The sequence below is a fragment of the Triticum aestivum genome, chromosome 3B, assembly GCF_018294505.1.
Source record: "Triticum aestivum cultivar Chinese Spring chromosome 3B, IWGSC CS RefSeq v2.1, whole genome shotgun sequence".
NCBI classification, from domain to species: Eukaryota; Viridiplantae; Streptophyta; class Magnoliopsida; order Poales; family Poaceae; genus Triticum; species Triticum aestivum.
This window is the reverse complement of record NC_057801.1, coordinates 781,173,468-781,245,556: the sequence shown is the minus strand read 5'-3', so window position 1 is coordinate 781,245,556 and position 72,089 is coordinate 781,173,468. Positions and strand designations below refer to the sequence as shown.

The 72,089-nt window shown below is 44.4% G+C and overlaps 1 protein-coding gene, 2 long non-coding RNA genes, 1 other non-coding gene and 1 pseudogene across 5 annotated transcripts in view; 2 read left to right on the top strand and 3 right to left on the bottom strand.

Moving 5' to 3' along the window:
* The window catches only part of LOC123072382 (uncharacterized), a 2,803-nt gene extending 2,419 nt beyond the window's left edge, over positions 1–384 (bottom strand). For both annotated transcript variants that reach the window (XR_006435074.1, XR_006435075.1), the window contains exon 1: positions 52–384. This is a non-coding gene — a long non-coding RNA (uncharacterized lncRNA). The remainder of the gene's footprint in view (positions 1–51) is intronic.
* Positions 385–14,504: 14,120 nt separating this feature from the next.
* On the top strand, positions 14,505–21,698 carry LOC123072383 (uncharacterized). The gene is made up of 2 exons (XR_006435077.1): positions 14,505–14,879; positions 21,167–21,698. It is a non-coding gene; the product is annotated as an uncharacterized lncRNA (long non-coding RNA).
* A 3,663-nt stretch (positions 21,699–25,361) lies between these two features.
* LOC123073175 (small nucleolar RNA snoR99) lies at positions 25,362–25,462 on the top strand. Its single transcript, XR_006435628.1, has one exon. It is a non-coding gene; the product is annotated as a small nucleolar RNA snoR99 (small nucleolar RNA).
* A 6,213-nt stretch (positions 25,463–31,675) lies between these two features.
* Positions 31,676–34,887, bottom strand: LOC123067894 (disease resistance protein RGA5-like; annotated as a pseudogene).
* An 8,530-nt stretch (positions 34,888–43,417) lies between these two features.
* On the bottom strand, positions 43,418–47,521 carry LOC123066545 (disease resistance protein PIK6-NP). The gene is made up of 4 exons (XM_044489603.1): positions 46,647–47,521; positions 44,379–46,369; positions 44,174–44,225; positions 43,418–43,880 (listed from the first exon to the last, which is right to left on the bottom strand). Exons 1-4 carry the CDS (start codon positions 47,468–47,470, stop codon positions 43,877–43,879), a joined length of 2,871 nt encoding a protein of 956 aa, XP_044345538.1. The 5' UTR covers positions 47,471–47,521; the 3' UTR covers positions 43,418–43,876.
* Between the last annotated feature and the right edge of the window lie 24,568 nt (positions 47,522–72,089).

Here is a 72,089-nt window from a genome sequence, read left to right as displayed (position 1 = left end):
GGAGATGCCAGAAACAGGAAACAACAGAGTTTTGAGATTTAGGTCACGTACCTCCATAACGCCGGTGAACTGCTCGAGTTGGGGTGGATTCTCGACGGTGGCATCGATGGCGGCGTGGTCTGAGCAGGGCCATGGTGGAGGAGCAGGACAAGCGTTGGTGTCGCATGGTGATATCCAGAACGGAGATGGGACGACGCCGTGTCCCAATAGCGGAGGAGCCATGGATGGTGGTGGCCGGCGGGTACAGATCCACATCATAGAGTGCAGGTTGAGGCGCTCGTGTGACCTTGGAAGGTGGGGAGCCATGGAGGGATGGTGGTCGGAGGCCTCAAAAGCAGAGGGATTGGGCGGCGCAGAAGGAAAGGATAAGGAGATCTGGGGGGATTTGGGCGTGCGCGATGACAGGCGCGAAAAGAGGGCTCCATGGCGGGGCGTAGTTTCCAGATGCGCGCGGCTGAATTCTTCGCGGCCTAGTGTTTCGCGGGTGGGCCGAAAATTATATTCCTGTCGGTACTTACTCAGCCCACAGGAATATTAGACATATCCCTGGCGTCCAGGAGTCGACCGACAACCCAATTGTTTTTCCTGTGGGCTAGTCGCGGGCCCGACAGGAAAATTAGTCGACTCACAGAAATATTACGGTTTCTGGTAGTGCATATCCGTATATATTATAGTTGATCAAGTATAATTAATATGGATATTATGACATATACTTGATCACTTAGCTAGCTATCCAATGCATCCAGTCGAAATTAATCCGCGGTACTTTCACCTAATGATTTAACAACTCATTATAATGTAAAACAATCACTAAATTAAAATGAAAACATAAAATTTAAAAAAAAAAATAAAAAAACACCCAAACATTTAGTACAGGTTGGTGTTACCAACCGGTACTAATGCCCTACACGCAAACGGGCCTGGCTCGTGCCACGTGATGGCACTTTAGCGCCGGTTCGTGACGAACCGGTACTAAAGGGGAGGACCTTAGTCCCCACTCTTTAATGCCGGTTGGCGAACCGGCACTAAAGGCCGTCACGAACCGGCACTAAAGGCCGGTTCTGCACTAGTGTACGCAGGCTAAATGAATGATGTAACAATAGTTCGGTGCTGGTAATTAATTGATGGAGCAAGTAGTACCTGCGTAAAAGATCTGATTAATCAAGCCCTCCTCCACCTGATGAAAAAGGAAAAAAGAAAAGCAAAGATGAATACTGAACCTTGTCGAGAAAACAAAGGAAACGGAACGAACATACGTGGCCCGGCCGTGGAAGAGATGAGAGCGAACCTTTTCTGCATGTTTCACCGTCTGCCTGAAACAAAGAGCAATGAACATCATATATCAAGGACGGGACTTAGCGCAGCCCTCGCTTCCTTCACCTCTGCGTGGCTAGCCTCCTCAATAAGTTCAACGTTGACCTCCTCAATAAGTTCAACGTGGGAAGGTAGGTGCCGCATACCCAAATCAATGTTTTCACGGGAGATCCACTTGGCTGGGAAGGAGAACTCAAGGTGTTTAAGCCTTGCCGCAGCTCCTTGTGGAAACATAGATGGCACGGCACCAATACCACGGAAGAGGCACTCAGTCGCACATGGGAATAATGCGCCCGAGGAAAGGACAGGCATTTCCAATTCCACCACATCCTCTCCTCGGCACGGAGAAAAATCCATCACCCAGAGAACACAAAGAGAAGGCAACATTCCAAGAAGCTAATAGCACACCCCCCTTTTTTCAGTCAAATTTGAACCAACGTGACACATAAAAGGCGACAAATAAAACAAACCGCAACTGCTACAGATAAAAGGTGAAATTTCAAATGATTGTATAAACTGAATGGACATTTTTTCATTCCACGAGTCTGCAGTAAAACGACTCGGAAAACTGCTAGGAAGAAAGAGACGCAATGGATAATCAAAGCCGGCAAACAAGGCAACAATGCATCGTAATTACGCACTCTACCTTATAAAATCAATAAATGGAAAAAGGAAATTCACATATTCTGCTTTACACAACAAATAAATGGAAAAGGAAGTTCATGAATAGGCAAAAATTATATTACCGGAGGCATTGCTGAAACTTCATGTTTCTTGAATCCACAGAAGTGATAATAGAATTCAGGCATAAGTGGGTACAATCACAATGAGAACTTCGTATCGAAGAAAATTCAAAAGGCCAAGGCGAATTAACCAGACAACAGTACATCATATTGCATACTCTTCCTTAGAACACAAATAAATGGAAAAGGAAGTTCATAATGAGAAAAACGCAAGAACTACTGCAAAAATTTGCAGAATTTAGAGGTAAGTGGGTACAATGACCTTGCAGAGGGAAGACAAGTCAAAACACCAAGACAAATGCAGTTCTCCGAATTTCAGCAGTCTCAATGACGAGAAACATACACCATATTATTCTAAATCCAACACAAGTACTCGACATAAGCAGCCGAGATCAAGCATCATGTCGTGGACATCATGAGAAACAATCATGCCAATGTTCAATTTAAAAGAACATGGATGGTAGCAGCCGAATAGCAAGATATTCTTCATTTCCTCCACAACAACTGTGATTCTCATCCCATGCCCATGGACCTATGCATGTGAAGATTTTTCAACAATTAGTTGTCAGGAAAGTCAACATGTGTATACTATTTACATTCATAAAAAGAAGATGACAATGAATAATGAGCTAGTTAACAAGGCAAAAAATGAGCAGACCCTTGGGAAAAACCATCTTATACAAAGCAACGTAAATCTAGAGTGAATCACGAACGATTTGCACATAAGATGGTAACAGCTAAATGGTAATATCCTCCTCCCTTCTTCTGCACTAGCATCTGTTTCAAGTCGACAAACAGTTGTGATTTCCATCCCACCCCGACCTTTGTATATGAACTTTTTCCACCGTTTAGTTGGAAACAAATCAAGATGCATCTGGTATATGTTTCTTAATAAAGGGAGGTCAGTACTGAAGAGTATGCTAATTATCTGACAACAAATGGACACACTAGAGCAGACCATAGGAATAGCTTATATAGAACCAAATAGCATTGTAAATGTATCGTGGATAACCAACTATTTGCAGTTAAGAACTGAGATGGACACACATCAAGCCGGCCAGCACAGAAGTAGCAGGCACGCCTGATTTACTTGAAGAAACTATACAGTGAACGATGATGGATCTAGAACGGGAAAAATATCTGTGGTGGACGACCAACACTTGAGATGCGAACCCTAACCCCCATGACTGTGGTCGAAGAAACTAATTAAGTGTACAACAGCAGAACAGATTTATACTCCCTCCGTTTCAAAATAGATGATCCAACTTTATATTAAAATAGTACAAAGTTGGGTCATCTATTTTGAAACGGAGGGAGTACCTCTGTTTTTGATACCCCTGTCATGCGAGATCTGACTCCATCCTCTGCACGCGCCTCTCCGGGCCGCTGCAGATACTCGCCGGCGAGCAGGTTACCGCTGGTCAGCAGGATGTACGGGCCTTGGGAGGAGCCGCCGCCGCGAGATACACTCCACGGCTCGACCTCTGTCTCACTGACTCTGCCCATCTCCAAACGTGATAGAAATAATCATCTGAGCCGCTGCCCGGTGGTCCTCCGTACGCTATGGTCCCACGTCTCATCCAGGTATAGTTATGTACACAAAAACATGCAAACTTCTTTTCTTGGAGTGGTTTTCTGCAAACTTCTGCAGACACATGTTTCCTCTCGACCCTTTTGGTTGATTCCGCTTGCAATGCTTTGTGTTCTCCTTATTTGTGATTAGAGTTAATTACATAGAACCACAACTTCAGGGTAACTTATAACACTTCACCACAACTTTTGGGTTTTTTAACAAAAAATCACAAGTTCAGGTCAAGTTACACTAGTAGAAAAAGGGGCAAATCTGAGACACATTAGTGCCGGTTTGATTTTGAGCCGGCACTAATGTGTCCATTAGTGCCGGTTTCAACGGCTAGCCGGCCGCTCTAATTAGTACCGGTTCGTGGCGAACCTTTAGCACCGGTTCGTGGCATGAACCGGTACTAAAGAGAGTGGTGGCAGGATGTTGTCAGTCTGGGGCCCTACCAGCACCTTTAGTACCGGTTCGTGGCACGAACCGGTACTAAAGGTCGTCGTACATAAACCCTTCGTCCAGCTGAGCCACTCTGTTCTTCCCCTTTCCCCTCACTTTCCTCTGTTCTTCCCCTCTCTTCCTCGAGCTCCTCACAAATTTTGCCCAAAATTTGTCAAGATTTGAAGGCCCCCATCCATTCAAATGATCACAAATGTTAGCAACTTTGTCCTTTCAACTCTCATTGGTAGATTAGCTCTTGCAATGCTTTGTGTAGTGATTAATTTGGGAGGAATTATATTTGCTAGTATTTGATTAATATGCAATTAGAGGTCAAAAATAACACTTAGTTTGCATATGTATGTGTGGTTTACTTAGTGCCTTCTAAATCTCCGTCGTAACCACAGTCGATCGCCCGCACCGTCCCGTTGCCGGCACCACCTTGTGGTGAGGCTCTTGTTCAGGAATGTTTTACATTACCAAATTGATGTTTGTGTGATTTGGATATATAGTTACTCGTATAATTGTCTTACCCGTACGTTGTTTGTTATACATAGTGCCATGGTTTTGATATCCGTCCCCGTCGGCCCTCGTCCTTGTTATATTCGGATGTGGTATATTCTCTTTTAAATCTAGTTATTGCATTTCGTGTTTATGACAAATTATGCCCATCAAGTTTACATAGATATTTTTATCAGGAGGTATGTGAACCGGAAATTCCAACCTACCCTATTGTCGAGAGGTTAAATTTAGTTGAAAGAGAAAACGAGTATTTGAAAGAAAAATTGAAAAGAATTGAGGGGGGGAAGATGGAATTGGAGTTGCATGTTGTCGATGTCGTCGATGATCACAAGATCAAGATGGAGAAAATGAGGTTGAAGATTAGAAAGATTAGAAAATATGCCATTGATAGTGTGGCTTGGTATCATTATGATGTTGGATCAATTGTTACCTTAGTTGCGATCTTGATCGCATTTGTTGTTGCATTTAAATTCTTTAGCTAGAGAGTTATTTGTTGCATTTAATTAAGTGTTGTATATGAACTTTATGTATGAACTTTATGTATGAACTTGTATTAATTTGGTCTATTCGGTGTTGTGTATAATGAAGATATGAGCCGACAATGGATGTATGATGACCGATGCTCTCCCGGGTTCATTAATGGCGTGCATACTTTTCTCCTTGCCGCTGAAGCAAACAAGCGGGCGGATGGCTTTATGCCTTGTCCATGTGCTGGCTGTAAGAATGGTCGCAATTACTCTACATCAAGAACCATTCACGTCCACCTATTAGAGTCCGGTTTCATGCCCCACTATAATGTTTGGACCAAGCACGGAGAAAGAGGGGTTATGATGGAAGACAATGAAGAAGAAGAGGACGACGACATCTATCCTGGCCATGGGTTCCCTGAATACGATGATACAACAATGGAGGAAGAAGCTGAGCCGGCAATGCGGGAACAAGCTGAAGAAGAGACGTCAGATGAGCCCGCTGATGATCTAGGTCGGGCCATTGCCGATGCAAAGAGAAACTGCGCAAGTGATTTGGAGAGGAAGAAGTTGCAGCCCATGTTAGAGGATCACAAGAAATTGTTGTACCCGAATTGCAAAGCTGACAAAAAAAAGTTGGGCACCACACTGGAATTGTTGCAATGGAAGGCAGAGAATGGTGTATATGACAAGGGATTTGGAAAGTTGCTGGTAATGATAAAGAATATGCTTCCAAAGGACAACGAATTGCCCGAGAGTACGTATGAAGCAAAGAAGGTTGTTTGCCCTCTAGGGTTAGAGGTGCAGAAGATACATGCATGCCCTAATGACTGCATCCTCTACCGCGGTGCGTATGAGGATTTGAATGCTTGCCCGGTATGTGGTGCATTGTGTTATAAGATTAGTCACGATGACCCTGGTGATGTCGAGGGCGAGCGCCCCAGGAAGAAGATTCCTGCCAAGGTGATGTGGTATGCTCCTATAATACCACGGTTGAAACGTTTTGTTTTAAAACAAAGAGCATGCGAAGGTGATGCGGTGGCACAGAGAATACCGTAAGAAAGACAGAAAGTTGAGAATACCCTCTGACGGTTCGCAGTGGAGAAAATCAAGAGAAAGTACAGGGAGGAGTTTGCAGGTGACCCAAGAAACGTATGGTTTGGTCTAAGCGCAGATGGCATTAATCCTTTTGGGGAGCAGAGCAGCAACCATAGCACGTGGCCTGTGACTCTATGTTTGTATAACCTTCCTCCTTGGTTGTGCATGAAGCGGAAGTTCATTATGATGCCAGTGCTCATCCAAGGCCCTAAGCAACCCGGCAACGACATTGATGTGTACCTAAGGCCATTAGTTGAAGAACTATTATAGCTGTGGAATGGAACAGGTGTACGTGCGTGGGATGAGCACGGATAGGAAGAATTTGACCTAAAGGCGTTGCTGTTCGTGACCATCAATGATTGACCTGCTCTCAGTAACCTTTTAGGACAGACAAACAAGGGATACCGTAGATGCACGCACTGTTTGGATGATACTGACAGTATATATTTGGAGAGTTGTAGGAAGAATGTGTACATGGGACATCGTCGATTTCTTCCGAGCAGGCATCCCGTAAGAAAGAAAGTCAAGCATTTCAAAGGTGAGGCGGATCACCGGACGAAGCCTCGCCACCGTACTGGCGGACAATCTGTTCCGAAGGACGCTGACGGACGCGCGCCCATGTGGAAGAAGAAATCTATATTTTGGGACCTGCCCTATTGGAAAGACCTAGAGGTCCGCTCCGCAATCGACGTGATGCACGTGACGAAGAATCTTTGCGTGACCCTGCTTGGATTCTTGGGCGTGTATGGGAAGACAAAAGATACACCAGAGGCACGGGAGGACCAGCAACGTATGCACGGAAAAGACGGCATACATCAGAGTCAGGCCAGCTACGCTCTTACCAAAGAAGAGAAGGAATCTTCTTTGAATGACTGCTCAGCATGAAGGTACCGTCTGGCTTCTCGTCGAATATAAAGGGAATAATAAATATGGCAGAGAAAAAGTTCCAGAACCTAAAGTCTCATGACTGCCACGTGATTATGACGCAACTGCTTCTGGTTGCATTGAGGGGGCTTCTACCGGAAAACGTTCGATTAGCCATTGTGAAGCTATGTGCATTCCTCAATGCCATCTCTCAGAAGGTAATTGATCCAGAAATCATACCAAGGTTACAGAATGATTTGGTGCAATGTCTTGTCAGTTTTGAGTTGGTGTTCCCACCATCCTTCTTCAACATCATGACGCACGTCCTAGTTCACCTTTGCGAAGAGATTAACGTTTTGGGTCATGTATTTCTACACAATATGTTCCCCTTTGAGAGGTTCATGGGAGTCTTGAAGAAATATGTTCATAATCGTGCTAGGCCAGAAGGAAGCATCGCGAAGGGCCATGAAAATGAGGAGGTCATTGAGTTTTGTATTGACTTCATTCCTGACCTTAAGCCGATTGGTGTTCCTGAATCGCGGCATAAGGGCAGACTGGATGGAAAAGGCACGCTAGGAGGGGATCAAATAAAATGTATGGACGGACATTCTCTCACTGAAGCACACTATACAGTTCTACAGAATTCCGCCTTGATGGCTCCGTATATGGAGGAACACAAGAATTTTCTACACTCCAAACACCCGGAGAAGTCTGACGACTGGATTACACATGAACAAACGAGGACTTTCGCCGGTTGGTTGCAGAAACGTGCCATGCACGATGGCGATATTGAAGATGACCTATACTCGTTGTCCCAGTTACCATCTTCAAATATAATGACTTTCAAAGGGTACGAGATAAATGAGAATACATTTTACACGATCGCCTAAGATAAGAAGAGCACCAACCAAAACAATGGTGTCTGCTTTGATGCAACAACCAACACGGGAAAGGAAACATATTATGGTTACATAGAGGACATATGTGAACTTAACTATGCAGGTGGTTTGAAGGTCCCTTTGTTTCAGTGCAAATGAGTCAATATGACATGAGGCGGGGTAATGGAAGACCCGCAGTACGGAATGACAACAGTGGATCTCAACAATCTTGCGTATGCAGAAGAGCCATTCGTCCTAGCCAATGATATGGCGCAGGTTTTTTATGTGAAAGACATGTCTACCAGGCCGAGAAAAGAAAAGATAAGGAAGCGAATGGATCATACGACGAGCCAAATCGCCACATAGTTCTTTTAGGGAAAAGAAACATCGTGGGAGTGGATGAGAAGACAGACATGTCAGAAGATTATGAAAAGTTTGATGAAATTGATCCATTCGCAGTGAATATTGACCCGACCATCTAGTTAAATGATGAAGATTTTCCATGGCTACAGTGCAAAGGGACACACGCGAAGAAAAAGTTTCACACCCAAAGATCCGGGATGTGATCGGCTTCACTATCATCACTTTCTTCTGTGTTTCACACCCAGGAGGGAATCTCTGTAATAGTTAGGGTAATTATGTGTTTTGGCATTTGAAACGCGAAGAAATTTTATGTGCAAACAAATTCTTTCATGCATTTACTATCTCTTTCGAAGTATCAGGGTTTCGGACGAAAACTCATCTGTGACAAAGGCATTTCATTTTTTAAATAACCTAAGCATTACCAAATTGAATATAATGATAAAACACAATAATATTAAACATAAAAAAAAGAATCACTGAAAAATCTTTTTTCAAAGTTAAGTTATTCACAAACTAGTGATTCACACAAATTTCAAATAATTCAAAATTTAAACTATTCAAATTTGAAAACTACCGGCACTAACAGAAAGTTTGTAATTTTTTGTACCTAAAGCAAAAATATTCAGAAAGAAACTCTAAATACAGCAAAAAACAGCTAAAAATAAATAAAATAAAATAAGCAAGAAAAAATTAAGAAAATAAAAAAGCCCGCCTACTGGGCCAAAGCGGCCTGCATACGACTAGAAACACAACCATCTGTTGGGCCAGGATGCAGGCCCGCAAAGGACCACTAGACCCACAGGGCAGCAATGAACAGGTAGGCCCAGTAGGCCTGCTTAGGAGAGGAGCTCGAGAGAGCTACCGCACTGGGGCTTATAAACCAGTGCGGTAGCCCTTCGACTAGCGAGGTGGGACTAAACTTGCCGCACCGCACTACGCCAGCGCACACCTTTAGTACCGGGTCGTGGCACCAACCGGTACTAAAGGGGGGGGGGGTCTTTAGTACCGGTTGGTGCCACCACCCGGTACTAAAGGGGGGCGCTTCCCGCCGCTTGGCCTGGCCAAAACAGACCTTTAGTACCGGGTCGTGGAACCAACCGGTACTAAAGATCCATCCTATATATACAACAGTTGAAAAAATTCACTTTCCCTCTCTGTTTCTTCCCTCCGTCGCGCCGCCCTGTCCCGATCGACGCCGTCCCTGTCGACGTCGCCGCCCCCGCCCCTCGTCGCCGACCCCGACCGTCCCCGCCCCTCATCGCCACCCCCGTCGACGTCGCCGCCTCGGCCGTCCCCATCCCCGCGCCCCTGCCGCCCCGTCACCGCGCCCCGCCCCGTCGTCGCTGCCCCGTCCCGTCGCCCCATTGTCGCCGCCCCATCCCGTCGCCCCGTCGTCGCCTCGCCGGTGAGCTAGCCCGGCCACCATGTTCACACACACACATTACACACTACACACACACACATTACACACTACACACACACACATTACAGATTTTTTTTCTGTTTTTAGTTATAGAAATGTTAGAAATTATTTTGTTTTGTAGTTATAGAAATATTTTTAGAAATGTTAGTTATATAGAAATGTTATAAATTTTTCCTGTTTTTTAGTTATAGAAATATTAGAAATGTTATAATTGTTTCCTGTTTTTTAGTTATAGAAATATTTATAAAAATGTTAGCAATTTTTCGGTTTTTTAGTTATAGAAATATTAGAAATGTTAGTTATATAATCAGAAATGTTAGAAATTTTAGAATTAGTTTTAGTTAGATGAATTAGATTAATGTCAAATTGTTAGAATTTGCATATAGAATGTTAGATTAATGTTACTTTTTGCGGGCATATAGTATTTGTTCTCGACGATATGCCCGGCCCGCATCCTCGCCGTCGACCCGTTCGTGACGATGTCATGCTTCAGAGGACCCATGTCCGGGACTGGGCTCCGCCGGGCTAGCACTGGGAGGTGCTAACTGGAGGGGCGCGCTGCTTGGTGAGGAACCTGGCCTCGGGTCCCATCGTCGACCCTGATCTCCTTTGGTGGCGTTCGCATGGGCCACATTCGGTGCATAGGCAGCCGGCCCCGCCGGAGGTGGTGCGTCGCCGTGTCAGGGAGGAAGACGAGCACGTCCATCGCTACATGGCTGCTATGGACGACGTCAGGTTCTCCACTACTTGGCAGGTTCTTTGGGCAGATGACCGGATATATGATCCTGTGATGGTTCCTTCTCTTTGGGTGTCCACCGCCCGCGCCCCACGAACCATGAGTGGCGCCCTAGATTCTTCTGTAGTACTCGATCTTTATTAGGTACCTAGCCAGTGATGTATTCGATATATAATATTCGAGACGATGTATTCGAGATTATATATATTATTCGAGACGATGATGTATATTCGAGATTATATATTAATCGAGATGATACATATATATATTGCCAATTTATATGATTCAGTTTTTCCTTATTGATTGCATCCATGCATTGTAATTTGAATACTAAATTGTTCTATATTTCTTCTGTATTAGTTAAGTAAAAGCTATGGCGGACAATACCAGCAGAGACAGAGAAGAGGAATTGTTCGACATCATACGCAGCCCTGGCAGGCTAGATGATCTGAATGAAGCAGATGACGGCTCCCAATATCTGAACAATACCGAAGAGGGTGATAAAAAGATATTCGATCTCGACGACCGAGCCGATGAAGTCATGAACTATGATTCTGATTATGATGACACAAACAATGTTTATGATGACACGGAGAATGCTGATCTTCAAATAACAAAGACTACCGGCGAGGTATATTTATATAAGCAGGTATCTGGTGATCATCACATGTTTTTATATATTTTAAGATAGATGAACGAATCGATCTTCTTCTTTCAGCCCTCCGGATCGAGCAAATCTGCTTCTACAGACAGGATGAAGATGTATGAAATGAAAGAATCTGGACGCTATGGCATTGGGTTCATTAACCCAAATACCATTAATGAGGACATATGGAAATTTCCATTTTATCAAGCAGGTGTAGAGGAAAGCATGCTAGAGTTCTTGAAGCGCCTAAATAGCAATGAAGATAAACTACTTCCTTACAACTTCCCGTGAGTCACACTGTCTTGTACTACAAATTATGTTTTTGCTTACTAGCTAGCTAGATGTTAATAATTAAGTGTATACGGTTTACGGTAGTTGATTAATTTTATGCACATGCCTGCTTATTTAAGACATGCAAACGTGTGCGCATGCAGTTGGCACTGGGTCTTGATAGACATTAAAGTTGAGGAAGGAAAATTGAATTACCGGAATCACTAACTAAAGAAGAAAGTGAAGGAAATATGCCCTAGAGGCAATAATAAAGTTATTATTTATTTCCTTATTTCATGATAAATGTTTATTATTCATGCTAGAATTGTATTAACCGAAAATATGATACATGTGTGAATACATAGACAAACATATAGTCACTAATATGCCTCTACTTGACTAGCTCATTAATCAAAGATGGTTATGTTTCCTAACCATAGACATGTGTTGTCATTTGATTAATGGGATCACATCATTAGAAGAATGATGTGATTGACATGACCCATTCCGTTAGCCTAGCACTTGATCGTTTAGTATGTTGCTATTGCTTTCTTCATGACTTATACATGTTCTTATAACTATGAGATTATGCAACTCCCGTTTACCGGAGGAACACTTTGGGTGCTACCAAACATCACAACGTAACTGGGTGATTATAAAGGAGTACTACAGGTGTCTCCAAAGGTACATGTTGGGTTGGCGTATTTTGAGATTAGGTTTTGTCACTCCGATTGTCGGAGAGGTATCTCTAGGCGCTCTCGGTAATGCACATCACTATAAGCCTTGCAAGCAATGTGACTAATGAGTTAGTTGCGGGATGATGCATTACGTAACGAGTAAGGAGACTTGCCGGTAACGAGATTGAACTAGGTATTGGATACCGACGATCGAATCTCGGGCAAGTAACATACCGATGACAAAGGGAACAAAGTATGTTGTTATGCGGTTTGACCGATAAAGATCTTCGTAGAATATGTAGGAGCCAATATGGGCATCCAGGTTCCGCTATTGGTTATTGACCAAGAATAGTTCTAGGTCATGTCTACATAGTTCTCGAACCCGTAGGGTCCGCATGCTTAAGGTTTCGATGACAGTTATATTATGAGTTTATGAGTTTTGATATACCGAAGGAGTTCGGAGTCCCGGATGAGATCGGGGACATGACGAGGAGTCTCGAAATGGTCGAGACGTAAAGATCGATATATTGGATGACTATATTCGGAATTCGGAAAGGTTCCGAGTGATTCGGGTATTTTCGGAGTACCGGAGAGTTACGGGAATTCGTCGGGGAGTATATGGGCCTTATTGGGCTATACGGGAATAGAGGAGAGAGGCCGAAAGGAAGGAGGCGCGCAGCCCCCCTCTGGTCCGAATTGGACAAGGGGTGCGGCCCCCTTTTCCTTCCTCCTCTCCCCCTCTTTCCCCCTTCTCCTACTCCAACAAGGAAGGAGGGAGTCCTACTCCCGGTGGGAGTAGGACTCCCCTTGGCGCGCCCCTCCAAGGCCGGCCGCCCCCTTCCCCTTGCTCCTTTATATACGGGGGCAGGGGGCACCTCTAGGGACAACACAAGTTGATCTACGGATCGTTCCTTAGCCGTGTGCGGTGCCCCCCTCCACCATATTTCACCTCGGTCAATATCGTCGCGGAGTTTAGGCGAAGCTCTGCGCCAGTAGAGCATCATCATCGTCACGACGCCGTCGTGCTGACGGAACTCATCCCCGAAGCTTTGCTGGATCAGAGCCCGGGGATCGTCATCGAGCTGAACGTGTGCTGAACTCGAAGATGCCGTACGTTCGGTACTTGGATCGGTCGGATCGTGAAGACGTACGACTACATCAACCGAGTTGTCATAACGCTTCCGCTTACGGTCTACGAGGGTACGTGGACAACACTCTTCCCTCTCGTTGCTATGCCATCACCATGATCTTGCGTGTACGTAGGAATTTTTTTGAAATTACTACGTTCCTCAATAGAAAGTGACTTCACCATCGTGAATGGGATAGTCAACAGGTAATTTTAATCATTATTAACTATATATATCTCGACCTATTATTAGTTCGTCATTTCCTGATATGAACTATTTAATAACCCCTTTATTAATTTTCTTTTCCGACGGGCAGGGCATGGGCAAAGTTCATCAAGGTGACTCCAGGCGACTGGAAACAAAAGTTGTTTTGGCATCGACCAAAGGTAAGTACTCCCTCCGTCCGAAAATACTCGTCGGAGGAATGGATGTATCTAGATGTATTTTAGTTTTAGATAGATTCATTTTTATGCATTCCTCCGACAAGTATTTCCGGACGGAGGGAGTAATTAAGTAGTACTAGCTAGCTACCATCTCTTTAATTCTTGTTTCAATATCATTAATTAATTATCATGCTTGATTAATCATTATATGATTCAATTCCATTCTCATAAAGGCCCTGAAGCAGGCGCCGGGGAATAATCTATGTGCATTCTACGTTTGCGAGAACATTCGCATGATGACGTCCGAAAGGAGCAGATCTGATAGACAGGACTGGGTACGTTTGTCAGAACACTATTCACAACATTATCGATATCTAGTCACACAACTAACACACATGCATATTGATCTCCTTCTTAACAGTTCAGAGAGGTGCGGGATAAGCTCCTATCATCGGACCGCATACTAGCACTTCAAGAGGAAATAGCCGAATTTTTGCTCGACCAGGTCATAAATCCCAAAGGAGGATATTATTACCCGCTACCGCCCCGATAAACCACTTGTCATCGTGTTCCGGAGGCACCAAGGCAACATATGTAGGAGAAATTGTATATGTATATATATACATGTGTATGTGTGAATAATGGTGTTGGTTGTGAGACATTCGATGATATATATACATGTGTATATATATACATGTGTATATATATCCGCGCCCGAATAATTGATAGAAATTCCAAATATTGATAAGGTATTATCAATTATATGGGCAGGGAGGACCCCTGTAAATAAAAAAAATTAAGCAATGTCTAATATCTAAGCAAGTTAAATAAGATTTAAATTAAATGAATACGCAGTGTTGAATATTTAAGCAGCCTTGGCATGTATGTACGCATAAACTGACACAAGGATTCCTAAGGAAGAGCTACCTATCTGAAGGCATGAAGAAGTGCATCGCTGGCAAGCGAAGAAGAAAATAAGAGCCAGCCAATTATCCACAGAGAGACAATGCCCACGTGAACAAAGCAAAGATTTGATAGATTCCTGAAGATTGAAGTTTGTCGGGGCACTATCTCTCGCTCTTATCCATCGCCTAGAGGGACACGCATGCATCCCTACTACATATAAAATAAGAGGTGCATTCTCCCGGAAGCCATCCAGAGAGATGCTCTCTCGCCTATAAAAGGAGACACTTGTTGCGAAGAGAAAAATAACGCCAGACGGAGAAGAGCCACCAGCCACCGATAGAGCAAAGAGTTGCGACCCAGCTAGCAAACTCGTTGCTCAGTAGTAGTTTTCCTCCTGCAATAAGAGCCACCATATCCAGAGCATTGTAAGGCTCAAGAAGGTAGTTAGAAGGTAATTTTTCTTTAGTTTGTGTAATCCCTTCGGGGCCTCTCGAAAGGGAAAGCCATATGTAAATTATGTTGTAGAAATCATGTAGTTTCTTGGTTTCACTTGGTGCTTTTATTTATGAATTTATGGGACGAGTTCTTATGCTAGGGATCTTATAGGAGAAACCTCTGCGTGTGTAGTTCTCTGTGTAGCTCAGAGTGGCGTTTGAATGAGAACCTTGTGGCCGTAGAGAAGTGTTCCCTTCGGGTAGAACTGCCTGGGAAGATGATAGGAATTTACCCCATAAATTTGCAATTAAAACTGCTAAGTGAACGTAACTAGCTACATCTGATACAACATAATGATAAATATGGTGAGTACTGAGTAGGATTTTACACCACTGCGTACATTCGTCGGTCGATTTGTTGGCCTCGCCAGCCCAGAATAGATCCTGTATCAAATAAATAATCTAGTTAGAACGTGAAGGTAATCATATTGAATTAAATATTACTGTGACTAGTGAAAATACTATTCTAAATAGTGTTTTAAATAGTAAAGCACTTTCGTGAATACTGCCCTACCTAGTGAATAGTAAATACTATTCAAGATAAAAAGTACGTCCTGTCTACCACTTTCACCTAATCACATATTAACCTAATCAAAATCTTAATTAATATTGATTAGAGTATATTAGTAAAATATTGATATCCCTATATTGTTGGTATCAGATCCAGCGTGTAATCATTGAAAGGTTAAAATATTTAAACTTAGAAGTTAGCGCAGGTAAAGTAATAAATATTAAGGAAAATCTAAATATAAGGTGTAGAGTAAATTCTTCTGAAGAGCATATCTGGCATTCATCTCATAGCCAGTTAAATACAGTCGTCTATTTGATATATAAATTTTACATAACTTGGGGAAAAAGACAAGATAATTTAGACCAAAAATTTGAAAGTTAGGATTGAATAATAAAATTGATCTAGCTTTACATAAGCTAGAGGAAGCAAAAGCAAGACAGAATACATTTTCCAAGAATAACGATTATATTAAAGAGGAAGTGTTATCAATAGGCCGTTACTTAAGTAAAGGCAAAGAGTCACTCCCATGCACTGAATCAAGACAAGATATACTTGAAATAAAAAAGTTGGTGTAGGAGGTTAAAACTTTGATTATCTCATAATTATATGACCGAATATACTCAAGCATTAAACGAAGTAGCTAAATACCTATCACCTCCTGTCGGGTTTTCTGATCACGACTCCCCAAAAGAAGATTCCAAAGTAATAGTAAGACAAAATAACACAATCATCCAACTATTAATTCAAGTATTAGATAAGCTAAAAAGTGTTCAAAGCAACAAAGAAATTGTGTTATCATCATCTGGAATAGTTGCCTCTACTAAAAATATTAATTCAGAAAAATGGACGTATCTAAAGGCTTCCTTAGACGAGACAAAACTCTCCAATTAGTAAGGCAAGATTCAAGGCCTCTAGCCATGAAGCATAGATTATCATGCAAAGCTGATGATATCGATAGCATTGAAGAAGTTATAGATATACAAAGAGATCTAGAAAGATATCAAAAAGATACCCTAAGAAAAATAAAACCACAACAAGTATATCACATGGGTATGTTTGAAAGTAAGAGTGGTCTATACAGAATATCTCGAGAAGTAGAATTAAGTGTGTTAACACACCCAGTAGATTTAAGAATTGTAAGCAAAAATATTGAAAATGAACTAAAATATTGTGGTTATAAATATATTCACCAAGGTATGTATATCATAGGAATTAAAGATATGACAAGGAAGAAATTAGGTGCAAAGGTTTTGATAACATTATTAGACAGAAGATGGGAATCAGTAGACAAAGCAGCATTAGGATTTTTGGAAAGAGACATGAATGAAAATAGATTAATAACCTATATAGCTCCAGACCTAATGATGCCCGTAAAAGAATTTATTGAAAAATTGAGTTTTGGTTTCCAAACTAAAGGTTATGAAGATTTTAAAGGAACAAATTTGCTAGTAAGCATAGAATTTATAGGAAGGCTCACTAATAGAAGTAGCTCCAGATATAGAGTAAATGTGGATGACGTAATTGATAGCATGCAATCAAAAGGTATTAAATTTATGAATCCTCTTAAAATTGGCTCTGAAGAAAGAGCAGGAGAAGAATGGAAGATAGGAGAATTAATAGAGAAAAAAGAATTAAAGCAACCTGAAAACTACATAAGCTATCAAAATTGTGAAGGAAGTAGCAGTATTCGGTTTATGAACTATAAAGCTGCATCAATAGAAGACTTTGAATCATTTATGTCAGAATCAGAAATTAATGATGATAAGAATAAAGGTATATCTGAATATATGGAAAAGGCTAATTTAGATGATGAAATAATTCATTGGGAAAAGAAGCTAAAGCATATTGAATGGGAATATAGTCATTCTATGACAAAGGATTGGCCAAAAATTAGAGAAAGCGAGCTATTTATCATTAGAGAAATTGCAAGGTTAAAGAAACTAAAAAATGATAAAAAAGTCTGCCACTAGTAGTTCAAGCATGGAAGATAAAATTATAGCATCCGAAGAAAGAAAAGCAAATGCTATTATTAATAAAAATCCTATCAGTAATAATAATAATAAAGATGAGAATATTATCCAAAAAGAAGAAATTGTTAGTGACGAAGAGCAATGGGATATCACTAATAAGTTATTATTAGAAAGTTATGAAGAAGAGGAGGAATTAATAAAAGAGATGTGGTCAGAAGATGAAAGATATGATGATTCAGAACAAAATAGTGACTTCTATAACTCACTAGATGATGTGGGACTACATAATTTAGAGAATGCAATGGAAGCCATGGAAGTAGAAAGTAGTGGTAAAAGAAGAAGGGGATATGGAGAATCATCTGTAAAAAGGGAAGGAGATAGAGAGAGACCTACCAGATCAGCTGGACAATGGCCTCCAGAAAAAGATGACTATCAACCTACGTATATCCCTGGATAATATAGATATATGGGTACTAAAAGAAGAGATTTTGAAAAACCAGTGCAATTACAAAATTATAAGAACGATGGCGCTATATTAAACCTAGCAGCTCATGATCCAATAGATTGGCCGAATATAATCAGCATATGGAAAGGTTTAATAGTTCAAAAATATATACAAAATCAGTATAGCATATGCACTAAGGTAGAAAATATGCTAACATATCTTGAAACATTTTTAGGAGAATCTGTAAAAGTTCTTTGGGAACAATGGGTAGAATCATACCCTAGTCAATATGAAGAATTAAAAAGGGCAGCAAGTAATCCTAATAACTTTGCGAATGTTATCTCAAATATGATCATAGCAGAAGATCCAGAATTAGGACATACCTCATTACAAAATGAAAGATTAAGAGAAATAGAAAAATTAACATTAACTAGCTGGAAAGGTATCAAAGAATTTTCCCAGCATTATTTGTATAATGCTACTACTGCTAAACAAGGTTTTAATGTAGGCGTAGTAGAGAGGTATTTTAATAAGTTGCCTGACCCCCTAGGGTCAATAATATTTGAAGAATATAAAAAGGAAACGACAGGAAACGTGGTAAATATATATCAAGTTGTAACATTTGTTTTCAAACAATTAAGAAAGGTGTGTACTAGTATTCAAGCCCAAAGTTCTATGAAGAAATCAGATTATAATTTTTGCAATAACATAGTCCAAATACCACTTACGTATGGAGAAGAAAGGCATAGGAAAAACAAATATTATAAAACCCAGAGGAGAGATAATAGAAATTTTAGAACAAAGAAACGATATTTCTTAAGAAGATCAGACAATAGAGCCCCATTCTTGCATAAAAGAAATGTAAGAAGATATAATCCTAAGAAAACCTATGATAAAACATGCAGGTGTTTCATATGTAACTCACCGGATCATTTAAGTAGAACTTTCCCTAATAAAGACCAAAAAAGATACTCTAGCAAATATGAAGAACAAGAGAGAGTGTTAATTATAGATAGCGTTAATGAAAATATATTAGTATGTGATGATGAAATAAAAGATGACGAGTCAATATATTCAATTATAGAAACAGATGAAGTAGAAAATGAGGCTCCAGAATATGAATCAAGTGAAGATGAAATAGACCTAATAGATGATTTGGCCGGTTTAAAAATTGAAATGATGAACCAAGTAGATTGTGAACACGATTGGATTAGAGGAAAAGGTGATTATAACATAAAATGTGTTTTCTGTATATATTACCCAAGCCAAGATAATAGGTTCACATGTAGCCTGTGTTTAAAACAAGCATGTGCCTCATGTCTAAGAGCCAATAATCAAAAATGGAGATAAGAGATAGAATTGGAACCAGAAGAGCGAATATTATCCAGTAGGGTTAGAAATTTAGAAAATAGAATAAATAAGCTAGAAGCAGAGCTAGAAAAACTTAAAGATGAGTTAGAAAATAGTAAAGAGCAAAATAATAATGTTCCAAAAAACACTGAAATGAAAGAGCAAATGGTAACAGTAAGGGATAAAAAAGGAGACATATTGATACAATTGAAAGACGCAATTACTAGTTTTGGAAACAAATATATTGTTCGATTACCATTCAAAGAAGTGTTAGGAATAAGGATCCCAGTTAAGAATGTTCTGAAGCCAAATATTTCATATAAAATACTGGCACTATTAGATACTGGTTGCACTAAGAATATCATTCATGATAAATATTTTATGAGATGTCCCGAAATAGTTGAAACTATAGATGATAATAAAGCTGAAGTATCTACCGATATGTCAGGAATAAAGAAGATACATAATCAGGTAGCATATAATATTGAAGCTTACATAAATGGCACAAAATATATAATAGATGAAATTCCAATAAGAGATTTGTCAGTAATAAATGATGACATGATAATAGGGTTAAGATTTTTACAACAATCTTTACAAACCACAATTATACATGAAGAAGGGGTAACATTTATATTCCTTATCAAGATAATGTTCCATACATATCTGAAGTAAGAAAACAAAGAAAGTCCTTACAAAATGTGGAAATATCTAATTTAGAGGATGAATATGGCACAAGTCCAGATCCCCTTGAATTTTGTAAATATCTAACTTAGTGAGACCATAGAAGAATATCATATAGAAAATACATGTACAGAATGCACTGGGTTGCAACCATTCTCTCCAAATTGGTATAGAGATATAAAATCTAAAAAGGATTATTCCAAACCAAGGAGGAATATGTCTTCTTTGGAGAAGAAAATAGGCTGAAAGTATTTCAGCCAAATACATTCAATTTCAAGCCAAAGGCTCATATCAAGCTTGATGAAGTTCAACGCTGCACATTGGATAATTTCTGGTTCCAATATACCACCAAAAGAGAGGAAAAGGGCTATATGCTTTCAATCTTGAATAGCTTGTCAGAATATTTCAACGAACTAAACAAAAAATTGCCAAAAAAGGTTGAAATGCCAAAAGGAGAAATACTATATATTATATTTGACGGAAATAAGCCTGGCATATATCTGGAATGGGAAAACATTATGATTCAAAAATTAGATGCAAAAAGAGAAGGAAAAGATTTTAACATTCAAAAGATATGATAATATAGATGACGCCTTATCTTGGGCAAGATTATTATATTGACCCAAAAGCTAAAGACTGTATCCAAATGAGAAGAGGCATACCTGCTTCACCAACTCCTGCAAAAGGGGAGGCATCAAGTTCTAAGAATATAAAGAAGGAAGAATCTCCAAAATATCAAACATATCAAGAATGCCTTCTAAAGAGGCTTGACCCTTTAGACAGTGAATACATAGATCAAGAATTGGATAAAAGATTTGAAGAATTTTCAAAAATAATAAAGAAAGAATTAAAAGAAGAAATATTAAAAGAATTAAGGCATGAAATGGATGAAAAATTTGAAGAAATAAAGAACGAATGTGATCAAAAATATGATTTCAGTCTGCTAAATGATGTCGATAATATGGACATAGCAGGGCACGGGCAAAATCCTGAATGAAGCCCAAACTGCATATATTGATATTACTATCAATTATTCGGGCACGGAGGACATATCTCCGACCCGAATATTGATAGAAATTCCAAATATTGATAAGGTATTATCAATTATATGGGCAGGGAGGACCCCCCTGTAAATAAAAAAAATTAAGCAATGTCTAATATCTAAGCAAGTTAAATTAAATTTAAATTAAATGAATATGCAGTGTTGAATATTTAAGCAGCCTTGGCATGTATGTACGCATACACTGACACAAGAATTCCTAAGGAAGAGCTACCTATCTGAAGGCATGAAGAAGTGCATCGCTGGCAAGCGAAGAAGAAAAGAAGAGCCAACCAATTATCCACAGAGGGACAATGCCCACGTGAACAAAGCAAAGATTTGATAGATTCCTGAAGATTGAAGTTTGTCGGGGCACTATCTCTCGCTCTTATCCATCGCCTAGAGGGACACGCATGCATCCCTACTACATATAAAATAAGAGGTGCATTCTCCCGGAAGCCATCCAAAGAGCTGCTCTCTCGCCTATAAAAGGAGACACTTGCTGCGAAGAGAAAAAGGACACCAGACGGAGAAGAGCCACTAGCCACCGGTAGAGCAAAGAGTTGCGACCCAGCTAGCAAGCTCGTTGCTCAGTAGTAGTAGTAGTAGTAGTAGTTTTCCTCCTTCAATAAGAGACACCATATCCAGAGCATTGTAAGGCTCAAGAAGGTAGTTAGAAGGTAATTTTCTTTAGTTTGTGTAATCCCTTCGGGGCCTCCCGAAAGGGAAAGCCATATGTAAATTATGTTGTGGAAATCATGTAGTTTCTTGGTTTCACTTGGTGCTTTTATTTATAAATTTATGAGACGAGTTCTTATGCTAGGGATCCTATAGGAGAAACATCTGCGTGTGTAGTTCTCTGTGTAGCCCAGAGTGGCGTTTGAATGAGAACCTTGTGGAGGTAGAGAAGTATTCCCTTCGGGTGGAACTGCCTGAGAAGATGATAGGAATTTACCCCATAAATTTGCAATTAAAATTGCTAAGTGAATGTAACTAGCTACATCTGATACAACATAATGATAAATATGATGAGTACTGAGTAGGATTTTACACCACTGCGTACATTCATCGGTCGATTTGTTGGCCTCGCCAGCCCAGAATAGATCATGTATCAAATAAATAATCTAGTTAGAACGTGAAGGTAATCATATTGAATTAAATATTACTGTGAATAGTGAAAATACTATTCTAAATAATGTTTTAAATAGTAAAGCACTTTTGTGAATAGTGTCCTACCTAGTGAATAGTAATACTATTCAAGATAAAAAGTACGTCCTGTCTACCACTTTCACCTAATCACATATTAACCTAATCAAAATCTTAATTAATATTGATTAGAGTATATTAGTAAAAGATTGATATCCCTATATTGTTGGTATATATATATATATATATATATATATATATATATATATATATATGCGGTACTATGTACGAGAAAATCTATTTATATATATGCATAACATGTACAATTTGTAGTATCGTGAAATACAAGCAAACAAAAAAAATGGAATGGGAAATAAAGCAAAAAAAACTCAAATATTTAGTACCGGTTGGTGTTACCAACCGGTACTAATGTCCTACACGCACACGGGTCTGGCTCGTGCCACGTGGTGTCACTTTAGTGCCAGTTCGTGACGAACCGGTACTAAAAGGGGGCCTTTAGTCCCTACTCTTTAATGTCGGTTGGCAAACCGGCACTAAAGGCCGTTATGAACCGGCACTAAAGACCGTTACGAACCGGCACTAAAGGCCGGTTCTGCACTAGTGTTATAACACTTTACCATAATTTTTAAGTTTTTAACACAAAACCGCAACTTCTGAACTAATTCTCAATATTGAGCCCAAATCTACCAGTCAACTTCTTTTAATAGACAATCTGATTGATTGGGCCCACATCTTAGGACCTAAGCAGGAAAACGGTGGCATGTGCGCATCTCCTATGTGGCCTACCATTTCCTCCTCTTGCCATCTCGCACCGACACTATGAAGTCCACCGACGCATTGATCAGGGAGTTGGTTGTTGTTGGGGTGGTCAAAATTCTGCCACAGGACGATCACTCCAAGCATCCTCGATGGCGAGGTTCCTAGTGTCTCAAATCCGCGCCCACATGTGACTCTCCTTGGCGATGGAGTTCCAAATGATCTTGACGTTGTAATCAGTGAGGATGAGCACGTTGTAGTGGTCGTGCAGAACGAGGTGGCAGCCCTGATTGTGCACAACGTGGCAGCACGGATGTGCTGGCAGCGCCCGTCCGGACTATGGCATGGCCGGCGGGGTGCGCGAACTAGACAGAAAGGTCCTGGGGAGGACGAGCGCGTCTCTAATACCATGGAGCACAAGGCAGGAGCCTTGTCTATGCATAACTCGGTATAGTGCATGTGCCATGCTGTCCAGACGACAACATGGTTGGGGGGAGTGCACCAGACGAAGAAGGTGAATATGGTGTATTTTTTTCTGGGGTAGATGGCGTAGAAGCTGCAGGTGAACGCGTTGTCGAGGAGACGATGATGTTGTATGCACACTGCTATGTTACACTTTTTTTTTGCTAATACACTGCTATGTTACAGATATTCAGTTAGCGCCACGTAAGAGGGAATTTGTCGCCTAGAGCCTGACATGTGGGCCCAATCATTCAAATTGGCTCTTAAAAGAAGTTGATAGATAGATTTGGGCCCAATGTTGAGAATTAGTCCAGCAGTTATGGTTTTGTGTTAACAAACTCAAAAGTTGTGGTAAAGTGTTATAAGTTTCCGCAAAGTTGTGGTTTTGTGTTAAAAATCTCAAATGTTGTGGTAAAGTGTTATAAGTTATCCTGAAATTGTGATTTTGTGTAATTAACTCTTGTGATTAATGATACACGTGGTTACCTCAAAAAGAAAAAACATGCACAACTAAGATGAATTTGAGATCTCAGGGCGCAATATAACAAGATGCCGTCAACAAATATTATTTGCTGATGCTGTTATTACTCGCCCATTAACAGGCTTTAGTTTTATATTAGTTTTATTAGGCTGCCCTATGTAAAGATAGGAAGAGTGTCCATAAATCAGTTCATGTTTCGATCATGACAGGGAAGCAAAACATTCAAGCTCTTTTATACTTACTAGCCATACCCGCGCGGCGGCAATGCCGCGCCCCATCAATACGTTATGTATTGATACATTACCCTTGAGAAACATCTTTTTCTTTCTAACGTGGTAGTAGTGTCTGCTTATAGATGATAGTTTATGTTATTCTATATTGTATATATAGAGATATTTCTCTATTGATGTAATGTCTTTGTTTATGTCTTAGACGATTCAGAAGGGGTTGGTTGGATGTATGGCATCGCACCTGCTAATGCTGCGCCTGACCATAGTGCCATGCTCCTTGGACTAAACAATTCAAATTGGTAAATTTTTTGTCAAGAAAATCTGCTAATTTCTAAAATTTGCCACTGAAATCGTGCAAAACAATCTTGGCCACTATAATCTGCCAAACTGTTCACTTATGCTGTTCATTTCAGTTAGAAGCAAATTTCTGAAAATAAAAACTTCGCTAGTTGTATATCTTTTAAAGCATGAGCATTAATAATAATACCGTGTTCATTCAAAATATTCAAATAAAAATTTGACAATAAAACATTGCAAAACTGAAGGAATTTTCCAAGAAAAACTCATTGTCAATGAGACAAACAAAATACAGAACAATCATGAGATCTGAAGTCATTAAAGTAGCAAAGGCAAAAACAAGAAATATGTAGAGAACAGAAAATTTTACTGGATGGTACTCGTTGATCCATGTTGAAAATGAAGACATGGGACCTTCGAGCTTCATGAAGAAATTGCAGATCATAAGATTGTGGATCAGTGAGCACTAACCATCAGTTCTTGTACAAAAAGGGCACTATCCCTGTAGCAAAAACAACTCAAAAAAAAGATCATATCAAAATGGGAGGAGGACATCTTCTGAACGACGCAGCAAATGGAGAGGAGGATATTTAGGAGGTGTCCATGCCCGAATAAGCACTACTGCATATAAAAAAAATAGCATCTAATATACTTTTTGCATACCATTTCATAACAGTCAAATCTCCAAACCGATTTAATATAGAGTATAATTTTCAAATTTCCTATGGAATTTCAGAGAACATGTGGCAATCTGGAAACCAAAACCTGCATTATGACTCGTATGTATCGCTTCTGGCTTCACACAGTGTCTTATTTCACAAAAAGGTGTGTTCTGAAATACAATAAAATGTCTTCACCATGCACACGAAATGAACATAAAAAGATATAAAAAATGACTTCACTTGAACTTGCATCCCAGTCAGAGAAGACATGAGTATCACACCAACCTCCAATCCACATCTAAAAAATGTATCTAAATCCACAATTGTATTTCGCCTACTATGATCTAGAAACAACCTTGGCTTATCTAATCTGAAAATAGTGAAACCGCCTCTCGGAGCAAGCAGTCCCTTGCACCTTAACTATCTTCTTCACTTTTTCTACTAAAACCTTCTGCTTTTAGCTGATCATTAACGGGTGGAATATTAAGCATCTTCTTCACTTTTTGTCTGCTAAAACGAACAGTTTCTAGCTGATCATTAACTGATGTGAAGATGTTTAGTTCTTGTATACATATTAACAAACAAATAGCGCCACCGCGTTCAACCTGGACTTCCGGATAACGGCTGCTGCGAGTTTACGACCGTCTTCATCTGCACGTAGACCATCTCCTTCCCGAAGCATGCACGTGACCTTGCGTGGCACACCGGGTACCGCGCCACAAACTTGCCGCCGTTACCGAGCGAGTGCTCCGGGCCGATATTCTCCATCCGCTTGTACGCCGAATAATTGGCGACCCTCCCGTTGAAGGTAACCGACGGGCACAGGCACATCGCCTCGATGATAGCGGCGTGCAGGTACTGCATACTTTACACGTTGCCGTTCAGCGAACGCGAGACATCGTAGTGGACACGCTGCTCGCGCCGCTGGTTCGTGGTGAGGATCCAGAAGAACCATGTCAGGGCCAAGGTCGTCGTATACTCACCGACCAGAATGAAGCTGACAACCACATCCCGCGGGAACCGGCGCTTTGCCTCAGGCATGGGGAACACGGCGGGGAGCTTGCTGCGGCCATCATCCTCGCCCATGACTGTCATGAACCGTGAGAGCAAGTCCGGGTCCCCCTCGACGGGGTTGTTTCTCTGGCTCACCTCCTTGGCTTCGATGAAGTTGTCGACGGATGGTTTGGCCGGTGTACGTTGGGAAAGAAACGGGAGAGAGGAGGAAGAGGAAAGGAGAGCCGTGTGCGAGGTTGTCTCACTTGATCGTAAACGGGAACAAAGCTTACTCCTATTTATACACGCATGATTCGTCTAGAAAGTAAACACATGCAGTGATCGAGAAACTACGGATTAAGCGGCAACTTGGTAAAGCACACACGTAATACCATGATGTGTCAATGCCAACAATTACCAACCCATGCACATATTAAAAAAGAAAAGAAAATGAAATCGCCTAGCTTAAGCGGCCGGAGAGAATCCTAGAAGATACATGCATGTGGTCATGATATCCCTCGAAAACTGCGCCTTGCATGCACACATCAACGGGAAAAGCAAAATAGTCAATCCCTGCTGCCCGACAGATAGTTGGTTGATAAAAAACAAACCAAATGTAGAAGCAGCAAAGCAAACAGCGGCAGAAGCAGCACCGCTGTCCCTGAAAATAGGACGACAGCGCCGAGACAAACGACGCCGATTAGCCCAAAGAAAACTCAAGAAACACCGTTCGGCAGATAAACTCCTGTACTATGAATTCACACATCGTTGCTGGCCCACACACCGCATAAAACGCTAGAGGAACCAAACAAGCACGCACACACGTTCAAAAAAAATTGAATACAAACTTAGAGTCACCACGGGTTTGCACACGGCCACATCCCAAGTTATTACATGTGCCATGAACCGGTTAATACCTCATATATGAATTTTGCATGTGCCAATGCAGCCGACATGTAGTTGCACCAATAGTTTTCCATTTTTCTGTACAATATGAATATTAACAAGGCAGTGCTCCATGACATATGGGCCCCTATGAAAATTATATGTGTTAATAATGAACTCGCTTTGGTGAGATCATGATGTTTGAGTGAGAAAACCAAATACAAGAAAAAGTCCAGACCCGGTTCCCGTTAGGAGACCCCTTCACATGACGTGCGGGTCCCACGTATTGCAAAATATTCATAAGAGAAAATATATTCAATATTGGACTCTATTTGTAGAGTTCACCGTGTAGAATATAGTGGTGCAAATAGATTAAAGTTTGACACATTGATCTAAGAGAAATAATTACCATAAGAGAGAAATACGTGCATGCAAAGCTAGCAAGATTTGTAATTGGCGTGCACCACGTTACATGGCAGCGTGCAGCACTTCAATACTTGTGCTAATTCGCATTGTAATGTCATTTTCAACCAAGTGGCAGAACATAGAAGCAAACAAGAAAAATAAGCACACCACCCTGCCCCATATTGAATGAAAAAATGCTAAACGAACCAAACCGAACGACACACCAGTTCAAAAAATTTGAAACAAAACCTTAAATCTACAAAGCATTTGCACACCACCAGGTACCAAATTAATAGCACGTGTCACATGCATAATTCACTAGAAGTCTTTTTCAAACAAGTGAAACAACCTTGAGGCAAAAACTTGGCCTGGAATAGATGCTTGGGTATTAGTTATAAACCATGCCCGGCTAGGCTTGCCACAATCCAGTAGTCCTAGGTGAGACAGCTTGAAACGGGTTGACTGACACTGTTCCAGAAGGGCGTCTTCATCACACCAGCTCTCGCGACCGAGCCGCCCCCGCGGGCGGCCGGCCGCGCCCAGCCTTCCCCCCGCGCGCCTCTCCCTCCCTCTTCCTCTCTGCCGCCGTCGCCGGCGCCCGCTGCGGGCCTGGCCCGGGCGACGCTGGTGGCGGCGGCCCCCTGGCTTTTCCCCTCTCGGGTGTCCGCCGGCGCGGGACGGGGCGACCCCGGGCGGTGCTTCTCGGCGGCGGCGGTCCAGCGCGGCGGCGGGGGCTCCTAGCGCGAGCGGGGGCGGGCTTCTGGACGGCGGCGTCGCCGTTGGCGACGGGGCGACGCGGCGGCGCGATCTGGCGGCGCCCGCTCGGCCCAGATCTGGGCCCTTCGGGCCCCATCTGGGCCTGGGCGGGCCGGCGGCGGTGTGGGTCTGCTTCGTGGCTTCCGGGAGGCGGGGGAGAGGCGATGCGCGGCAGGGTGTTGGCGGCGCCATCGCCGGCTTGCTGCAGCGTGGCGGCGGGGCTTAGCGGGCCCGTTTCGGGCCTGACATGCCCTGCTACTGCGTTCGGACGGCTACCGCGACGATGCCGGAGGCTCTGGCCTCCCGCACGACGGCGGTGGAGGTGGTTCCCTCCCGTTCGGTTTCGGTGCTGCTTCTCCCTCCGCGGGGCGCTTCTCTCCGGTCCTTTTGGCCTCGTGTTGGTGTCCGCAGTGAGGCGGCGTGGGTGACGGCGCAACCGCGATGACGCATGGTGGTGGGCGGCGGTCTGGCTGGTCGGCTCCGGTCCGTTGGGCGGCGGGGATTGGAGTACGGGAGAAATCCTTAGCGGTCTTCGGCCCCGATGCGGTGACACCTGCGGGTGCCACCATTCCTTCCTGAAGGGTGTCGGTGATATCCATCCCCCACCTCCCTCCGCGTGCCGGGGAAACCCTAGGACATGTCTGGGCAGTAGCGTCGTTGGCGTCGCTTTCCTTCTTGGAGGTGCTGTTTTGTACGCGGTGGTCCGGAGCCTCGGGTTGTAGTGGTTTGTCTTTGGTGGGCGTAGCGGTGGCGGGTCATCCGTGCTCTGTCGAGCTGCCGTTGTTGGCATTTGCTTTTTCTTCTTTTTCTTTTGGGCTTGTTGTGCTGTTCGCCCCAGCGATCTTGTATCGGTGTTGGTTGCTTTGGAATACAAAGCGGGGGAAACCCTTTTTCGATAAACGGGTTGACTGGATTTTGTAATACTGGGCTAGGGGCTTAAGTTAGTAGGGCTTTCTGTCGAAACGGCGATCGATCGAAACATAGTCTGAAAAGGGGTGACACGCGCGCCTCTCTACTCATCTTGGCTGCACCTGGGACAGAGTAAAGCACTTCCAAGGACACAAAATAGCAAGTCCCAGTTCAGTTCTACACAAAGAGAAAAAAAAGATGATACAGTTTGTACTGAGCTGGATGGTACGTCTACACAAAGAAGCAGCATGTTAGCTGCAAGGAGAGAGAAAAAAAAAGTGACAAAGAGATACAAATAGAAGGTGCAGAAAATTCAGAAGATCTCAGGAACTGAATGTTGACAAGCCTCCTCGAATAAGAAAGAGTCTGAAGTTGCTGCTAGGAAGAAATTAAGCAACGCACTGATATCGAGCACGGCCGACCGGGGGACCTATAACCGTCTGATCAATCACACCGATATTAGCAGAGAACGCGAAGCCGCTCGGGTGCGCCCGGATCCATCGATCACATTCCGAGGGCAACAAAAGGAATTCACAATAGCACAAACAAAGCATGCACCTTATCGAGCTTCATGTGCCAGAAAAGTAACTCCTCAGCTGCGTGATAAAGTTTGTGTGGTGATAATAAATCTGAATCCTCGCAGCATTTCGACAGCGCTAGTAACCCAGAGCGTGATAACACAAAAAGACACTAGACAGAAGTACTGTCTGAGTTAAATCTTCAGTTAGATTTTTTTTCCCAAACGGCCACCATAAATTAGGAGCGGGCTACTTGTTCATGTGGGATACAGCAGAAAGAAACAAATATGTGTAGCTTATCCATCGAATTGCTAATGAACGGATCTTTGCTTGCGTTACATAAATATGATTTGCTTCATGGCACACAAAGAACATCACCTGATTTGCTCCCTGTATTAGTACTCCGAGTAAAGGAGAGACTGAGAGTCAACGAAGAAGGGAGGGAGTACACCCAACCATTCTTACCTCCGGAAACCACTGCATCAGTTCAGGTCGAATAATTCTACCGAGTAAATGAGAGCAAAGGCACACCTAGAGATGCAATAGCAAGTTCTAATACGATTCAATTAGAAAGAAGGACTCAATATATGTTTTAAGAGCAATCGTATCAAAACGACACTTCTATTATCCCTGTTTGTTTGATCAAGCCAACATGACAAATATACAAGATGACACTTCTGAACATAGTAAAAACTGAACGCGGTTTTTTAGTTTCCGAGTCTGAAATCGTTGCATCAGTTCAGGACCGAATAGTAGAAGTACAAATGGTGCGTAAACAACAGCTAAGAGCTAAGCATACTTGAGTTGCGACAACAATTCAAGTTCCAGTTCTACTCCAACATGACAAGTACACCTAGAGATACAGGTCCTAAGAGCAGTTACATCAAAACGACACGGCTAAATTCCCTGTTATTTCCATCAAATCAATATGACAAATAGAAGACGAGGCTTCAAAACATACTGTGCAAACTGAACTCGGAATTTTAGCTTATGAGTCTGAAATAAAAGTTTTTACAAACAAAGGAGTGTAACGAGGAACACAGGAGAGCAGGCAATCCAAACATGAGTACATAATAGCTAATGGTTCGTCAGGGCAAAATGCAGGGGTTGCCCTACAAACTTTAATGGTTCTTGAATTGGTGTAATAAAAAAGCAAATAACTCAAAGATGAGAGGACATAATGGGGAATTCATCTCCTTGGAGAAGGAAGACGGATCACACGGCAAGGGAAATGCAGTGTGCTTGACTGTAGTGGTTGCAAAAGAAGTGGCGGCACCAGAGTTGGGGCACACACAATCAGAGTCCATGTCGACGACGATTTGTTAGCTCATGCTACCTGCAATGCCATGTTGAAAGACATACATGTGAGTGGCCCAGCTAAATGTTACAGAAGAAGAAAACATACTTCATCCAAGTAAAGAAAAGGGCATCTGTACTAGTACTACTAATGGATTGCTTGCTAGGACGACGTTATATGTGATCATTTGGCAAGCTGAAGTAACAACCGATGCTATGCATCTACGCACCATAAGTTTTTGACCCTGAAGCAGTAGGAAAACATCCTACTGTGAATTATTTATGCACCATAACTAACCAAGGCGATATCCACATCGCAGTTATGTTGGAACTTCAGATAGGCACATATACTGCTAGCAAATGCATACAAATGGTACTGTCAAATGTTCCGAACAGAAAATAGGAAACAGTGTTCATCCAACTGCAGAAACACATATTACTTTGTGGATTGCTCACTAATGTGGATTACTTCACAAATCTAATCTTTGTAACACATGCAGAAATGACAATTACGGGGCCCTATGAATCTTAGCAGCATGTATTAAGAGGCCATCGCTGAATAGATTCATGTCCAGCTAGCCAGCTAAAGAATATGCTGAAACTGAGAATAGTTCGGTGCTACCAAGTACTAATAATTAATTAATTGAGTCAATACAGTATACCTGGGTGGAAGATTTGATGAATCGACCTAGCACTTCATTGGCCTGAAACTGAAAAACGGAAGCAGAAAGAAATAAGCACTCGGTGAGCAAACAAGGGGACTACAATTACAACAACAGAGGGATGCTAATGGAGGAGGATCTGGCTAACCTCAACGCATGCTTCGCTTCCGCCGCCTGAAACTGAGAAAGAAACAAATTAAGAATGAACATATGATGGGAAGACATGCTTGTGCGACTAGCCTACGTACCTTCTCCGCTGGGATGGAAGTGGAACCTCAACCCATCAGGTCTATCTGCATGTCGAGATGGTTGGGGTAGTAATCCCTTGCGTCCCAAAGCACATCCTGTGCTTCTTCCACCTCCCAATCGCTAGCTTCCTCATTGAAAACCATAACATTGAGTCGCTCGAGGGATGGGAGGTGCCCCATGTCCAAATCTAAGTTCTCACTGGAGATCCACTTAGCTGAGAAGGCGTACGTAAGGTGTTTCAGCATCGGTGCAGCTCCTTGAGGGAACATTGACGGCACGGCACCAATACTAAGGAAGCTGCAATGTGTCGCACGTGGGAATAATGTGTTCGCACCGGAGGAAAGGGTAGGCATTACCATCAGATGCTCTCCATTGAACTTAGAGAAATCCGTTATCTCGAGAACACAAAGAGCAGGAAGCTTCCCAAGAAGCTCGAGGACATCCGATCGAACTTCATCCACGAAGATACGAAGATAGGTGAGGACAGGAAGCAATGAAGGATTAATCCATGCCGGCAGTATCAAGAACCGGCTGTATGGGAAATCCAACCTACGAAGCTGTGAAGGGGGCACCCAGACATCGCTCATGAAATTGATGCAGTCATCAGTGGCAAATATCTCTATCCATAGACTTTCCAGTTGCTTCAAATAACCAAGGGATTCCTCCAAAGCTTTATCTGAGCTCTCATCCAACTGATCATATAAAACCCGGAGAACCTTGAGCTTTGTCAGACGCCCCAACTCTTTCACAACATTGAGGTCCGTGTCACACACACCTAGCCAGGTAATCTAGCACTTCTAGGCAGGGCAGGTTACCCATTCCAGAGGGCAGCTTCATCCGATGGTCAACATATAGGCACATCAGGCGTCTTAGCTGAACAACACTTGACGGCAATACTTTTATCTTGGTACCTCTTAAGTCCAAGGTAATCAAAAACTGTAGCTTTCCTATTTCCATGGGTAGATCCTCAACATGTGTCTCTTTTAATCCCAAGTACCTCAAATGTAACAGATTCCCCACATACCCAATATCTGAGACATCACAACCTTCTAAATCCAACACACGCAAAACTTGACAACTTGAAATATCCAACACTTCCCCAACAACATTATTTGCAAATACTGTAAGTGACCTCATATGTGCCATCCTAGTGGTATCCACATCTATCTTGCTATTTTGGATGGACATTCTGCGGACCTTGCTTCTTGGGTTAGGCATTTTTCTTCTGGTGACATCCAATATTGTGACAAAGTTTTCTTGACTTGACAATGAGCTTATGAGGTCAAGTACCATGTCATGTACACGGCAAGCTTCTACCCTTTTTTCATCTTCATAATCATTGCATATTGGCTGGACCATACTTCTATTTACTAGTTCGTTGAAGTACCTGTTACCAAGCTCATATAAGCTAGCTTCTTGTTTTTCATCGTTAAGAAATCCTTCTGATATCCATCTCCATATTAGCTTGTCTTTCATAATCTTGGTCTTCTGGGAAGATGCTGAGATATAATAAACATGGTTTCAAATACGATGGCAGATCGTAATAGCTGAATAATAATATCTTTTTCATCTCCTCCAAACTTTGATCTTCTGTGAGCCCACGGCCAATGGAATTGAGCAAATCATACCATTGATCCTCTGTTATTATCTGAGGATTATTAGCCAGAAGACTTGCTATAGAAATAATAGCTAATGGTATGCCACCACATTTCTTCAAAATCTCTTTGGATACTTGCACCAATTCCTGAGGACACTCTGTCTCATGAGAAAATACTCTTCTATAAAAGAGTGTCCTTGATACATCGTCAGAAAGGGGTTTCATTATGTAAATATCATCCCTAGAAGAGCAGCATGCTTCGGAGACACTAATGATGCGGGTTGTCGTAATTAGCCGGCTTCCGGGACTCTTCTTGGAGAAAGCGCACTTGATTAATTTCCACACTTCTTTATCCCATATGTCATCAATTACAATGAGGTACCTATATGATTAAAAAGATAATGAGTTGAAAATTACAGGTTTTCTTTAAGTTGGCAATTCTAAAAATAAGATATTTCTATGGTGATCAATTGCATACTGTGAGACCAATAGTTGCACAAAAATCATGTACAATTGTACCTGTAGACATGTACAATTGCCCTATTGAACATTTCTAAAATTAAAGTTGCACATGGTTTTAAGCAATTGAGATCGTGGACTTTGACACAAAGAATTTCTCATTCACCTTAAATCTTTGCGCTCCCTATTTTTTTAAAGTGGATTATGTGTTAACTACATGAATTTACATGAAAAAGTATACAATATTAATCAACATTATGCTATCAAGATGCATATGCACTAGTCTAAAACAATGTCATTATTTTACTAGACGAAATGACAATTGGTCTGCAAAAGGAAAAAAAAACACAAGTACCTCTTGCCATTAAGGAATTTGATGAGTTCATCGATCAGTTGCTTTTCTTCCCATTCTTCGTTACGATAGTGGGCATGATTCTCCTTGTCAAGTTCATAGAGAATATTCTTGAAAACTTTCTTCATGTCAGGATTCTGAGAGACAGAAACAAAGGAATCACATTGAAATTGCCCTTTAATCTTGTCGTATGCTGCCTTGGCAAGAGTTGTCTTGCCTAACCCACAAAATCCAACAATAGATATAGTCTTCAATTGCTGGTTCGACCCATGATCACCTTCAGTCAACATATCGATTAACTTTTCTCGTGTTTCTTCAATGCCGACGAGCTCTGTCACATCTGTGTATAGTGCCATCATGCGAGGGTCAACACTAGCACTAACGCTAGTATCCCGCATCTGTGGCACATACCTTTGATGTTGCTCGGCCAATTGCTTAGCTTGATGAACTACTTCTTCTAGAGCATCAGAGATCTGATGGAGAACCTTGCCCTTCTTGAATAATTTCATGGTCTTCTTGAGTATCTTCTTGACTCTCTTCTTTGGGTTGGAAGGCTCGCCACCATCCTCCACATGGACTATGAAAGCATCAAGGATGTCCTCCATCTCGTAGGACAACTCCTTCACCTTTCCTGCCCAAATCTTGATCAGCTCGTCGAGCTGTTTTGGCGGCACCTTTGCCACCTTGCGGAGGGCGGCATGCATCAGTGTGAGCTCTGTTTCAAGAGACTCGATGCCTTTTCTCACGCGTTTCTCCAAGGTGAACTCACCAGCGAGGACAGCGCCGAGTTTGGGGAGAAGATGGCCTAGAGCCCCCATGGCAATATCCATGGAAAGCTCGGTATCTCTAGCTGTTGGGAACTTCTTTTGAGTGGAAGGAAGCTAACTGGCCGCGCTCTGCGATTGCAAAGAAGGCGTTGTGGTGGTGTTCCTGTTGTTGTACTAAAATGAGAAGCTATATGTAGTGCATAATCTTAATTTACCAAGGAGGAGCGAATTAAGATGGCAGATCATGTGCACAGACTACCTTGTGGGCCTCTGCAGGGCTGGGTCCATGTATCAGCTGGTTGTAGTAGTAGCTAACAGTGTTAGTCTAGCTGCCCTAGCAAGGAATCAGATCCAATGTAGAGGCCAGCCAAAATGGCCTAGAGATGCCGCTTGGACTGTAGTGCCAAAGTCAAATTAAATCGCGCCACCAATCTCCATATGCTGACTTTGCGAACGCGTTGCTCTACCAAAGAAAAATAAATAGAGTAAGCTATGTGTACTGCATAATCTTAAATTTATCAACAACGAGCAAATGGACTTTCCTAGTCATGTGCACAGGCTTGCTACGTTGTGGGCCTATGGAGTGTTGGGTCCCCATGTTCAGATTTCAGATGGCTGTAGTAGCAGGGCCTCTGGCTGCTTAGGCAAGCACCTTCTGGATCTGTATTTGTACACCCTAGGTCTGGCAGGCCCACCGGGCAGCGCCCCAATATTTTTTTATATTTTTTTTTCTGCATTATTTATTTTTTTCTATTTATTTTTGAGTAATTTTTTATATAGTTTTTTCTTTTCTGCTTTATTTTTTCCTTCTATTTATTTCTGAGTAGTTTTTTTGCTGTATTTAGTTTTTTAAATATTTTTGCTTTATATAATTTTTTTTCTTTTCTGCATTATTTTTTTCTTCTATTTATTTCTGAGTAGTTTGTTTGCTGTATTTAGTTTCTTTGTGAATATTTTTGCTTTATATAATTTTTTTCTTTCCTGCATTATTTATTTTCTTCTATTTATTTTTGAGTAGTTTTTTATATAGTTTTTTCTTTTCTGCTTTTTCAGAGGTCGTTTTGCGGTGATTTACTGTTTCACGGTCATTTCTCTTCTTCTTCTTCTTCCTCTTATTCCTCTTCTTCCTCTTCTTCCTCTTCCTCTTCTTCCTCTTCTGCTTCTTCTTCTTCTTCCTCTTCTTCCTCTTCCTCCTCTTCCTCTTCTTCCTCTTCTGCTTCTTCTTCTTCTTTCTCTTCTTCCTCTTCCTCTTCTTCCTCTTCTTCTTCCTCCTCTTCTTCCTCTTCCTCTTCTTCCTCTTCTGCTTCTTCTTCTTCTTCTTCTTCTTCTTCTTCTTCTTCTTCTTCTTCTTCTTCGTCCTCTTCCTCTTCTTCCTCTTCTGCTTCTTCTTCTTCTTCTTCTTCTTCTTCTTCTTCTTCTTCTTCTTCCTTTTTATATAGTTCGAGAAGTAACACACAAAAAAATACATTGATCAGTACCGCCTTTCAGCCAAAACGCGCTACTGCTACAGAGAAGTACATAAAAAATACATTGATCATCAATAATCTTTTTGTATAGAATCTAAATTGTCAAAGTGATTTAAGAACCAGCGAAGACTCCTATTGCAGCCACAGATCCTACACATAGAGTTCAATGAAGACCAAATGCTTGTGATAGTTTGAGAAGTATCATATTTAAGGTGATCAAAATCTTGCTAGGGGAGCGCGGTGGGACTAAAAATAGCCCTGCCACAACCTCTTTAGTACCAGTTCGTGCTAGGGGAGCAAATAATGTCAGAAAGGGTTGAAAATTGATGACGTGGCTTAGAATGGTGCGTACTGAACGCAAAAAAGTCTAAAGTTGTAATAAGTTTAAAAAATGAAGTGCCGGTGTAACAGATGAATTTTCGTCCGAATTCGGCCCTGATACTTCGAAAGAGATTGTCCAGTTTGTACACGAAGTGCATCCAGTTTTTGCCGTAACACAAGAAGTCTGGAGTTCTAATAATTTATTAAAAATAAAAAAAATGCACAATGCTCGTTAATTAGCTTCAAGCCTTTCGGAATAGGGTAGACTACACTGCACATAGCTCCGTGCAATCTATTCTATTCCGAAAGGCTTGAATCTAAGCAACCTGCAGGTGAGCATTGCGCCTCTCCTTCATCGTCTCTGCACTCACGGCTTATAAACCGCTCCTACTGCCTCTCTCCTAGCGAGGTGGGACTAAAAATCAGCTTAATAAGAAACTCTAGTACCGCTTCATGACATGAACCGGTACTAAAGGAGTTCGTGGGGCCCACGGCCTGACACAGCATCATTAGTACCGGTTCATGGCATGAACCGGTACTAATTGTTGCCCACGAACCGGTACTAATGATGTCCGCCCGCCTAGCCGTTGAAACCGGCACTAATGGACACATTAGTGCCGGCTCAAAATCAAACCGGCACTATTGTGTCTCAGATTAGCCCCTTTTTCTACTAGTGTGAGTTGATGCGACCGATGCATATGAGCAGGTGCATTAGTTTAGTTTTAAACTGCTCAGTTTGCATTACCTAGAGATCCCTCCGCGCAGATGCATTAGTTTATTTATAAATAAATAAACTTCTCAGTCAGTTGCATTACCTAGAGACAGACGGACATACATACTAGTAAGAAATAAACTTCTCAGTCATTAGCAGCACTCGCGGAGCTTACTGTATTGCTGGGGGGCTGTGCCCCCCCCCCCCCCCCCCCCCCCCCAACCTTAGACAATTTTGTGAAGGAAATACTAATTTTGTGCTTAGTTGGAAGAAAAATTAGCATTTTGCCCTCTTAAATGTTCATATTTTGTGTTTCAGCCCCCCAAGCATTCTCCTGTAGCTCCGCCACTGATTAGCAGTACTAATAATTATCAAGAATGGTTTGAGGGGATTGATGATTGATGAGTGGACATATTAAGGCAAGGCCAGGACGAAGAGAGGGATGCCAACCCCGCAGCGGCCGGCGGTTAATCAAACAGACGGAAAAGAGACATGATGCAGTCCCTCACTGGTGCAAACCATAGAAAGCGAAAGAGATTTGGCTATTAGGATTGCACTGTACGTGCGCTCGTAGAGTATTACCTTGCCAAGCATGGCGTTGCTATCTCAACTCCGCTCAAACATTGACAGCGTCTGCGGGCATGCAAGCATGCGGCAAACCAGAAGTGAAGAAAATTCAGAAGATCTTGCGAGGACTGAATGTTGACGAGTCTCAAATAAAAATAAAAATGGGCCTGTGTCTCCTAGGAAGAAAGCACCGCATGGAATAATTAAAGTAGATATACAAGCAAGAGTAGGGCATTTCGGTGCCCAGGCTCGTCCGGTTAGAAAAAAATTTATAAACAATTCAAAAAATTCCAAAAAAAATGTGTGGTAGAAAATTACAATTACAGGCAAACATGGTGATTCTTGAATACGGAAGTGATGGCATTATTCAGGCGTAAGTGAGTAGAATTACAATGAGAGCCTCGTGTCGTTGCACAAGACAAATCAAAACACCGTGGTAAATGCAGAGTTCTTGAGTCTCGCCATCTCAATTGCCAAGAATGGAAGCATGCAGCACAATATTCTAAATACAGCCCATGCAGAACATGAACGCTCAGCATAAGCGACATTACACTGGATCAACAATAGCACATGGATATTGCAGGAGAGCCCACTTGTGACCTTGCTGCTGTTGATGTTGGTCATATCTGCCACGCTCTTTCGGATGTATAATATTCAAATCTTGCCCTTTTTATAGATCGCTTTCTCTAAGTGCAATGCAAGTGGTTATCTTCACTAGACAAAAACATATGCGATCAATCATCATATCATGTGTATGATAAGATTTTTTCCATGCCTTCATCAACATTGATGTCTATTGATTGAATCATTCTTCTTTTTATGATCTCATTGAGTAACTCTATTACCCATCTCAAATAGGCTAATCTCTTATACTCCCTCCGTCCGGAAATACTTGTCATCAAAATGGATAAAAGGGGATGTATCTAGACATATTTTAGTTCTAGATACATCTTTTTTTATCCATTTTGATGACAAGTATTTTCGGACGGAGGAAGTATTTTTCATGATAAAATAATCATTCAGCTATCCATTTAAATATCAAGTGACCTTGCTTAATCTTCTGAAAACATACTTAGATATAATAACTAATCCTATAGTAGATGAATCCAAATCATTCAGCTATGGTGGGAGATCCCTACTGGACTTACATGTGTGAGTATATTGTCACGATAGGGAGGGAGACACTGGTGTAAACTTACACAGGCTTTTGTTTGCACACCACATTGTTTGCTAATCCAAATCATTTACCTCCAGAAATCGTTACATTGGTTCAGGCTAATAGCACACCCCCATTTGTTCAGTCAAATTTGAACCAACGTGACACATAAAAGGCGACAAATAAAACAAACAGCAACTGCTACAGATAAAAGGTGAAATTTCAAATGATTGTATAAACTGAATGGCCATATTTTCATTCCACGAGTCTGCAGCAAAACGACTCGGAAAACTGCTAGGAAGAAAGAGACGCAATGGATAATCGAAGCCGGCAAACAAGGCAACAATGCATCGTAATTACACACTCTACCTTATAAAATGAATAAATGGAAAAAGGAAGTTCACATATTCTGCTTTACACAACAAATAAATGGAAAATGAAGTTCATGAATAGGCAATTATATTACCAGAGGCATTGCTGAAACTTCATGTTTCTTGAATCCACAGAAGTGATAACAGAATTCAGGCATAAGTGGGTACAATCACAATGAGAACTTCGTATCGAAGAAAATTCAAAAGGCCAAGGCAAGTTAACCAGACAACAGTACATCATATTACATACTCTTCCTTAGAACACAAATAAATGGAAAAGGAACTTCATAATGAGAAAAACGCAATAACTACTGCAAAAATTTGCAGAATTCAGAGGTAAGTGGGTACAATGACCTTGGAGAGGGAAGACAAATCAAAACACCAAGACAAACGCAGTTTTCTGAATTTCAGCAGTCTCAAATGAAGAGAAACATACACCATATTATTCTAAATCCAACACAAGTAATCGACATAAGCAGCACTAGATCAACAATAGTAGATATAGATATTGCAAGTTACCTCACTTGTGGCATTGCTGCTTCTGATGGTGCTCATATCTGACATGCTCTTTCGGAAGGATAATCTTCAAATCTTGCCTTTGTATAGATCGCTTTCACTCAGTGCTATGTAAGTGGTTTTCTTCACTTGGCAACAACATATGGAATCAATCATCATATCATGAACACGAGAAGATTTTTCCGTGCCTTCATCAAATTGATATCCATTGGTTGAATCATGCTTCTATTTATGATCACCGAGCTCAAATAAGCTAATCTCTTGTTTTCCATGATAAACGAAACATTCGGCTATCCATTTACATACCGAGTGACCTTGCTTAATCTTCTAAAAACATACTTAGATATAATAACTAATCCTATAGATGACAAGGTAGATCAAAACTAGTAGTAAAAGAAGCTTGACTCCGGATTATCACTTTGACATAATCTAAAAGTCAAGAGCTTCTTTTGCTATTTCTTTTCTACTTTCCATATTATTGGTGTGTCTGGCTCCTGTTGTGGTCTATCTCTAGTCCACCCTAACTTCCTTACGACTGAAGATTATGTTTGTTCTATGGTCTTCTTCACATCATTTATTATATATAAGCATATATCTAGAAGATTACAAAATTAAGTGAGACAAGTTCATATGGAGATGGATAGCTGAAGGATTCGTGTACCATGTAAATAAGAAATTGGCCCATTTGAGCTAGCACAGAGTTACTTCAAAGGGCTCATAAACAGAAGCATGACTGAACCTGTAGACATCAACTATCAAGGCAGAAAAATCTTATGATGTCCATGACATGATGCTAGATCTAATATAATCATTGCAGAGAGAAACAATTATGCCAATGTTCAATCTAAAAGAACGTCGACGGTAACAACCAAATAACAAGATATTCTTCATTTCCTCCACAGCAATTGTGGACCTATGCATGTGAAGATTTTTCAACAATTAGTTGCCAGGCAAGTCAGCATGTGTATACTATTTACATTCATAAAAAGAAAATAACAATGAATAATGAGCTAGTTAAAAAGGCAAAAAAATGAGCATACCCTTGGGAAAAAAACATCTTATACCAAGCAATGTAAATCTACAGTGAATCACGAACGATTTGCACTTACATAGTACTCCCTCCGTCCGAAAAAGCTTAGTCACTCAAATGGAAGTATCTAGCTCCAAGTTAGTGCTGGATACATCCATTTGAGGAACAAACTTGGGACAAGCGTTTTTGGACGGCGGGAGTAACAGCTAAAAAGCAATATACTCTTCGTTTCTTCTGCACTAGCATCTGTTTTAAGTCCACAAACAGTTGTGATTTCCATCCCACGCTGACCTATGTATATGAACTTTTTCCACTGTTCAGTTGGCAAACAAATCAAGATGCATCTGGTATATGTTTCTTAATAAAGGGAGGTCAGTAGTGAAGCGTGTGCTAATTACCTGACAACAAATGGACACACTAGAGCAGACCATATATAGGAGTAGCATATATAGAACCAAATAGCATTGTAAATGTATCGTGGATAACCAACTATTTGCAGTTAAGAACTGAGATGAACACACATCAAACCGGCCAGCACAGAAGTACTCCCTCGTTAGTACAAAGTTGAGTCATCTATTTTGGAACGGAGGGAGTAGCAGGCACGCTTTACTTGAAGAAACTAGATAGTGAACGACGAACGACCAACCTTTTGCAGTTAAGATGCACACCCTGTCCCTGTGATTGTGGTCCAAGAAACTAATTTAGTGGATCTACAACAGGAGAACAGATTTATACCTCTGTTCCTGATACCCCTGCCGCTGCACATACTCACCAGCGAGGGGGTCGCCGGTGGTCGCCTTCCCTGGAAGGATCCCAGCGGGGGGTTGGCGGCCGGAGGAGCCCCCGCCACGAGATCCACTCCACGGCTCTCTCTCTCTCTCTCTCTCTCTCTGACTGATAGCCCGTGTCGACTAACCATCTGCCAGCACAGAGCCGCTGCCTTGTGGGTCCTCCAGACGGTATGGTCCCATGTGTCACCCCACCCGGCTACTGTAGCGTGCGCAAAAACATAAAAAGATGCTGTCATGTTCTTTGCTGATACTCTTACTGATAAACAGGATCTCAGCTTGCAAAAACGTGTCAAGCTCTGGCGGAATTTGGACTCCCCTCCCTCTGTAAAGATAGAAGAGTGTCCACGAATAAACGAGTTCATATTTCGATCACGACAGGGGAGCAAAACATTCAGGCTTGCATACGGTTCAACACGTTGTTACTCTTACTCATACAGCTCGAAACGGGTTGACTGAATTTTGTGGTACTGAGCTAGGGCCTTCAGGCTTTCAGCTTCCGTTAGTAGGATTTTCTGTCGAAACGGCGAGCGATCGAGATGGAGACTGAAAGGGGATGACATCATCCTCTCACCTGATCTTGGCTGCACCTCGGCCAGAGCAGACTATGGACGTATAATCAATGCAGCAGAAATTACTTGATTGCAGCAAATGCAACCACATACACAGACGAGATCAAAACCAATGACAAGGGACCGGGCGACAAAACCAGATATATTGTCGTGCCCTGTGTTGTTTGATGAAACTTGGACCAGCATGAGTAACAAATGCAGGGAGATGAAGAAAACAAGTGAGAAAGAGATGTAAACAGAAGAAGCAGTGGAGGGAGCTGTGGGCTGTCGCACGATCGATCGTTTCCGTATCAGCAAAATCTGGTAGCTCCTGCTACCTAGAATGCCATGTGGATGCGCATTCATACAAGTGGTTCAGTTAAATGTTGCAAACGGAAACAAGAGTTCACCCAATAAGTAGAATGCCATGTGGAAGTACAGGCATGTGAATAGCTCCCTTGGATGTTCCAGAAAGAAAACAGAGTTCACATGTTGAAGTACATAAAGCAGAGTTCCTTGCTAATCTTCTGTAGTACTCAACACTGGCACGATATTATCAAATGTCAATTATCTGTTGCATAAGATGTAACAAGGACATTTTGAAAAAAAGATGTGAGAAGTTAATTCTAAGGAAAATGCTGGGGACAACTGTTCGCACGGCGCGTACTGGGATGACCCCACCTCGTCGTGGTCCACCCAGACCCAGCGCGATGGTCGCCGTCATCCACTCCTTCCACCTCTGCTTCCCGGTCGGCCGTGCCGGGATATCTGAAGCCTTTGCATCTCTGAAGATTACAACAGGGCAGCGCAGCGGCTCGTGCACAAGTTCAGGTAACATTTGGGCAGTACGTGTATGACCGATGGTGGCGACAAGTCGGGGTGGACGTCGTTCGCAACTACTCCTAGGATACTAATATCTTCATGCTTTATGATGAAATTAAACAGTGTAAGAACTTAAAAATAAATACTGCGTACATTCCAACCCCTCTCTAGTCTGAAAAATGTTCAGATGCAATAGGAAGCCCAACTTCCACTCAAAGAAAAAGACGATGATACAGATTTTAAGCTGGCTGGCATATTGAAACAACTAGCATGACAAGTACATAAGAGACACAGAAAACAAGGAGCAAAGCGGTACAGCCATACTGAAATTTCTGAAGATCTCACGAACTAAATGTTGACAAATCTGGAGTAAAAATGAGTCTGCAGCTGGCTGCTAGGAACAGAGCAATGCAGCAAGTGATTATAAAGTACTCTAGTATTCTAAACGCTCTTATATTAGTTTACAGAGGGAGTAAGATAAACAAGCCAGCAGTCCATAGTTAAACTTCTGATCTGCTCGAAGGAACAAACTTAAATGTCTCTTGAATCGTTGGACGGAAGCAAGAAGAAGATTCAGACATGAGTGGTCAGATTGAGAGCTTCATCTCGCTGCTGAAGGAAAGACAGATCAGACGGCAAGGCGAACGCAGACGCTGTGCTTTTGACTTTCTTGGTTGGATCGGAAACTGGACGGAAGTAGGAGGCTCTCGCATGGAGTCCATCCATGTCGATGAAATGTATTGGCTCTCCTGCTACCTGCAACGCGATGTGGAAGGTTTACATGTGAATATCTCAGTTGAATGTTCTAGAAACAAAACAGAGTTCATTCAAGTACAGAAAAATGGAACATTATGGCTACACTACTAGTGCATAGCATTGTTAACCTGTAACACCTATGCACATAAGTAACCAAAAAAAAGGTGAAATTCACATTGCTTGTCGGAATTTGAAATAGATGGCCAGGTAGGCCCTTGGGCTTTAGCATCGGAGGGCCAATTGAACTTGCTAGCAGAATAAAACATGGTAAAGAAGACGCTGTAGAATGGTACCTGTGTGCAGGATTTTGATGACTCGAGCCCTTGATTTGAACCAAAACAATTCCTGGATGAAAAAAAAATCTGAACAATCGGCGGCAAACACAAGAATGCGTGTAGAATGAGAAATAGAGAGAGGAATGAGCATTTTAATTTGCCAGCACAGGGATGGGAAGAAGCGCATGCATGATACGTCCAGGTGCAGTTGTGTAGTACGTACCATTTCGGATACTAACGGCCGGGCGGTTGGGATGGTCCCTCGCTGCAGCCCTCAGCGCAGCCTGTGTTTTCTTCACCTCCAAAATGCTGGATTTAAAAGTGTGAAGCTGGACCCTGACGGTCTGGAGGGAAGGGAGGTGCCCCATGCCCAAATCCACGTCGTCATGTGTGATCCACTTAGCTCGGAAGGAAAACTCAAGGTGTTTAAGCCTTGGGGCGGCTCCTCGAGGGAATGCTGACGGCATCACAGGAATACCATCGAAGGATAACTTGGTCGCACATGGGAAGGCATCAGATGTAAGGAACAACTTCGCTGCGGAACTGAAGCAGGAACTGGAAAAATTAGGGCCGGAAATTATTGTGGCATCCTCCATTGATAAGCTCTTGGTGATGACCCCTCTGAAATAGAGATAACGAAGATTGGGCAGCATCCCAAGAAGCTGAATGTCCTCTGGTTGCAATTCATACACCGTTATCACCAGGTAGGAGAGGAGAGGAAGCAATGTCGGGCTAATAAATGAAGGCAGTGTGTCAAACGCGACACTGCCATATATGTAAAACACTAATTTACGGAGCTGTGGAGGGGGTATCCAGCCTTCCTGCAAGAAATAGATGCGTCCATGTGCATTAATACGTAGACTTTCCAACCTATGCAGATTACTTAGGGATTTCGCCAAAGTTTTTCCCATGCTTTCATCAAGACGACTACAGTACCATCCAATCTCGAGCACCTTCAACTTGATTAGATGGAACATCTCTTTCACAATGACTAGATTATCATCAACCAAACGCAGTTCCTTTAGCACTTCTAGGGACGTCAGGTTAGCAATCCCACATGGCATGTTCATGGCCTCATCGATATATAGGCACATCAGATTTCTTAACCAAACAATGCTTGATGGCAATTCACGTATATTTTTAGTTCCTCTCAAGTCCAGTGTTTGCAGAAAATGCAGCTTTCCTATATCAACCAGGAACTCTTCAACCCATGTACCTCTTAGGCCTAGGTACCGCAGGTGTAACAAATTGTCCATGTGCCCAATATCTGAAATAGTACAACCTTCTAAAGCCAGCACACGCAGACCTTTAGAACTTGAAATAAGCGGCATTTGTTGAACAATATCATTTCCAAAAACAGTAACAGACCTCGCTTGTGCTATGCTGGTGGTAGCCAGTACATCTGTGTTGCTCTTATGGATGGATAATCTGCGAACCTTCCTTTGCGGGTTAGGCAGTTTTCTCTTAGTACCATCCAATATGGTGACAAAGTTTTCTTCACTTGACAAGGAACATATGATGTCAAGCACCATGTCATGCACGTGGCAAGCTTCTGCCCTTCCATCTTCGTCGATGTCCACTGGCTGGACCATGTTTCTATTTATAAGCTCATTAAAATAGCAATCACCGAGCTCATATAAACTAGTTTCCTGTTTTTCACTGCAAATAAATCCTTCTGCTATCCACCTCCATATAAGCTCATCCCTCATAATCTTATGATCTTCTGGAAAGATACTCAGATATAACAAACAAGGCTTCAAATGGGAAGGTAGATCATAATAGCTAAACAATAATATCTTCTTCATTTCCTCCACATCAGGATCTTCTGTAAGTCCTCTTCCAATGGAATTGAGCAAGATGTACCACTGGTCCTTCATTTTTATTTGACAGTTGCTAGCAAGAAGACTTGCTATAGTAATAATGGCTAGTGGTATCCCACCACATTTCTTCAAGATATCTTCAGAAACTTGCACCAATTCATGAGGACACTCTTTTTCATGAGAAAATACTCTTTTATTGAAGAGTCTTCTTGCTACATCATTGGAAAGAACTCTCATTTTGTAAATATCATCAATAGATGAACAACATGCTTTAGACACACTGACAATACGAGTTGTTGTGATTAGCCGACTTCCGATACTTTTCTTGAAAAATGCACACTTGATTATTTCCCAAACCTTTTTATCCCATATGTCATCAATTACAATAAGGTACCTACATAGATGCTCTCAAGAGTCAGTTCAAAAGATACATATGTAAGGAGACTATTATTAAATGATATCCAAGTGAAAATTCATCAATTACACTTAGAAATATTTATATAGAAAGTACGAACTAATATATACAGTGGACCAAAGATTGCTATCAGAATATATAGACACACACACACACACACACTAAGGAAAATACACACACACACACTAAGGCAAATGTTTCATGATTTTACTTGAAAAAAAGGACCATTGGTATGTAATAGGAAAATGAAGGATACCTCTTGTCATTAAGAAATCTAATGATCTCGTCAATGAGATGTGTTTCATCCCTGACTTCATCATAAATCTTTGTATACTTGTTGTTGTCAAGTTCAAAGAGAATATCCTTCAAGATTTTTTTGATATCGGGATTCTGAGAAACTGAAACAAATGCACCACAATCGAATTGCACTTTGATCTTGTCATATGCTGCTTTGGCAAGAGTTGTCTTGCCTAAGCCGCCAACCCCAACAATAGAGACCGTCTTCTTTGGATGGTTCAACCAATCATCACCCTCGATCAACCTGTTGATCAACTCATCGCGGGTATCTTCAATGCCAACAAGTTCTGTGACATCTTTGTATAGCGTCATGACACGAGGGTCAATGCTAGCTCCAGCACCGGTGTCATGCACAAGCTCGTACCTTTGACGTAGCTCGGCCAATTGTTTAGCCTGACCAACCGCTTCTTCTAGAGCATCGGATATCCGATGGAGATTCTTGCCCTTCTTGAATAGTTTGGTGGTCTTCTTGAGTAACTTCTTGATTCCGTTCTTCGGGTTGGCTGGCTCACCACCATCCTGCACATGCACCATGAAGGTGTCAACGATGTCCTCCATTTGGTAGGACAACCTCTTCACCTTTTCTGCCCAAATCTTGACCCCCTCATCGAGCTCATCTGGTGACACCTTTGCCACCGTGCGGAGGGCAGCGTGCATCAACGTGAGCTCTGTGATCAGAGACTCGATGCCTTTCCGCACTCGCTTCTCCAGGGTGAACTCGCCGACAAGCAGATCAGTGAGCCTTGGTAGGAGAGGGCCGATGGCCCCCATGGCAATCTCCATTGCTCGACCTCACTACACGCGTCTGTGGTATTGTTTTGGGTGGAAGAGAGGTGGAAGAGGTATGCGATTGCTACCAATAAGACAGTTTGGGCAATGTTTCGTTTCCTTCAAGAGACGCTAGCTAAGTATTGAAAACCAACGTTGGGGATTATTAATGTATTGAGGAATGGGAAGTGGATAACAGGACAATCAGGAGCATATACTGGCTGCCATGTGGGTCCCATCTATCAGCTGGTTAGTCTGGCAAGGCTGAGATGCTTTCTTCAGACGGGGGGACAAGTCCTTGTGGATGCCGCTTGGGCTGCAGTGGCCGGGTTAAGCTAATTAACCAATCTCTTTTCCTTTGCGTTCACGTTTTTTGACTCGTTCTGGTGTCAAAGAAAACTAAGAACCCACCTGCTCCCTAAGACTATGCGTGTCCGACGTAGTAATTAATCATACCCACGTAAAGTTTAAGTGTTAGGATAAGGGTGGCCGGTCAACTGCTTGTTTGGCACTTGCGAGGATGTGATCGTTACCTCTGAGCAGACGCATTAGCTTAACTAGTTTAACACCTCGGTTTGCATTATTATCTAGAGATAGACAACAACCTTGGTTGGACTAATCAACCTTGGCAATAGGCACCATGCACCGCCATGCGAACCTGATAGGAAAATGTCATAAACTAAACTAATCCTATATACCTAAAGGGTGTGTCTAGAACTCAGTCGACTGAGGCTTAACGAAGTCTCAGTCGAGTGACGTCAGCGTGTTTTTTTGCTACAAATGGCATGGCTAGATGCTACAAACGGCAACGAAAAATGTTGCGATGGTATTGCAAGCAACAACAACAAATGCTACAACCATTCTAACTAAAATGCTACAACCGTCAATGAAGGATGTTGCAACCGGTGAGATGACGTGCTACAACAAAGGAGGGATGACATGCTTCAACCAACAAAACAAATGTTACAACCGGTATGAAAAAATGTTGCATACAGTCAAAAAAATGTTGCATGGTCGACTGAGACTTCGTTAAATCTCAGTCGACTGATTTTTAGCAGGTCCGATACCTAAAAGATTCATCCTCACTATCATATTTATCTCTACATGCAGGCTATCCACGTCACCCGTCCGACCATATCAGCAAATTTTAACGTGGAATCGATTGAAGACGAGCCGTCTCTCCGTTTCTCATGGGTTCCGTTACAAGTGTACAAAATCCTATATACCTAAAAGATTCATCCCCACTATCATATTTATCTCTACATACAGGCTATCCACGTCACCCATCCGACCATATCAGCAAATTTTAATGTGGAATCGATTGAAGACGAGCCGTCTCTCCGTTTCTCATGGGTTCCGTTACAAGTGTACAAAATCCTATATACCTAAAAGATTCATCCCCACTATCATATTTATCTCTACATACAGGCTATCCACGTCACCCATCCGACCATATCAGCAAATTTTAACGTGGAGTCGATTGAAGACGAGCCGTCTCTCCGTTTCTCATAGGTTCCGTTACAAGTGTACAAAATTGACGGAAGACGAGATGTCCCTTCGTTACCAGCCCCTGTCTCTCAATCGACAATAAATAGCTGCTGCTTCCAATCCCTCAAACGTTTTTATAGATTGACCCCATCTCTCTCTCCCAAAGGAAAAGGAACACAAATTTTCTCCCCGGTGGCTACGAGCATCTCCAGCCGTTTGGGCCCCCAGGGTGCCGAAAAATAGCCGTCTGGGGGCGAGCCGACGCTAGTTCGGCCCCAGGGGTTCGGTTCGTTCCCAGTCACACGTCCATGGTCGCCGCGGGTTCGACGAAGTTCGTCTTGTTTTTTTCTCAAACTGGGCGACTTTTTCATGAACTCTATCATTTTTCGTCCAAATTTGTACAAAAGCGTAAAACATGCGTAAACCAACTTAAAAACAAACTTAAACGCCTAGCTAGTGCCGTCACCGCCGCCTTCTACATGCTGAGAAGCCTGTAGAAGCGGGTGTAGTCGCCGCCGTCGTAGTCGTCGTCGTCGCGCGCCTCGTCCGCGGCGTCCCTGCTGCACCCCTCGCCCGGGTCGGCGACAGTGCAGCCTCGACCTCGTCGTCGTTGTCGATGACGATAACACCGCCCTCCTCAGCGCGGCGACGGGCCTCGGCGCGGCTGCGGGCCTGGATCTCCAGGTAAGCCCGACGCTGTTGGCGCACCTGCTCGCGGACGTAGTCCTCCCTCGCCCATTTGAGGGCGGACTCGTCATCGGGTGCCACCATGCGGGCGTGCTCCGGCTTCACGGGGGCCGTGTCCGGCTCGGGCTTCGGGCTTCGGCCGGACAAGGCGAAGGAAGCGCCACGCCGGTGCCGTCGCAGGCGATGGCTCGTCGATGACGAGGGCGCCGCTCCGCGCGCGACGCCCTGGCGGTGTCTTCTCCGGCTCGGGCTTGACGGGGCGGATGGCCGGCGAGCCGGAGCCCGACAAGGAGGACGACCCCGGCGGCGAGAGAAGGAGGGGCGCGCCGGATACTCCAACCGCGGCACATTGCCGATCTCGATATGGTCGAGAACGACGTCGAGTGTGCGGCCGGGGACGCCCCACCACTCGTGTCGTCCTTCGAAGTTGAGACGGCCGCGGGGGATGACGCCATTGGTGGAGGCGATCTGCTCCTCGCGGCGGGCCTGAAAGTACAGCGTTTCGCTGTCGGGTGCGTACCTCGGCTCCTCCGTCAGCGACGAGCGGATGCGGGCGATCTCCGCCCGCCATGCGGCTCCTTCGGGGACGGGCAGCACCGGGACACCGCCGACGCTCAGCCTCAGCCGTGGGGGGAGAGCTCGTCGGCGGGAAGAAGGCTTTCGCGGGAGGGAGAGGGGGAGGGTGTGGTGCTCACCAGCAGGGAGGGGCGCCTTTTATAGCCAAAGCCGGGGCGGCGGTGGGCGGCATGCGGACGGACGCGTGGCGCATGCGAGCGGACGCGCGTCGGCGGCGTCTTCAGTGCGCCGCCCGTGAGGCATCAATGGAGGCTGACCGGCGCAGCAGCCTTCGCATTGATTCCCGCGGGAACCGAGGCGAAGGGATCAATGAAGCAGCCGTCTCGTTGACTTGACGGGCCCGCGGCTGCTTCGCGCCAAATCGCTCGCCTAGGCACCCCCGAGCTCCACCCGGCGCATAGGGTTCGGCCTGGGTCCGCCGACACTGATTTCGGTCCAAGCCGGCAAAAACCGGGTTCTTGGGGACGCGGCTGGACCGTTTTTTCAATGCCTGAGGAGGCCGTTCTGGGGGCGCGGCTGGAGATGCTCCAAGGGCCAATCTGGGCGCTCATCCGGCATGGCGGCCGGTCCGACTCGGCTCTGCAGCTCCCCGTGATTCTCTCGGGCTATGCCCCCTCGCCTGTGTGGTGCCCTGCATCGTCGCCGCGATGCCCTGATAGTGCGTACTCATCTCCCGTCTATGTCTTTGTTCAGTCCAAGGTAGCTCCAATGTCAGGGAGTTTGGTTCCGCTCGGTTCCTCCGGAATCGGATCTACAACTGATGAGATTTTCGGTTAAAAAAAACAACTGATGAGATCTGACTTTGGAGCTGGCTTTCTTTTCAGCCTCCCTGGTGCGACTCCGGGCAGGGACTCAGATCGGCCGGCAACACGATCAACTCACGCGTCAGGAGCGTGCCGCAATTCAGGGTGGACACGGTCCGGGCCGGTCTGGTCCCGGTCCGAGCCGTCGTTTGGACCGGCCGACGGGCGGTCCGGTCCGGACCGGACCGAGCACTGCAGCGGTCCCGATTTCAGGGACCAGACCGTCAGACGCAAAGCTCGGTGCGGACCATCGGTCCTCACGGTCCTCACGACGTACAGTCACTGCCATGTAGGCCCAGGCTGTCGGAGCGGTAGTCGGCGCAGCAGCACGGTGGCCGGAGACGGAGAAGACGGACCTGATGCGCGGCGGCACGGCGGCGCGAGGGAGAGAGACGAAGAGGCACGGCCGCGCGGGGGAGAGGGGAGGAACAACCGTGCAAGGGAGCGGCGGCGCGAGGCAGAGGCACGGCGGCCGGCGGCGCGTCCTGGTGGCTAGTCCAGTCCACTGGTGGAAGGAGCGGCGGCGGCGCGGTGCGTCCTGTTGGAAGCTGGAAGGAGTGGCGGCGGTGCGGTACGTCCTGGCACACGCACGAACGGGATGCGAGATGCGTTTAGGTCACGCACACAGGCACGATCTATATTGGGCTGGGCACACACGCACGATCTATATTGGGCTGGGCACAAACGACCTAATGGGCTCTCCTAATTAGCTCTAATTGGGTTGGGCCATCGGTCCTCTGAGCCGGACCGAGCTAAGACCGAACTGGACCGGTCAATTTTCGGGCCGAAATTGCCAGCTCGGACCGGCCAGTTTTCCTAGCGGGCCGGGACCGATCGGTCCGGTCCTGGTCGGTCCACGAGCGGGCCCAAAAGCCCGCTCGCTACGTCCAGGCTGAGCCGCAATCCTGCTGCCTAGAAGCGCCCAACCTCAGCTACCTCCACTACTCCTGTGTCCCAGCCATGTGATGTCCCGGATAACAACAGCTTAGGGCATCTCCAGTCGTTGGCCCCCCCAGGACGCATAGAAATCGCCCCCTGGGGGTGAGCCGGCGATACACTCGGCGCTGGGGGCGGTTTTGCGCCCAGTCCTCGCCCCCAGCTCGCCCCCAGGCGCTGAAATTGGCCCACTTTGCAGCCCAATTTCGGCGAATAAACGGCCCATATGGGCGAGAATAGGCCCATATTCGGCATGGTTTCGCCGTGTCTCGGCGTTCAATTATCATCACAATTATTCCTTATCACATATTTCATCACAGAAAAATTAAATACTTCAACAAAATACTACAACAACAAATAGTTCAATACAAATTATATAGTTCAACAAATAAAAACTCGTATTTCATCACGCGGCGCCCCCCTTGAGCCTCCATAGGTGCTCAATCAGATCTTTCTGCAGTTGATGATGCACCTGTGGGTCTCGAATCTCCTGACGCATACTGAGATAGGCAGTCCAAGTTGTCGGTAGCTGGTGATCAACTTCGGCTAGAGGACCCTGCCTGTAGTATGGTTCAGTGTCAAACACTGGGTCTTCTTGCTCGCTCTCGATGATCATGTTGTGCAAGATGACACAGCAAGTCATGATATCCCATATTTGATCTTTCGACCAGGTCTGAGCGGGGTACCGAACAACAGCGAATCGAGATTGGAGCACACCAAATGCCCGCTCGACATCCTTCCTGCAAGCCTCCTAAACCTTCGCAAACCAGGCGTTCTTGCCTCCTGCCACAGGGTTTGAGATCGTCTTTACAAATGTCGACCATCTCGGATAGATGCCGTCAGCTAGATAGTACCCCTTGTTGTATTGGTGCCCATTGATCTCGAAGTTCACCGGAGGAGAATGACCCTCAACGAGCTTGGCAAAAACAGGAGAGCACTGCAACACGTTGATGTCATTGTGAGTTCCTGGCATACCAAAGAAGGAGTGCCAAATCCAGAGGTCCTGTGTGGCTACCGCCTCAAGCACCACACTGCAACCACCTTTGGCGCCTTTGTACATCCCCTGCCAACCAAATGGGCAGTTCTTCCATTGCCAATGCATGCAGTCGATGCTTCCAAGCATCCCAGGAAATCCTCTTGTTGCATTCTGGGCTAGGATCCGAGCAGTGTCTTCCGCATTGGGTGTTCTCAAGTATTGTGGCCCAAACACTGCCACCACTGCCCGACAGAACTTGTAGAAACACTCTATGCTGGTGGACTCGGCCATGCGCCCATAGTCGTCGAGTGAATCACTGGGAGCTCCATATGCAAGCATCCTCATCACTGTCGTGCACTTCTGGATGGAGGTGAATCCAAGAGCGCCAGTGCAATCCATCTTGCACTTGAAGTAGTTGTCGAACTCCCGGATGGAATTCACAATCCCGAGGAAGAGCTTTCGGCTCATCCGATAACGGCGCCGAAATGTTCTCTCACCATGAAGTGGAGCATCGGCGAAGTAGTCGGAGTAGAGCATGCAGTAGCCTTGCAGACGATGCCGGTTCTTTGCTTTCACCCGCCCCGGCGCCGAGCCACCTCGACGCGGCTTTTCATTGATCGCCAGCAGCTGGGCGAGGGCGGCGAGCACCATCAGATGCTCTTCTTCCTGGACGTCGGTCGCGGCTTCCTCCTCCAGCAGCGCGGCGAGCTCTTCCTCCTCATCCAAGTCCATCGCCGAGACAGTCAAAACGCTGAACACCTTGCGCGCGGTGGGCTTGTACCCGCCGTTAAACTGCGGCCGGAAACGGCGGCCGGAAACGCCCATCTGCTGCGGGAGGGATTGCCGCGGCGAAGCGCTGCTATTTTCCGGCGGGGAATGGCTATCTAGCGGAGTAGGCCGGCGGCCGTCGCCGGGATATAGCTAGTGGTGGCCGAGGGCGCAGGGGGTGCGAGGCGAGTCGGGGGAAGAAAACCTTGACTTTTCCCCTGTCGGTGTGGGCCAGGCGTGCTTTTCCCTAGCGCCGGAGCCCCCAACGGCTCCCCAGCACGCTGGGTTCGGCCTGTGACCGCCGGGCGGGAAAAAGGTCCGAACCGGCGATTTTCGGCGTCCTGGGGGTGCGACTGGGCCGTTTTTTCGGCGCCGGCGCCGAAAAAGTGGCCTGGGGGGGCCTGTTGGGGGCGCGGCTGGAGATGCCCTTAGAGGAGATGACAATCAGAGGAAATTGGCGATCAGTTACAGAGAGAGAAGGAGATGGTAAAAGTTCAGATTTATTTCAGATTTTTTTCCGGTGATGATGAGAATACAGAGTCTGGTTTTCCCTTTTTATAGTACTATACACTCTCTTTCAGTGACCTGGAAGAGCACACAATGCAACGCTCGCACAACACAAGTATATCCAATAGAGTCTAAGCCATGCTGTAGTCTCTAATCTTTAATTTATTTTTATTCCCTGCTCATGACACACATGTGGTACTTCGACAGGGGCATCAGCTTGACATGGATGTTCTTCCATTTTATGTTCTGTTGAAGTTAGTAATCCATGGTTTTGTGCTCTATATTCTTACTTGAAACTGTAGCTTCAAGTTCGCTACATGTCTGATGACGTGTGTTGCAGAATGCCTACTATCCGCTGAATTTGTAAGGTGAGTATGTTTCTCTCTTTTGTACTATTTAGAATATTTGCCAATGTGACGCCCCTGATTCAATCGTACACTAATCATGCACGCAAACGTGTACGATCAAGATCAGGGACTCACGGGAAGATATCACAACACAACTCTAAAACATAAATAAGTCATACAAGCATCATAATACAAGTCAGGAGCCTCGAGGGCTCGAATACAAGTGCTCGATCATAGACAAGTCAGCGGAAGCAACAATATCTGAGTACAGACATAAGTAAACAAGTTTGCCTTAAGAAGGCTAGCATAAACTGGGATACAGATCGAAAGAGGCGCATGCCTCCTGCCTGGGATCCGCCTAAACTACTCCTGGTCGTCCTTAGTAGCCTACACGCAGTAGTAGGCGCCTCCAGTGTAGTAGTCGTTGTCGACGGTGGCGTCCAGCTCCTGGGCTCCAAAGTCTGGGTGCGACAACCAGGTAGAAGGGAAAGGGGGAAAAGGGGGAGAAAGCAACCGTGAGTACTCATCCAAAGTACTCGCAAGCAAGGAGCTACACTACATATGCATGGATATATATGTAAAGGGCCATACCGATGGACTGAACTGCAGAATGCCAGAATAAGAGGGGGATAGCTAATCCTGTTGAAGACTACGCTTCTGGCAGCCTCCGTCTTGCAGCATGTAGAAGAGAGTAGATTAAAGTCCTCCAAGTAGCATCGCATAGCATAATCCTACCCGGCGATCCTCCGCTCGTCGCCCTGTGGAAAAGCAATCACCGGGTTGTCTGTGGAACTTGTCTGGGTGTGTTTTATTAAGTATCCGGTTCTAGTTGTCATAAGGTCAAGGTACAACTCCGGGTCGTCCTTTTACCGAGGGACACGGCTATTCGAATAGATAAACTTCCCTGCAGGGGTGCACCATATTTCCCAACACGCTTGATCCCATTTGGCCAGACACACTTTCCTGGGTCATGCCCGGCCTCGGAAGATTAACACGTCGCAGCCCCACCTAGGCACAACAGAGAGGTCAGCACGTCGGTCTAAATCCTATGCGCGCAGGGGTCTGGGCCCACCGCCCATTGCACACCTGCACGTTGCGTGGGCGGCCGGAAGTAGACCTAGCAACCTCCATTACAAAGGAAGTTGCGTTAACGCAGTCCAACCCGGGGTGCGCCGCTCAGTCGCTGACGTCACGAAGGCTTCGGCTGATACCACGACGTCGAGTGCTCATATCTTTCCCGCGTAGTTGGTTAGTGCGTATAGGCTAGTGGCCAGACTCAGAACAAATACCAAGATCTCATTAAGCGTGTTATTATGAAGTAACCGTGAACGCCGACCAGGGCCAGACCCACCTCTCGCCTAGGTGGTCTCAACCTGCCCTGTCGCTCCGCCTCAAAGTAACAGACGGGGGCCGTTGGGAACCCAGGCCCACCTCTACCGGGATGGAGCCACCTGTCCTTCCAGCCCCCACATCGGAATCACTTGCAGGTACTCAACGAGCTGACCCGACTTTAGTCATCATCTGTAAAGTATATATATGTATAGTATATACCCGTGATCACCTCCCGAGTGATCACGATCCAATAGTATAGCAAGGCAGACTGACAAGAATGTAGGGCCAATGATGATAAACTAGCATCCTATACTAAGCATTTAGGATTGCAGGTAAGGTATCAATGACTGTAGCAATAATGATAGGCTATGCAACAGAATAGGAGTAACCGAACAGTAACATGCTACACTACTCTAATGCAAGCAGTATAGAGAGGAATAGGCGATATTTGGTGATCAAGGGGGGGCTTGCCTGGTTGCTCTGGCAAGAAGGAGGGGTCGTCAACTCCGTAGTCGAACTGGGCAACAACAGCGTCGGTCTCGTAGTCTACCGAGAGAAGAGGGGGAAGAAACAATAAATACAATGCAAAAATAAGCATGACGATGCATGACGTGACAATGAGCGGTGCTAGGTGTGCCCTAACACGGTAGTAGGTGACACCGGCGAAGGGGGAAAACATCCGGGAAAGTATTCTCGGTGTTTCGCGTTTTCGGACAGATGAACCGGAGGGGGAAGGTTGCAGGTTTGCTATGCTAGGGATGTGTGGCGGACGAACAGGCTGCGTATTCGGATTCGTCTCGTCGTTCTGAGCAACTTTCATGTACAAAGTATTTTCATCCGAGTTACAGATTATTTTATATGAATTTTTATAGATTTTATCAATTTCTAGAAATAACATATTTAATTTAATTCGAAAATACTATTATGACGTCAGCATGACGTCAACAGTCAATGTTGACGATTGACCTGGTCAACCTGACAGATGGGGCCCGTTCGTCAATGTCTGTTAACTAATTAACAGTATTTAGATTATTAGCAGGTTAATTAAGCATGGTTAATTAGTTTAACGAAATGACTAGGTTAATTAAACAGCATTAATTAAGTTAATTAGTTAACTAACTATTTTAATTATTATTATTTTCTTTTCTTTTTTTATAAACGTTCTAGGGGTGGCCCGGCTGTCGTAGGCCCGAGGGGCTTAGCGGGCAGGGGCGCGGGGGCTAACAGGCGTGGGGTGCCGGGGTAGAGCGGACCCGGGCAGCCAACATGGGTGGTCCGGCCGTGGCTAGGCCGGCTGGCCAGAGCGGGGCGGGAGCCGCGGCGGGCGTAGCCGGGCGCGGCCAGAGGCGCTGGCGACGGCGAGTGAGCGCCGAGGCGCGCGGGTCGGCAACGGGAGCAACGGGGGGCGACTGCGAGCGTGCGGCCCAACGAGTCCGCAGCAGCGGGTGCCGGCCGGAGCACAGCCGCGGACGCGGTGACCTCGGGCGCGAGCGATGCAAGTGCGCGGTGAGCAGGGGAAAGAGAGGCGGGGCTCACTGGGGCCGTAGGGCAATGGCAGCGGGCGCGAGGAAGAGTCGGGGAGGTCCGACGAGGCGACATCGGCGAGGGGGACGGGGAGCGCAGGCGACGGAGAGGACCACGGCGATGGCGTCCGGCGATGGTTCGCAGGGGGGCTCGAGCGGCGCGGTCGATCCCGTGAGGGAGAGGCGCAGGAGGTCCGACGACGACAGCGGGCACCAGGGCGCTGGCGAGGTGCGGCGGGGCGGCGCTCGGCATGGGCGTCGGCGGGGTCGGGGGGTGCGGTTGCCTCGGGCGAGGATTGATGGGGATCGATCCCGATCTAGAACTGGATCGGGGGAAACGGGGGTAGTGGGAGCGAGTGGGGAGGGGGGTTAGGGTTTCGGGGGAGTGGGAGAGGCCTATGTAGGCCAGAGGCGTGGGCCGGCCTGGCTGGGCCATGGCGCAGTTGGGCCAAGGGGATCCAGGGGAGTCCTTGTCTCCTTTTTATTTTATTTTGTCTTTTCTTTTATTTCTTTTCTTTTCTGTTTTAACTTTATGTTTTAAATACCTTAGTTTTATAAAATACCTTAGTTGTACCTAAATTAGTATTAACAAATATAGGCCACTACCCAACCTGGTTTTGACTCAAAATAAGTTAACTTAATATTTTTATAATTTAAAGAGCAATTAAAATGTTATTTAGCCACTGTTTTTATTATTTTAGTGTCTTTAATTATTTTATAAAAATGTGGGTTCTCCACCATTATTACTAAGGATTTATTGGTCACATTTAGCACATTTTAGTTTTTATGTTCGAAAACTTTTATCGTTTGACTTTAATTCAAATTTGAATTTGAATCGGTTTCAAACTAACGCGAGACTAACAACAGTAACCGAGGTGACGTGGCATCATTAGCGGAGGTTCGCTGTAGCTTAAATATTCGGGCGTCACAATTCTCCTCCACTACAAGAAATCTCATCCCGAGATTTAAGAGGGGTGTAAGGGGGGGGGGGAGTTTTGGTTACGAAAGTGTAACGGATCTTCTCGTCTTTTGTTGCTCTTTCGAAGAGGTTGTTCCCTTTCGTTGATGCCTTCATTTCTCTGCTTCAAGTCACCATGATGATGTCAGCGTCCTTTCTTTAGGAACTCCATCATACTTACGAAATAATAAGGGGGGTATTCCAGGGGAACAGACCTCTGTAAGGCTGACTATCTAGTCGATAACATCGGGGAAGGTGGCGGAAAGTAACTCTCGAATTGACACTTAGAAAATATCGAGAGCAAAGTAAGGCGGTATCATGGAAAGTTTCAAGCGGGCAGGAATGTTCGATGCCTGTTACAGGGCGTGAAAGAGGTTCAAAGCAACGGGAATAAGTATTGTGTCTGATATCAGACTTGAAGGTGGCTCGTGAATTACCTACGAGGCCACGGACGAGGAATAACTTTGACAATAGGGTGTACAGGAGAGTCAGGTTTCGATCCTGTGGAACTGTGGGTTATGGCCCCACCATGTGGGTTGAAAGTAGAAAGGGGACTGACATCTTGCACGGTCATGATAGCAAGGCATGTCAGAGGGTAGCCTATCAGTTATGTCGGCAACAACATCGATACCAAGTGCGAGGGACGAAGAGAACCCTCTTCCTGCTCGTTGAACGAGGCGGACCAATCGGCAAAGTTCTCGTCCATCGGTGGTTACCGGAATGCTATCGACAAATGCAACAGGGTCTTACTGACAGAGTGGTACAACGAGGTGCTTACCTAAGCAGGGAATTATCACTGCTCAGTTATGTAGATTACAAGAAAGGTTAAACAAAATAATGGAAAGGAAAATGCGTTTAAACACATATTTCAGGGGGATATCCTTCCCAAGGACAAGCAGAGCATGATATCCATGACATGATATAATGTAGAAAACACTTTAGGAAAGGGAAGAGAAATTTCATGACATTACCCATACAACGATGTTTGGATAATTTGATTAAGAAAATTTAACATTGTGCTTCGAGTGTTCTTATTGATGATAGGAGTACCACATACATGCTTCGAGATAGCATTGACATGGTCATCATGTAAGGGTCAGATTTAGGATACACAAATGACCCATCAGGAACAACTTATAGAATAAGTCTTACGATTTCCTCATGGAAGAATAGGTCCTACGGCCAGGTGTGCTAGGCATGACATCATCTTACCGGGTCAAATAAAAGACCAATGTTATAACTCTTGGAAATATATTCCAACCATCATATCTGACCGAGATTCAGATCTGATTAGTGTCAGGATACCTCAGAATCGAGATGTCTCAGAAGAAAAGGTGCAACACAAATTGTCGAGATGACATTGTAAGATTCTCAGGAATTGAACTATGGAAGCGAGTTCCAAAACAAGAGTTCATCACGAAATGGAGGAGAGGTGAGGAGGTGGCTGATTGACTCAGCGACAATTCATTGAGAATTCCAAAAGATGGATTTCCACACTTATGTGAACAAGGGGATAACATTTGTCAGATCAGATGATATAACGATGTATGCTAGAGAAAAAAAACATACACAATTAACCATTGGCTGAAAGGTGCACCCGAAATATGGGCTTAGGTAGTACGATCAATGTTAGAATGGTGATTTGATAATCAATGGCCTAAGGATGTAATGTTGACCATTAACTCCAAAGCAATAGGGTTGATAGAAGGGCGGAATCCAAACAGCACCGTTCACCTGTTGGTATCCCGGTTAGAAACAACACAAGAAAAAATGGTGATGGTGAGAAGTATCACTATACCAAGAATTCTTAAGAGGTGGAGCAATTCTCACAGCATCCTTTGACATAAAACTGTTGGAAATATGCCCTAGAGGCAATAATAAAAGGATTATTATTATATTTCTTTGTTCAGGATAGTTGTCTTTTATTCATTCTGTAACTGTATTATCCGGAAATCGTAATACACGTGTGAATACATAGACCATAACATGTCCCTAGTGAGCCTCTAGTTGACTAGCTCGTTGGTCAACAGATAGTCATGGTTTCCTGACTATGGACATTAGATGTCATTGACAACGGGATCACATCATTAGGAGAATGATGTGATGGACAAGACCCAATCCTAAGCATAGCACAAGATCGTGTAGTTCGTTTTGCTAGAGCTTTTTCAATGTCAAGTATCTCTTCCTTAGACCATGAGATCGTGTAACTCGCGGATACCGTAAGAGTGCTTTGGATGTACCAAACGTCACAACGTAACTGGGTGACTATAAAGGTGCACTACAGGTATCTCCGAAAGTGTCTGTTGGGTTGACACGGATCGAGACTGGGATTTGTCACTCCGTATGACGGAGAGGTATCTCTGGGACCACTCGGTAATGCATCATCATAATGAGCTCAAAGTGACCAAGTGTTTGGTCACGGGATCATGCATTACAGTACGAGTAAAGTGACTTGCCGGTAACGAGACTGAATGAGGTATTGGGATACCGACGATCGAGTCTCGGGCATGTAACGTACCGATTGACAAAGGGAATAGTATACGGGGCTGCTTGAATCCTCGACATCGTGGTTCATCCGATGACATCATCGAGGAGCATGTGGGAGCCAACATGGGTATCCAGATCCTGCTATTGGTTATTGACCTGAGAGCCGTCTCGGTCATGTCTGCGTGTCTCCCGAACCTGTAGGGTCTACACACTTAAGGTTCGGTGACGCTAGGGTTGTTAGGAAGACTTGTATGTGATTACCGAATGTTGTTCGGAGTCCCGGATGAGATCCCGGACGTCACGAGGAGTTCCGGAAGGGTCCGGAGGTAAAGATTTATATATGGGAAGTTGTCAAACGGACACCGGAAAGTTTCGGGGTCATATCGGTATTGTACCGGGACCATCGGAGGGGTTCCGGGGGTCCACCGGGAGGGGCCACCCCTCCCGGGGGGCACATGGGCTGCGTGGGGCAGCAGCCAGCCCCTGGTGGGCTGGGTGCGCCCCCCCTTGGGCCCATGCGCCTAGGGTTGGGGGGGGGGGAACCCTAAAGGGGGCGCACCCCCCTTACTTGGGGGGCAAGCCCCCTCCCTGGCCGCCACCCCCCCTCTAGATCTCATCTAGATGGGGCCGGCCCCCTTCCCCCTTCCCCTATAAATAGAGGGGTGAGAGGAGGGCTGCACACCCAAGTCAAGGCGCAGCCCCTCCCCTCCCCAACACCTCTCCTCCTCCGTCACGTGCTTGGCGAAGCCCTGTCGGAGTACCGCCTCTCCACCATCATCACGCCGTCGTGCTGCCGGTGGAGCTGTCTTCCTCAACCTCTCATTCCTCCTTGCTAGATCAAGACGGAGGAGACGTCGCCCGTACCGTACGTGTGTTGAACGCGGAGGTGCTGTCCGTTCAGCACTTGGTCATCGGTGATCTGAATCACGTCGAGTACGACTCCATCATCACCGCTCCCTTGAACGCTTCCGTACGCGATCTACAAGTGGTATGTAGATGCAAACTCACTCCCTTGACTCGTTGCTTAGATGAGCTCATAGATGGATCTTGGTGAAACCGTAGGAAAAATTTTAATTTTCTGCAACGTTCCCCAACAGTGGTATCAGAGCTAGGTCTATGCGTAGTTCTCTATTGCACGAGTAGAACACAATTTTATTGTGGGCGTAGATCTTGTCAACTTGCTTGCCGCTACTAGTCTTATCTTGCTTCAGCAGTATTGTGGGATGAAGCGTCCCGGACCAACCTTACACGTACGCTTACGTGAGACCGGTTCCACCGACTAACATGCACTAGTTGCATAAGGTGGCTGGCGGGTGTCTGTCTCTCCCACTTTAGTTGGAGCGGATTCGATGAAAAGGGTCCTTATGAAGGATAAATAAAAGTTGACAAAATCGCGTTGTGGTTATTCATAGGTAAGAAAACGTTCTTGCTAGAACCCAATTGCAGCCACGTAAAAGATGCAACAACAATTAGAGGACGTCTAACTTGTTTTTGCAGCAATTGTCATGTGATGTGATATGGCCAGAAGTTGTGATGAATGATGAATGATATATTGTGATGTATGAGATCATGTTCTTGTAATAGGAATCACGACTTGCATGTCGATGAGTATGACAACCGGCAGGAGCCATAAGAGTTTTCTTTATTTTGTATGACCTGCGTGTCATTGAAGAACGCCATGTAAACTACTTTACTTTATTACTAAACGCGTTAGTCATAGAAGTAGAAGTAGTCGTTAGCGTGACAACTTCATGAAGACACGATGATGGAGATCATGATGATGGAGATCATGGTGTCATGCCAGTGACAAGATGGTCATGGAGCCCTGAAGATGAAGATCAAAGGAGCTATATGATATTGGCCATATCATGTCACTACTTTATATAATTGCATGTGATGTTTATTATGTTTTATGCATCTTGTTTACTTAGAACGACGGTAGTAAATAAGATGATCCCTTACAACAATTTCAAGAAGTGTTCTCCCCTAACTGTGCACTGTTGCTAAAGTTCGTCGTTTCGAAGCACCACGTGATGATCGGGTGTGATAGATCCTTACGTTCACATACAACGGGTGTAAGACAGTTTTACACATGCAAAACACTTAGGGTTAACTTGACGAGCCTAGCATGTACAGACATGGCCTCGGAACACGGAGACCGAAAGGTCGAACATGAGTCGTATGGAAGATACGATCAACATGAGAATGTTCACCGACGATGACTAGTCCGTCTCACGTGATGATCGGACACGGCCTAGTCGACTCGGATCGTGTAACACTTAGATGACTAGAGGGATGTCTAATCTGAGTGGGAGTTCATTAAAATAATTTGATTAGATGAACTTAATTATCATGAACTTAGTCTAAAACTTTTTGCAAGATATGTCTTGTAGATCAAATGGCCAACGCTCATGTCAACATGAACTTCAACGCGTTCCTAGAGAAAACCAAGCTGAAAGATGATGGCAGCAACTATACGGACTGGGTCCGGAACCTGAGGATCATCCTCATAGCTGCCAGGAAACAATATGTCCTAGAAGGACCGCTAGGTGACGCTCCCGTCCCAGAGAACCAAGACATTATGAATGCTTGGCAGTCTCGTGCTGATGATTACTCCCTCGTTCAGTGCGGCATGCTTTACAGCTTAGAACCGGGGCTCTAAAAGCGTTTTGAGCAACACGGAGCATATGAGATGTTCGAGGAGCTGAAACTAGTTTTCCAAGCTCATGCCCGGGTCGAGAGATATGAAGTCTCTAACAAGTTCTATAGTTGTAAGATGGAGGAAAATAGTTCTGTCAGTGAGCACATACTCAAAATGTCTGGGTTGCACAACCGCCTGTCCTAGCTGGACATTAACCTCCCGGATGAGGCGGTCATTGACAGGATCCTTCAGTCGCTCCCACCGAGCTACAAGAGCTTTGTGATGAACTACAATATGCAGGGGATGGTGAAGACCATTCCTGAAGTATTTTCAATGCTGAAGTCAGCAGAGGTTGAAATCAAGAAAGAACATCAAGTGTTGATGGTCAATAAGACCACTAAGTTCAAGAAGGTCAAGGGTAAGAAGAACTTCAAGAAGGACGGCAAAGATGTTGCCGCGCCCGGTAAGCCAGTTGCTGGGAAGAAGTCAAAGAATGGACCCAAGCCTGAGACTGAGTGCTTTTATTGTAAGGGGAAGGGTCACTGGAAGCGGAACTGCCCCAAATACTTAGCGGACAAGAAGGCCGGCAACACTAAAGGTATATTTGATATACATGTAATTGATGTGTACCTTACCAGTACTCGTAGTAACTCCTGGGTATTTGATACCGGTGCCGTTGCTCACATTTGTAACTCACAGCAGGAGCTGCGGAATGAGCGGAGACTGGCGAAGGACGTGGTGACGATGCGCGTCGGGAATGGTTCCAGAGTCGATGTGATCGCCGTCGGCACGCTGCCTCTACATTTACCTACGGGATTAGTTTTGAACCTTAATAATTGTTATTTGGTGCCAAGTTTGAGCATGAACATTGTATCTGGATCTCGTTTAATACGAGATGGCTACTCATTCAAATCCGAGAATAATGGTTGTTCTATTTATATGAGAGATATGTTTTATGGTCATGCTCCGATGGTCAATGGTTTATTCTTAATGAATCTCGAACGTAGTGTTACACATATTCATAGCGTGAATACCAAAAGATGTAAAGTTGATAACGATAGTCCCACATACTTGTTGCACTGCCGCCTTGGTCACATTGGTGTCAAGCGCATGAAGAAGCTCCATGCTGATGGACTTTTAGAGTCTCGATTATGAATCATTTGACACATGCGAACCATGCCTCATGGGCAAAATGACCAAGACTCCGTTCTCCGGAACAATGGAGCGAGCAACTAACTTGTTGGAAATCATACATACCGATGTGTGCGGTCCAATGAGTGTTGAGGCTCACGGAGGATATCGTTATGTTCTCACTCTCACTGATGACTTGAGTAGATATGGGTATGTCTACTTGATGAAACACAAGTCTGAGACCTTTGAAAAGTTCAAGGAATTTCAGAATGAAGTAGAGAATAAACGTGACCGAAAGATAAAATTCTTACGATCGGATCGTGGAGGAGGATATTTAAGTCACGAATTTGGTACACACTTAAGAAAATGTGGAATCGTTTCACAACTCACGCCGCCTAGAACACCTCAGCGTAACGGTGTGTCCGAACGTCGTAATCGCACTCTATTGGATATGGTGCGATCTATGATGTCTCTTACCGATTTACCGCTATCATTTTGGGGATACGCTCTAGAGACAGCTAGATTCACTTTAAATAGGGCACCGTCTAAATCCGTTGAGACGACACCGTATGAATTATGGTTTGGGAAGAAACCTAAGCTGTCGTTTCTAAAAGTTTGGGGATGCGATGCTTATGTCAAGAAACTTCAACCTGAAAAGCTCGAACCCAAGTCGGAAAAATGCGTCTTCATAGGATACCCTAAAGAAACCATTGGGTATACCTTCTACTTAAGATCCGAGGGCAAGATCTTTGTTGCCAAGAACGGATCCTTTCTGGAAAAAGAGTTTCTCTCGAAAGAAGTAAGTGGGAGGAAAGTAGAACTCGATGAAGTACTACCTCTTGAACAGGATAGTAGTGCAGCTCAGGAAAATGTTCCTGTGATGCCTACTCCAACTGGAGAGGAAATTAATGATGATTATCAAGGTACTTCTGATCCAGTTGCTACTGAACTTCGTAGGTCCACAAGGGCACGTTCCACACCAGAGTGGTACGACAACCCTGTCCTGGAAATCATGTTGTTAGACAACGGTGAACCTTCGAACTATGAAGAAGCGATGGCGGGCCCAGATTCCAACAAATGGCTAGAAGCCATGAAATCCGAGATAGAATCCATGTATGAAAACAAGGTATGGACTTTGACTGACTTGCCCGATGATCGGCGAGCGATAGAAAACAAATGGATCTTTAAGAAGAAGACGGACGCGGATGGTAATATTACCATCTATAAAGCCCGACTTGTCGCTAAGGGTTATCGGCAAGTTCAAGGGATTGACTACGATGAGACTTTCTCTCCCGTAGCGAAGCTTAAGTCCGTCCGAATCATGTTAGCAATTGCCGCATACTATGATTATGAGATATGGCAGATGGACGTCAAAACGGCATTCCTTAACGGGCATCTTAAGGAAGAACTGTATATGATGCAGCCGGAGGGTTTTGTCGATCCTAAGAATGCTAACAAAGTATGCAAGCTCCAGCAATCCATTTATGGGCTGGTGCAAGCATCTCGGAGTTGGAACATTCGCTTTGATGAAATGATCAAAGCGTTTGGGTTTATGCAGACTTATGGAGAAGCCTGCGTTTACAAGAAAGTGAGTGGGAGCTCTGTAGCATTTCTCATATTATATGTAGATGACATACTTTTGATGGGAAATGATATAGAATTCTTGGACAGCATTAAGGCCTACTTGAATAAGTGTTTTTCAATGAAGGACCTTGGAGAAGCTGCTTATATATTAGGCATCAAGATCTATAGAGATAGATCGAGACACCTCATAGGTCTTTCACAAAGCACATACCTTGATAAGATTTTGAAGAAGTTCAAAATGGATCAGTCCAAGAAAGGGTTCTTGCCGGTACTGCAAGGTGTGAGATTGGGCTCGGCTCAATGCCCGACCACGACAAAAGATAAAGAAGAGATGAGCGTCATCCCCTATGCTTCAGCCATAGGATCTATTATGGATGCCATGCTGTGTATCAGACCTGATGTAAACCTTGCTGTAAGTTTGGTAGGAAGGTACCAAAGTAATCCCGGCAAGGAACACTGGACAGCGGTCAAGAATATCCTGAAGTACCTGAAAAGAACAAAGGACATGTTTCTCGTTTATGGAGGTGACGAAGAGCTCGTCATAAAGGGTTACGTCGACGCTAGCTTCGACACAGATCTGGATGACTCTAAGTCACAAACCGGATACGTGTATATGTTGAATGGTGGAGCAGTAAGCTGGTGCAGCTGCAAGCAGAGCGTCGTGGCGGGATCTACATGTGAAGCGGAGTACATGGCAGCCTCGGAGGCAGCGCATGAAGCTATTTGGGTGAAGGAGTTCATCACCGACCTAGGAGTCATACCCAATGCGTCGGGGCCAATCAAACTCTTCTGTGATAACACTGGAGCTATTGCCCTAGCCAAGGAGCCCAGGTTTCACAAGAAGACCAGGCACATCATGCGTCGTTTCAACTCCATCCGCGAAAATGTTCAAGATGGAGACATAGATATTTGCAAAGTACATACGGATCTGAATGTCGCAGATCCGTTGACTAAACCTCTCTCGCGAGCAAAACATGATCAGCACCAGAACTCTATGGGTGTTCGATTCATCACAATGTAACTAGATTATTGACTCTAGTGCAAGTGGGAGACTGTTGGAAATATGCCCTAGAGGCAATAATAAAAGGATTATTATTATATTTCTTTGTTCATGATAGTTGTCTTTTATTCATGCTATAACTGTATTATCCGGAAATCGTAATACACGTGTGAATACATAGACCATAACATGTCCCTAGTGAGCCTCTAGTTGACTAGCTCGTTGGTCAACAGATAGTCATGGTTTCCTGACTATGGACATTAGATGTCATTGACAACGGGATCACATCATTAGGAGAATGATGTGATGGACAAGACCCAATCCTAAGCATAGCACAAGATCGTGTAGTTCGTTTTGCTAGAGCTTTTTCAATGTCAAGTATCTCTTCCTTAGACCATGAGATCGTGTAACTCGCGTATACCGTAAGAGTGCTTTGGGTGTACCAAACATCACAACATAACTGGGTGACTATAAAGGTGCACTACAGGTATCTCCGAAAGTGTCTGTTGGGTTGACACGGATCGAGACTGGGATTTGTCACTCCGTATGACGGAGAGGTATCTCTGGGCCCACTCGGTAATGCATCATCATAATGAGCTCAAAGTGACCAAGTGTTTGGTCACGGGATCATGCATGACGGTACGAGTAAAGTGACTTGCCGGTAACGAGACTGAACGAGGTATTGGGATACCGACGATTGAGTCTCGGGCATGTAACGTACCGATTGACAAAGGGAATATTATACGGGGCTCCTTGAATCCTCGACATCATGGTTCATCCGATGACATCATCGAGGAGCATGTGGGAGCCAACATGGGTATCCAGATCCCGTTGTTGGTTATTGACCTGAGAGCCGTCTCGGTCATGTCTGCGTGTCTCCCGAACCCGTAGGGTCTACACACTTAAGGTTCGGTGACGCTAGGGTTATTAGGAAGACTTGTATGTGATTACCGAATGTTGTTCGGAGTCCCGGATGAGATCCCGGACGTCACAAGGAGTTCCGGAAGGGTACGGAGGTAAAGATTTATATATGGGAAGTTGTCAAACGGACACCGGAAAGTTTCGGGGTCATATCAGTATTGTACCGGGACCACCGGAGGGGTTCCGAGGGTCCACCGGGAGGGGCCACCCCTCCCGGGGGGCCACATGGGCTGCGTGGGGCAGCAGCCAGCCCCTGGTGGGCTGGGTGCGCCCCTCCCCCTTGGGCCCATGCGCCTAGGGTTGGGAGGGAACCCTAAAGGGGGCGCACCCCCCTTACTTGGGGGGCAAGCCCCCTCCCTGGCGGCCGCCCCCCTATAGATCTCATCTAGAGGGGGCCGGCCCCCTTCCCCCTTCCCCTATAAATAGAGGGGTGAGGGGAGGGCTGCACACCCAAGCCAAGGCGCAGCCCCTCCCCTCCCCAACACCTCTCCTCCTCCGTCACGTGCTTGGCGAAGCCCTGTCGGAGTACTGCCTCTCCACCATCATCACGCCGTCGTGCTGCCGGTGGAGCTGTCTTCCTCAACCTCTCCTTCCTCCTTGCTAGATCAAGACGGAGGAGACGTCGCCCGTACCGTACGTGTGTTGAACGCGGAGGTGCTGTCCGTTCAGCACTTGGTCATCGGTGATCTGAATCACGTCGAGTACGACTCCATCATCACCGCTCCCTTGAACGCTTCCGTACGCGATCTACAAGTGGTATGTCGATGCAAACTCACTCCCTTGACTCGTTGCTTAGATGAACTCATAGATGGATCTTGGTGAAACCGTAGGAAATTTTTTAATTTTCTGCAACGTTCCCCAACAAAAAGGTGGTAATACTTCAAGGTATAACGTAATACAAGCTCAATAGCAAGTTGCATCCACAACCTGAACAAGTTTATGATGAAAGAAAGATAAGGATGTTGTCGATGGTAACTCAAATTACCAAGGGACGAGGATGGTACTTACCATCAGGAATTTGGTTGATATCCTGGAAGGAGTCAAAATGTTCACGATGATCACGACACATTTGCCGAGAGGTTTCGAGAGGATGCAATCAAACAACAACGGCAACAAGCAAGGGAATGACGAAGTGGCAAGTTATAGGATCAATATATAAGATGCAAGCTCGGAACCAAAGTTGCCTTTCAAGATAAGCAACATGATGTTGAAAGCTCGACGCAAGTCATGCTCACACACAGAAGAATTCGTGCACCAGAGAAGGACAAGGTAGCACAGTCAAAGGTAGCAAGACTAGGATGCAACCGATAGTCCAGGAATGACCAGATTGAGTTCAGAATTTCCTAGTAAAAATACTAGGGGTATTTGATTTGTAGCGCAGAATAATTTCACTAGTCGGTGTCCTCGGTTGACAACAACCCAGAACCCGTAGAGTGATTACGACAAGGGAAGACATTACTTCAACAAAGTTAGTAAGAGTGGTGCAATGGTAAGACATCTCCGAGATATCATGGGGCAATACTCGAAGGTAGAACATGATAGAAGTAGAACCGGGTCATTGACCTATGACAGTAGATACTTCAACCTTGCCAAAAATAGACGAGGCACTGGAATGAATTCCCATCGGATATATCAGATCAGGACAGCATGGTCGGAACCATAACTGTAAGGAATCAATCCAAGAATACCGAAAGAATCATACAACTGGATAGTCATTTTGCAAGAAGCTTCCGAGACGATCTACATCATTTTCATGGGCATGAACACAAAGTTCAAGGTCGACTCCCACTTCTTTAATACATAACATTCATTCACATCTCGGTTTGATAAAACTGTAGTGTTGGAATTTTATTTGGTAGAACACCGAAAGAGTATGAATTGTGAAAACTTTCGGGTTCTCACGGATTAGGGGAGGCATAGGTTCAACCCATCGGGCATCTTAGTAACATATACCACAAGTTTCAAATGTAAATACACAAGCTCGAAAGCAGAGCATGGTTGGCCAAGCAAAGGATACAATTTACCAAGCATTATGTATCAGGGGAAGAACTCACAAGGTGATTGAATATGAAGGACACTGTCGGATAAAAATCCAACAATGGATTGGGCGATCCACAATGGAGCTGATGTGAGTATCGGTACTCAATTAGAGGAAGAACGAATGCACAGGCATCATATTATAGAACATCTGAATAATTCGATGCTTAGATAACAAAGGAATTATGATTTCCAACACAAAGGATCAGAAGCAGACGCTCTGATCTAGGATAGATAAGTTGGACAGACCAGAGGCACAATTGACGACAAATAGTTTGGTCGAGAACCAACTCATGTTCAAGATGACATTTGAGCCAGAAAGATAGTTTAGAAGGGTCGATTGATGATTGTGTGCATTCGCACACATGTTGAATCAATAGGATCAAAATGACAGTGTCAAAAGATACTAGTGAATATTGCTAGTGATATGGGAGCATCCATAATGTAAGCATACAAGTATTTGCAGAGCAATAGTTTGAAGAGGATGCTCAAAAGGTCGGATAGTATTTCAGAGTATCTTATGAAGCATACAAACAACTGGGGATGAACGGATACTCAATAAGTGCGAGGAATTTTCAATAGGGGTATTCATGTGGTAAAGAACTGCAAGGCAGTAAGCTTAAAGGATTTTCGGAACAACGGAGATCAATTTAGGGCATCTTGTAATAAAAAGAGGAACTGAGAATGAAGGTATGAACGACAATTGTAGGTAGTTATCCATAAGGGTATATCAGTGGTAGGGGATTGTAAGTCGGTAGGCACAAGGGTCTCGGGAAAACCTCGGAGAGTATCTTTGGAATCTTCTGGTGCAACAAGCGATCATCTGGAGTGAGGGGCTCTCCGGGAGAAAGTATTTTCGAGAACCTAAAGTTAGTCTTTTTAGCAAAATCATTTAACCCGAATAGGGGAGAGATTAGAGTCCCAGAGTATAGAGTATAGGTCCAGGAATAAAAGATCCTAATACCACCCAATGGCGACGTGGGTCCGTAAGACACACATCCATGTTAGTAAAATTTTTACAATGACTAGACTCGACTTCGGCCAAGGAGTTGGAAAGGGGGATTCCTACAGGCAGTCGGCTCTGATACCAACTTGTGACGCCCCGATTCAATCGTACACTAATCATGCATGCAAACGTGTATGATCAAGATCAGGGACTCACGGGAAGATATCACAACACAACTCTAAAACATAAATAAGTCATACAAGCATCATAATAGAAGCCAGGGGCCTCGAGAGTTCGAATACAAGTGCTCGATCATCAGTCAACGGAAGCAACAATATCTGAGTACAGACATAAGTAAACAAGTTTGCCTTAAGAAGGCTAGCACAAACTGGGATACAGATCGAAAGAGGCGCATGTCTCCTGCCTGGGATCCTCCTAAACTACTCCTGGTCATCGTCAGCAGCCTACACGTAGTAGTAGGCGCCTCCAGTGTAGTAGTCATCGTCGACGGTGGCGTCCAGCTCCTGGGATCCAAAGTCTGGTTGCGACAACCAGGTAGAAGGGAAAGGGGGAAAAGGGGGAGAAAGCAACCGTGAGTACTCATCCAAAGTACTCGCAAGCAAGGAGCTACACTACATATGCATGGGTATATGTGTAAAGGGCCATATCGGTGGACTGAACTGCAGAATGCCAGAATAAGAGGGGGATAGCTAATCCTGTTGAAGACTACGCTTCTAGCAGCCTCCGTCTTGCAGCATGTAGAAGAGAGTAGATTAAAGTCCTCCAAGTAGCATCGCATAGCATAATCCTACCCGGCGATCCTCCCCTCATAGCCCTGTGGAAAAGCGATCACCGGGTTGTCTGTGGAACTTGTCTGGGTGTGTTTTATTAAGTATCCGGTTCTAGTTGTCATAAGGTCAAGGTACAACTCTGGGTCGTCCTTTTACCGAGGGACACGGCTATTCGAATAGATAAACTTCCCTGCA

Excerpts from the sequence above, each read along its gene's own strand:
- LOC123066545 (XM_044489603.1), bottom strand. The coding sequence starts at position 47,470 with ATGGAGATTGCCATGGGGGCCATCGGCCCTCTCCTACCAAGGCTCACT. Across the intron at positions 46,370-46,646 it reads AGATTTCTTAATGACAAGAG|GTACCTTATTGTAATTGATG; the intron begins GTATCCTTCATT and ends GCATCTATGTAG. Across the intron at positions 44,226-44,378 it reads GGCCGTTAGTATCCGAAATG|GAATTGTTTTGGTTCAAATC; the intron begins GTACGTACTACA and ends TTTTTCATCCAG.